Consider the following 72,089-nt stretch of genomic DNA (forward strand, 5'->3'; position numbering starts at 1 on the left):
CTATAAAGGAGCTGCTAAAGATAAAGGATTCAGAAATTGCAGCCTTAAAAAAGACGATAAAGATCCCAGCAACCCTTCACCCTCAAACAGAAGAGGTTGCCCAGCGAAGGCAGGACCAAGATGTAGCAGCCATGCTGGTATCACTCCATAAACAACTTGCCCAGACAGAGGGAAAATTGGTAGAAACAGAGGCTGCACTGCAGGCAGCCCTACAACAGAAAGAAGGAGGGCAAACATCTCAGCCCCCTCAGCAAGTAATCGACCTTGAGGAACCCCCTCAAATTGTCACTCCTCCTACAGTGCAGACAGTTGAGACAGCTCCATCAACATCAGCACAAGCACCAACAGCAGAGCAGGCTCCAAGCCTTGATATGCAGAAGTTGATGAATGAAATTAAAGTCCTAGAGGCCCATATGGCAGAGCTGAATGAAGCTAAGGAGAAATTGGTCACACTTAATGAGAAACATGATAAATCCAAGCAACAGGTGGCAGAAAAGACAAGGGAAGTAAGGACCTTGGAAAGAAAAATCAAAGAGCTAGAGAAAGAGATGAACATGGGCAAAGCAATAACAGAACTCAAGAAAATCATATGGTTAAAGATTGGTCAATCAATCACAGACCAATGGCAATATATAGAGACCATCCATGAGCAAATGGATTTGCTGGGCAAGGCTTATGCAGAAAGTCAAAAAGCCAGAGCTTCTCTAGGAAGTATGCCAGATATAGCTACTAGAATGATCAATGTGTTGAACAACAAAACTGGCATACAGTTAGCAAACATGGGTATCAGAGATAGAACTGATACAATTTTGCTGATCAAAAGGGTACTCACCCTCAGAAATTATGTACAGGCACTAGAAAGAAAATGTCAGGATATTCAAGCAGAGGTAAATGCTTTTGGTGCCAAGATCACAGCATTATATGACAGGGGACTCCCCATTTTACTAAACAGCGCATGAAGGCTATCTTCTCATGAGCAATATGCAAAAAGAGTCAACAACTACATCACTGATCAGTTAACTACCTCATCTAGCACTTCGGAAGGAACTGGGCCACCCACAGGACAAGATCTGTATGATAAACTAGAAAATCTGTTTTATATAGAACATGAAATCAATCATCTGTTTGAAGTTCCCCCTAATTACTACAAATATACAGATGCAGATGAGACACTCCTCAAGATGCGAAGGCATCAGATGCCCACTGATCAATGGTTGACAGATATGATAAGGACTTTGCTGTGATTTGATAAAATAATCTAATCAAATGCGTTTTACCGCAAGCAGAGAATCAATAGAGAAGTCACAGATCAGCAGCCACAGGTCAAAGATTACAGGTCAGCATCCCAAAGGCATCAGAGCCACAACGTGTCATCTACAGCAGCCGTTGTCAGCAGAAGCCGTCCAAGAATTAACGCAGCCGGCCCTTGGGCCCAAAAGTCATCATCAACTGACAAACAGCAAATAGATGTTATGTGCCTTTAATGCAGGCTTTAAATTTTGTAATAACTTCACTGTACAAAGTTGGTAGAGATAGTTATTGCTCAATAACTATCATTCTAGATATTTTACTTGATATTTTTGTATAAAATCTCCTCCACGCAGTTCATTTAGGGGTTGTTGTTTACTTCTGTTGTTCAAGAAAGAGAACTCGGCTGTAATCTCTGGAGAAATAATACAGAAAGGCTTTGGGGTTTGCAGAAGTTGGTCTTACTGATGCTTGCTCTCTTGGAACTACTGAATGCTGCAGGATTCTAGTGCTGTGTCTTGATATAATAAGTTTTCTCTATCTCTTTTAATGTTTATTATCAATTTAACTCATATCTTTCACATGTTAATCTAACCTTAGGAGGAAAGAAAAAGAATAGCTCAGGATTTTTCCATGGAGACACCCTAATTTCAATCTGTCCTTGTTATAAATGTTTTCTATAGGCTCAGCTGTTTAATTGGAATTCTTAACTGCTCCAATAAACCCTGAATCTTTCACAGTTTCTATTTAGTAATTCATGTATGCTACTAAGTGGAAATTGTTGTTCAATTTGTTATCACACTGTCTGTAATTCCATCTCCCACTGTTTCACTCAATAATCAGAATTTATATTAAGAATAGTCATCTAGCCTTGCAGTAAAACTTTCTCCATTACAGGCACAGGACTGTCCCAACTCTCTGACTCCATATGCCCAATGGACTAACATCTCCCAAACATTTCATGCCCTTCCCACAACAACAGTTCACAACCAAAACCTCAAATACAATCTGACCTCATAACTAGCCTAAAATCCTCACAAAACAAAGTTAAATCTTAAAGAGAGAGCCCTCTCTTATTACAGGTAGGCTAGGACCTGTAATCCAAAGCTTGGTTAGTGGTTACCCCGGCCGTATTCCCTTGGGAGTCATAGGGAACAACCTGGGTGTTAACAGATCAAATATATCATAAATAGGTCAAAGAAAAAGCAATGAAGAGCACAACTTGTCATTTCCACCTCATCATGAAGTCCATGTCATCATTGTCAAGTTGTGGCTTATGCAAGTGTCATCACAATTTCAAATGAGTTGACGTGTCCTGCCACATCATCATGTCGAATGTAATGATGTTTTTTCAAGAAAAGGTCAAAATGTAATATGTGGAAGTCCAAGAGTCATATGTGGAATATGAAGTGTCATATAGTCATTTATGGACAAAAGTCAAATGGAAAAGTCCAAAAAGTCACATAGAGAAGTCTAAAGGCCATAATAGAAGTCCAAGAGTCATGAGGGTAAATCAAGAGTCACGGGGATATGAAAGATATTTCCTCTTGTTATAAAAGCAACCTCATAACTAAAGTAAAAGGCTTTTAGAGGCTTAGGATTTGGAGAGCTAGTCTTGGCTTCTCTACTTGGCAGTGGAGAGGAAATGTTTCTTTGGAGAAGTAGAAAGTGACTTGATGTTCCACTACTATAACTAGTGGCTCACCATTGTAATTGATGTACTTGGATATTTCACCTATAATTGAAGCTTGATGAGCCAACAAATTTTCATGCATGTATCGTGAATGCCATAGGACTATTCTTTAGTTATTTGTGGTATATGCTTTTCTGATATGTACTAAGGAAATTGAACTATTTCGGGGGATTTGGTACTTATCTTGTTGAAGGTGTGTTGTATTTGGTTTAATGATAGTTGTGTCTATGTGAACTATTTCAATAGATAACTAAGAAATCTTTGCTTGCTCTCATGTGTATCTCTTAGGTTAGTGTTATTACTTCCTTCCAGAGTCTCACTTATGTCTCCCCTCTCGTGAAAACCTCATTTTACACATTGCAATTGGTGTTTCACAATGTCAACTTAGTTTCTTGTTCAAAGGTTATGTGTATAATCTCTTATGTTATCCATTCAAACCAAGGTGAACCTTAAGTTACGGTGGTCGAGATGATACTATGAATGGGGCTCCTACTCCAAACAAGGTGAGGTATAATTAGGACTTCACAATGGGGAGACCCGTTGTATGTTGGTGGTATCCAACACTGTCAATAGTCCCCTTTCCCCACGAGGACTAAGATGTCCATACAATCATCCTTCATTCTCTTTATCATAATTGTATTTAAGATATATTTATCCAAATCACTATGCCTAGACATTTATAAATTATATTGGAGGTGCTTATAATAATCTTCTAGGCCCTCATCCTCCTTCTGTGACATTCTAAAGATTCCTCCCTTTGATCTCTCATCCTGTAGTAATCTTGATATTTTTCCATAAATATTTTCTTCATGTCATCCTAGGAAGAAATAGATGCACTATTGAGTCCCATGAACCATCTTAACGCAACTCCCTTCAAAGTAGTAGGGAGAAACTTCATTTTCTAAGCATCAAATGTGTAGTCATAACTCCAACATAGAACATTGAATTTAAAAAGATAAGAATATGGATCTTTGCTAATCATGCCTTGAAATTTTGGGAGGGATAACAAAGGAATGTTCTTCATTAGAGCTTGTTCTTGAAGGTTACCAATAGGGAATTCAAAGATGGTAACTGTGTCATCTACAATTTCATTTTCCATATGATTATTCCACAAAATTTGAGGGTTCTAACAAACTGTTTCAGGTACTAATTTCCGACCTTGTTGTAAAGGGTCTTTTGATGGATGCTTAGGCTACCTTACAAAACTCCTTGAGTTTGGGATAGATATATTAAGAGGTTGCTTGTTTCTTGGTGTTCTGAATTTTGTTTCTTTGTATCTCCATATCCTTCCAATAAGTCCTGGTATTCACCTTCTGCTTAGGCCCTGTTGTGGCCACAAACAACCCCCCTCCTTATTTAGTATTAGCAATAACACTAGATAAGTGGGGAACCTTAGTAAAAAATTCAAAAAATACAATTAAGGCTCATATATTTTATTCCTTAAGAAACATCGCATCGCGCGAAGAATGATAGGACATTTCTTTATGAGTAAAAATGATAAACTGCGAGAGTGCGACACGAATTCCATCGCATCGCATGCATTAAGAAACGCTCACATTGGGAAACCTTAAAAAATCGCCGATATCCGATATGCGATATCGCATATCGCAAAGTCGCATGAAAAAACACATAACCATTTAATGATTGTAACGATCTGTGATTTTGCGATAGCGCGATACCGAGATCCGTGATGCTGCGATGTTGTGATGTGAATCGCAGAAACATCCCATCACAAATTTCCCTGGCTCAATATTCAAGAAAAGTTTTTCCATAAACCAAAAATTGGATACGCGCTTTAATGATAATTAATGAATGATACACCAGTTGTTAATGAAAGATGGTTTTGTGTTTTTCGAAGAGTCAGTTTACGTCAGGTGGCATGTTTTTGTACATCCGTAGAGTTTAAAGCTTTCCTGTTGATTTTTATTATCATTACTCTCTCCTCATGTGTGAACTGCAGGAACGAAAAACAGAAGTAACACAAAGCAATGTGAAGCTATGAAGGAAAAGGGTAAAGCTCCAATGCTCAGAGAGAGAAAAGATGCCCTCATAAACGGATACCACATGCAACAGAGCCGCAGATTCACAGAACGTTGCTAAGCTATCCATTACAGATATTTCATTCATAGCCATAGTTGAATGAGTAGTTGAACAATGCTAATATCAATAGGTGGTTTAATGCTCAAGGTCAGAAGCTCACGAAAGCAGTATTTTTAAAGATTTTGAAGCTTATACCCGGTGAAGGAAAAGGCGCTAAATGTGAAAAACGCATCAGAGAGGCCCGGATCAAAGAACGAAGGAAATTTCCGATGCGCAATTAGCGCCTAGCGCGGCGCTAATCGCGCATCGCTGAGAAAATTGCTCAAAAAGCAAAGCCTCTAACTGCTCAGTCACTTGTAAGCTTGGAAAATGCAAGAAAGCAATGGTAAAGAACAAACTAGAAACATAAAGCTGAAAGAAAAGGCAGAAGCAATTCGAGGATTAACCAAGTGGAACTGGGATTATTACTGGCCATACACAGTAAATCAACATAGCCAGAGGATGACTCTCAAGTATATCATCGATTTTGCTGAAAATATGGTGCCAGCTCTTATCATTTATGTTTTCTTAGCTCAACCAAAAGCGGAAGACAGTCAGCCGACTCTACCCAGGCTAATATTGAATGCTCGCAACATTAAGGAGCAAATGCAAAAATAGTTAGATATTAGATTTAATTTTTAGAAATAGTTTTGCTTAGAAAAAGGGCGGTCATTTAAATCGTATCCTGAATCTGTGTAATTAAGTTATTTAGTTAGTAGTATTTAAAATCTTCTCATCCATTTAGAGAAGGGTCCAAAAATTTATCAAAAACTTGTCCTCAGAACATGCACTTTTGCACCCTCAGAGGAGGTTTTGGTGAATGAATGGATCAAGATTTGTTGATGTTTGCATTTGATATCTACTACTGATGTTGCACTTTTGTACTCTTAGTGGATGTTAGAGCAAGGAGAGATAAATCATTGTTGCTTGAAGCTTATGAGTAGGACTAGTCATAAATGGTACTTTTATCTCTTGAACATTTCTGCTTATATGTTAAAGTGATATAGAGTTTTTAGTTGTTTATGTATTATTGCATGAATGCTTGAGTTATCATTTGGCACTTTTGTACGGTGATAGCTATTTATTTATGCCTAATGTATGAATAGCTTATTATGCGATATGCTTTTCACAACTGTTTCGTCTAACTTTTTATGCGAAGTGGTTCATCTTGAATGATTTCCTTTCTTATAATTGCTGAATGATCTTTATTACCAGTTATTATTTGAAATCTCTTTAGATCGCATACTAGAAGAATTACATCCCGGGTTAGTATAGATTTAGATGTGTTGTTTATTAGATTACAATAGCATAAAATTAGATTAAAGTTTGAATTAGGATATCTTAGATAGGAACTGTTAGACCAACAACATCAAATTCTACACACACACACTCATAGATTGGGAAACTAGTCCCATTATCCCCAGTCGGACCTGCTATACCAAACGGATAAGGAGCTGCCAACCAAGGTCTGGATCGGGCGGGTATCCCCCTTGTTGTCGACCCGATTTTCGGGGCTTCAATATATTTGGTTCTAGAAGGAGGGCCTGAACTATGAATGGCAAGTAAATCCAAATCTGAATACCATTCTAAGAGTAAATCGCCCTCATCATCTCCCCCGACTTCTCCATTACATTTAAATCCAGAGTCAGAAGTCGCTCGAGTATCAACCGCTGCTACACACCCTGATATTTCAGAACAATCTACCGTTGAACTTCCTGAAGTCGAATCCCTAATTCCCAAACTTCAGCGATTTTCCATTTCTCCTCAAAGGTCTGATAAATCTCAAGGCAGCGTGACTTCGCAGTACAACCCTGCTCATCCCCTGACCAGGCTAAAGAGTGAAAAGTTTGGCGTCCAGCCAACCGAATTACCTCTTCCCACCAGGAAAAGAGCGAGGAAATCACCTAAAGAGTCTGACAGTGAGACTCTTTCGTCAACATCGTCCATCTCAACTACTTCACCGCGAAGTCAACCATCCACACCTCCACTCCAGATCATTGTCCATCCGTCCACTGGAACCCCCACAACCCCTCTTCAATCATCTACAATTGTAGTATCCTCATCCTCCTAGCCACAGGGATCATCTTCTGCACTTTCCTCTATTAGCAATTCAACAATGGCCTAGTCTCCATGGAATAACCCTGGGGCAGTCTTAATGCCTACACCCTTGAGTCAAATACCGGCCCATCCTGAGAAATGGCTGCCTAAATTCAATCCCGAGGCAGGCATGCTATCAGAGGAGCACATAAACAACTTCATGCTTTCCATTAACCTCAATGGGGTTACTAATGAAGATGTTGTTGTTCGGATTTTTCCTTATACACTGCAAGGAACAGTCGGGTCATGGTATTTTTCATTACCCTCCGGATCCATCACAAGTTGGGACATCTTCCAGGAGCAATTCCTAACCAATTTTGGTGATGACAGGTCTACGACAACGTTAATCAATGACCTATCCAATCTTAAAGCCGAAACTAGAGAGCCTATCAAGGATTTCAATTTACGTTTCAACAAAATTTTCAACAAAATTCCTACTGCTTCCCAGCCCAGCGAAGAAGTACGATGTGAATGGTATATCACCGCTCTACCATCAAACATAGCAATCTTCGTGGATAGGGCCAATAAAACAACCTTAGCCAAGAACATGAAAGAAACAATAGCAGTAGAGTAACAAATAATAGCCCCGGAAAAGAAATCCGCGTTAGAGGAACGTAAATCCAAAAAATTCACCTTAAAGGAAGACTCCAAGAAGAAACAAGCAAAAGATCCATTTGATTTGGAAGGATTGCAGAAAGTTCTAAAGACCATGTCCAATGAAATGGTTGACATAAAAAATCAAGTAGCAGAAACTTCTTCAAAAAAGCCCTACAGAGCTTTTAAGAGAGGTCCTTCAACGGATTTAAAGCCACCCAATGCCATTTCAAATGTTGAATCCGAGGAAGACGAAGAGGAAATTGCCACTGAAGGGCAGACTGATGACGAAGAAGTTGTGGAACTACAAGGAATGTGGGATTTCATCCTCCCACAAGAAGAAGATCAAGAAGTATTTCCAATTAGCACATGAAGCAAAAATCAACTTGATCCTCCCCAAACTACCATTAAGCCGAAGAGTGCAAGCTTTGCAATAAAGGATAAAGTGGCGACAAAGAAAACGATATCTAAAGCGACTCAAACTAGCCCAGTCCAAACAGATGAAACGAATCCATCTAAAACACTGATAGTGTCGGATGAAATGGAGTACAATATTATTGAAGACATGAAGAAGACTAGGGCTAACATCACCCTTTATGAACTGAGCAAGTTGAAACATCAACAGAAGATAATGATGAAAGAATTACATGTCATGCCAGTTGCACCTTTGCCTGCTGCTGTACTTTCTCAAGCTTCCCATAACATGGGAAGACCTCCAACTAACGCGATCAATAAGATTGATCCAAATGACATCGCTCTAATTGGAGGAAGATCAAGATCTCACACTCCCCCGTTTCTCCTTACTTATGAAATCTTCAATAAAAATTTGCACAATTGTTTGGTAGATTCTAGTGCTTCATCGAATATTTTACCCAAATCTATATGTGCCAAGTTAAATGTTCAACCACAAAAATCCACAGTGCACATAGTTCAGCTAGATCGATTTCAAGTCGAAGTGATTGGCGAACTAAATCAAGTAACCATAAGGTTGTCATCCAACCCGAAGGTATGTTAGGCTATTGATATTCTAGTTGCCGATATCCTAGAATTCTATTGCTTAATTCTTAGCAGGGATTGGTCAGAAAAACTCCATGGATACTTCGCAACTGACTGCTCGCACATGTGGCTGCCCTACAACGGTAAACCGAATCAAATAAAAGTTGAACGAGAGCTACACCAGAAGTACATAGTAACGGAGTTAGAGGGAGAAAATGAACCAGTAGCGTATAACAACAGCATTATTTTCAATTACTCAGTAGATTCTTTCCTTGGAAATTTCAATGCTTATGCGTCACCCTATTTAGAACACTCTATTTTGTCCCAAGTCGAAAATTTTTCTCGAACTAATAGTTCGAAATGTATCAATTTTTTAGATAAACCTGTAAATAAATATTTATTTTGAAAATTATCTTTTGATGGTTCTAGAACTAATGAAGGAGCAGGAGCAAGATGCGTTCTGATTAGTCCAGAAGGAGATAAAATCATGCTCACATGCAGACTCGAATTCGATTGCACAAACAATACAACAGAATATGAGGCTTTGGTCCAAGGCCTGTACAAAGCAATCAGGTTAGACGTCAAGTATCTTCAAGGTTTTGGAGACTCTGAGATTGTGGTTAAACAGGTACATAACACTATACATCGCTTATCAGGTCATTTAAAACATTATCAATCCTTAGTCCAAGATCTGACTGAGCATTTCATAGCGTTTAATATTTCTTCAATCCCTAGACTCCAAAACGCAAGTGCAGACCTTTTGGCTAACGTAGCTTCTAATCTTATTCTGTCCGAAGATTTTAGTCCAGGTAGATTCTCAATAGAATTAATATTTAGACCATCCATTCCTGACAACATCACAAATTGGAGAGTATTCAATGACGATCCTGATATCGTAAATTTCCTCACATCTGAAGGATCCTACTCCAATCAAATAATTGACGAAGACCAGCACGATCGACAATTGCAACAAAATAGCACTAATAATGCTATACCTAAGTTGGTGGTCAAGTTAGAAGACTTGTACGATTTGAAAGATCGGTTTAAGAGGTCTACCAATTCAAAACTCCAAATTTCAACCTTGAACTACGAATTAGTAAACCTAGGGACTGATGCTAAACCACAAAACATTAATCTAGGCCTCGGCCTAGCCCCTGAAGAGAAACTAGCGTATATTCGTCTTTTGTGACAATATAAAAATATTTTTGCCTGGAATTATGATGAGCTGAAAACATACGACACTTCCATCATCCAGCATACTATTCCCATGATCGATAATGAAAAACCTATCCAACAAAAGCTGAGAAAGATCCACCCCAATTTAGAAAATTAGATAAAAACTGAGCTCAATAAGTTATTGAAAGCCAGAATAATCTTTCCCGTCAGACATTCCAAATGGGTCTCCAATATGGTACCTATTAGAAAGAAAAACATAGATATTAGGATTTGCATTGACTTTCGGAACCTTAACAAAGCCTGTCAAAAAGATAATTTTCCTCTACCACCTATGGAACAGCTACTGCAGGTAGTGGCGGGCTCAGAATTAATGTCTTTCTTGGATGGATTTTTAGGATAAAATCAAGTGTTGGTACATCCTGATGATCAATTGAAAACCACATTCAGAACTAAATGGGGCACTTACGCATATCGAAAGATGCCATTTGGTTTGATTAATGTCGGTGCCACATTTCAGAGAGTCATGGACATCGCATTCAAAGGTTTAGTCGATAAATCTATAGTAATTTACTTGGATGATATAAGAGTGTACTCGAAGAAGCGAAGCGACCATCTCAAAGACCTGAAACAAATCTTTCAATGGTGTTTAAGGTATGGAATTTCACTTAACACAAAGAAATCTTTTTTCGCGCTAAGTGAAGGGAAACTTCTAGGATTCATAGTGTCAAAATCCGGTATTCACATTGATCCCGACAGAATCAAAGAAATTTCTGAAATATCCCTACCTCATAACAAAAAAGCCATGCAATATTTCCTTGGTCAAATCAACTTTGTAAAGAGATTCGTTCCAGATTTTTCACGAATCGTGTCTCCTTTGCAAAACATGATTAAAAAGAATTCAAATTTTAAATGGGGTCAAGATGAACATGAAGCATTCAACCTGATCAAACAAGCTATTATTAATGCTCCATCTTTAGCAACTCTGAATTTTTCAGAACCTTTTATTTTATACACATTTGCTTCAGATAAGTCAGATGCTGCGATTCTAACTCAAGCAAATCATGAAAAAGCGGAAGCTCCAATTGCTTTTTTTATCTCAAATTTACAGGGTGCTGAACTAAATTATTTAGACATGGAGAAACAGGCTTATGCTGTTTTCAAAGTGGTCAAATACTTCAGACCTTTCTTACTTAAAACCCATACTAAGATTATAGTACCGTTTCCAGCGGTAAGGAATCTTCTAGTACAGAAGGATGTGGGTGAGAAAAGGGCCAATTGGGTTAGTGCCTTACAAGAATATGATATTGAGATCAAACCAGCAAACATTGTAAGAGGTCAAGGCTTCTACAAAATGCTGGCTGGAGCATCACAAATTTCTGAAATTTCATCTGAAGAGGTACAAATGTGTGAGGTAAGCCTAAACGATGTATAATCATTATATGCTGATATCATTTATTATCTTAAGAACGGGTATGCTCCTTCACACCTTGATCATACTAAGAAAAGAGCTCTAAGGTTGAAAACTAAACAATATCAGCTCATAAATGATATTCTTTTTAGAAAAAATTATGATTCTGTTCTTCTTAGGTGTCTTGAGAAAGCTGAAGCTGAAAAAGTTTTGCAAGAACTCCACGATGGGCCGGCAGGTGGACACTATGTTGGAGATGCTACTGCACATAAAATCTTACGCGCAGGATATTACTAGCCCACGCTGTTTAAAGACTCACACAGTTACGTGAGAAGATGTCAAGTCTGCCAAACTACTGCTGGAAGACAAAAGAAGTCGTCCCTACCACTACAGCTAGTAAACATCGAGCAACCTTTCAGTCAGTGGGGCTTGGACATAATAGGTGAGATCGTTCCTCACTCTTCTAAGTAGCATAGATACATCCTCACAGCAACAGATTATTTTACTAAGTGGGTAGAAGAAGTTCCACTCAAGACAGCTAATTTTGAAAATATCATTGAGTTCATAGATCAATTTATAATCACCAGGTTTGGATTGCCATCCACTTTAATGTTTGATAATGCATCATACTTTTCTGGAAATGCAATGACTGAATTTGCACTTAAAAGAGGATTCAAACTTAAATATTTAGCCAATTACTACCCACAAGGTAATGGGCTAGCTGAGTCAACAAATAAAAACCTAATCAGGATTATTAAAAGAACAATTGATCAAAATCATAAAAATTGGCACAAGGCTTTGATATATGCTTTATGGGCAGATCGAATAACGCAAAAAGCTTCTATCGACACTTCTCCCTTTAATTTAGTTTATGGGAAAGAAGTGGTTCTTCCGACTCACTTAGCAATTCCCTATTTGTCATTATTACAATACATTGATGAAGTACCCACTTCCTCCTTACAGCTAAGACAAATGGAAATAATTAAATTAGAAGAACAACGAGAACAATCTAGGAAAATGCATGCTCATCATCAAGCACTAGTAAAATCCTCTTTTGATTCAAACATAATGACCAGAAAAGATTTTCAGATGGGAGATTTAGTTTTAAAGTGGGACAAGGCTCATGAAGAAAAGGGCAAACATAAAAAATTTCAAAAGATGTGGCTTGGTCCTTTTCAGATTGTAGAAGTCATAAGTCCATCAATGTTTGTGTTACAGGATTTAGCAGGTAGAAGGGATCCCTTGCCTGTTAATGGACAAATTCTCAAGAAATATTTTCCATAGAATATTATTATTCTATTTTTGTAGAATAGTTGTTTTTCTTTTTCATAATAAAACCAGTTGTGAGTGGTTACATTAGGCATTTATGAAAAAGACACCAATTCTCTTGCAGATTTTGAACTTTTCGCTTGTATAAATAGCAAATCTTTTGGAAAACTGATCTTTATTATTGATAGATACAGTTAAAAAACTTTAGCCTAGATATGATACTAGTTTCAACCCCAACAAATTTTTTGATGAAAGCAACCTTTAGTGAAGAAATTGTTTAATCTCAATACAATGAAAGGTATTAATAACAAAATAAAGATTCTATGTAGAACAACTGTTTCCAAAAACTCTATTATTGTCGTCCAGAGCTATCTTAAGGAAACAATGACTTCCTCCCTACTACGGAAATCGAAAATTTCAGAGGAATAACCCAAGGATACACTTTATCTTGAAGAATAAGAGGTCTCATCACGATCCGGCTTATCATTATCACAGATATTATAACTTGCTGACTTTGCCAATACTGTACACCACAACAGGGCAATGACTCAAGATTGTTGCAATCAAAAGACAAGGGGTCTCATCACGAGCCAACTTGTTCAACAAAGTTATAAATCAAATGAATGACTGTGTCATAATTTGGCTACCAAACCAAGACATTGTTCTTTAAGAATAAAAATAAAATCAAAGCAGTAAGTGTGGATATGGATTTTTCTTTGAAAGTTGTAGGCCACCTTAAGTAGGATACAGGATCATTGTTGGGTAACAGGTAACCCTGTCGAGGCTATAAACGCCTGCTGGTAGCAGAGGCTCTACCTACGAAAAATGAGCATATTTAAAACTGGTTTACAGAGGAGACTTTGTTTTATCTTTACAAGACCAAGTAATGGCTGATGTAAATACAAGGACTAGCTTGAGGAAGCAAATAATCAAAGTAGAAAAAGGTTGAAACAAAATATCATTGACGGTTTAGAGCATAATGTACTTTATCTTTCCATAATAAAGTTTAATTTTCTGAAAATTTTTCTGTTTTGGAAGTTTGAAAAATTCAATAGAAAAACAGAGATAACCGGTCCTTCCAAGTGAATCGCCAATTGTTGTGGCCACCAACAACCCCCCTCCTTATTTAGTATTAGCAATAACACTAGATAAGTGGGGACCCTTAGTAAAAAATTCAAAAAATTCAATTAAGGCTCATATATTTTACTCCTTAAGAAACATCGCATCGCGCGAAGAATGATAGGACATTTCCTTATGAGTAAAAATGATAAACTACGAGAGTGCGACGCGAATTCCATCACATCACATGCATTAAGAAACGCTCATGTTGGGAAACCTTAAAAAATCGCCGATATCCGATATGCGATATCGCATATCGCAAAGTCGCATGAAAAAACACATAACCATTTAACGATTGTAACGATCTGCGATTTTGCGATAGCGCGATACCGTGATCCACGATAATGCGATGTTGTGATGCTGCGATGCGAATCGCAGAAACATCCCATCACAAATTTCCCTGGCTCAATATTCAAGAAAAGTTTTTCCATAAACCAAAAATTGGATACGCGCTTTAATGATAATTAATGAATGATATGCCAGTTGTTAATGAAAGACGGTTTTGTGTTTTTCGACGAGTCAGTTTACGTCACGTGGCATGTTTTTGTACATCCATAGAGTTTAAAGCTTTCCTATCGATTTTTATTATCATTACTCTCTCCTCATGTGTGAATTGCAGGAACGAAATACAGAAGTAACACAAAGCAATGTGCAGGAAGCTATGAAGGAAAAGGGTAAAGCTCCAACGCTCAGAGAGAGAAAAGATGCCCTCATAAACGAATACCGCATGCAACAGAGCCGCAGATTCACAGAACGCTGCTGAGCTATCCATTACAGATCTTTCATTCACAGCCATGGTTGAATGAGTAGTTGAACAATGCTGATATCAACAGACAGTTTAATGCTCAAGGTCAGAAGCTCACGAAAGCGGTATTTTTATAGATTTTGAAGCTTATACCCGGTGAAGGAAAAGGCGCTAAAGTCGAAAAACGCATCAGAGAGGCCCGGATCAAAGAACGGAGGCAGTTTCCGATGCGCGATTAGCGCCTAGCGCTAATCGCGCATTGCTGAGAAAATTGCTCAAAAAGCAAAGCCTCTAACTGCTCAGTCACTTGTAAGCCCGGAAAACACAAGAAAGCAATGGTAAAGAACAAATTGGAAACATAAAGCTGAAAGAAAAGGCAGAAGCAATTTGAGGATTAACCAAGCGGAACTAGGATTATTATTGGGCATACACAGTAAATCCACATAGCCAGAGGATGACTCTCGAGTATATCATCGATTTTTCTGAAAAGATGGTGCCAGCTCTTACCATTTCTGTTTGCTTAGCTCAACCAAAAACGGAAGACAATCAGCCGACTCTACCCAAGCTAATATTAAATGCTCGCAACATTAAGGAGCAAATGCAGAAATAGTTAGATATTAGATTTAATTTTTAGAAATTGTTTTGCTTAGAAAAAGGGAAGTCATTTAAACCGTATCCTGAATCTGTGTAATTAAGTTATTTAGTTAGTAGTATTTAAACCCTTCTCATGCATTTAGAGAAGGGTCCAAAAATTTATCAAAAACTTGTCCTCAGAACATGCACTTTTGCACCCTCAGAGGAGGTTTTGGTGAATGAATGGATCAAGATTTGTTGATGTTTGCATTTGATATCTACTACTGATGTTGCACTTATGTACTCTTAGTGGATGTTAGAGCAAGGAGAGATAAATCATTGTTGCTTGAAGCTTATGAGTGGGACTAGTCATAAATGGTGCTTTTATCTCTTGACCATTTCTGCTTATATGTTAAAGTGATATACAATTTTTAGTTGTTTATGTATTATTGCATGAATGCTTGAGTTATCATTTGGCACTTTTGTACGGTGATAGTTATTTATTTATGCCTAATGTATGAATAGCTTATTATGCGATATGCTTTTCACAACTGTTTCGTCTAACTTTTTATGCGAAGTGGTTCATCTTGAATGATTTCCTTTCTTATAATCACTGAATGATCTTTATTACCAGTTATTATTTGAAATCTCTTTAGATCGCATAATAGAAGAATTACATTCGGGTTAGTATAGATTTAGATGTGTTTTTTATTAGATTACAATAGCACAAAATTAGATTAAAGTTTGAATTAGGATATCTTAGATAGGAACTGTTAGACCAACAACATCAAATTCTACACACACACACTCATAGATTGGGAAACTAGTCCCATTATCCCCAGTCGGACCCGCTATACCAAACGGATAAGGAGCTGCCAGCCAAGGTCCGGACCGAGCGGGTATCCCCCTTGTTGTCGACCCGATTTTCGGGGCTTCAACAGGCCCTGATTCAAATATTCTTATACTCGCTTATGAGGTAGAGGGTTCACGATATTCTGTCTCCCAAATATTTTCTCCCAACACAAATGACCCTTGAGGTTCTACTCTCTGAGGGATTGTTCCAAAAGTTCATGTTTTATGGGATCCTATTTTCCAAGAATTTACTCTTAGGGTAGGTGATTTTGCCTATATTTTTTAGATCATTTCCTGAATAAATGTCACTTGTCCTAAGTCTCGATTTTTCTTCCTCCACATCCCCTTCACGCATGGTTAGTATTTTGGGGCACCGTGTTTCTCTTCTTCTTTATTCATGCAACCTATGTGTATTGACTCTTTGTGAGGTTGAGCCCACCTTTGCCTGTCAAAGCGATGTGTAGGTTCTTACCTCCCATCTTACTACCCTGTCACATCAGGGTATAGAACACTTATAATGTATTATATTTCAACAATGCATATATAAAAATAAATAATGCAAGTTATGATATTGCACCTTAACCTTTATGACAATGACACCAAAACATTGGGAAAATTAATTGTCTTAATAAAACAAGTCAATTGCTCACACACAAAATATCAACTAGGGTATGTATGTTTATTTCAAGGTAATCATGCACAATATATGCATGAAAAAATTTCCAACTGGAATTGAGTAGTTCCTAGTTATCTCTAATCTTTCCTTCTACAAGAAATTGGCACTCAATCAAACCCAAGGTTACTATAAATACTCACACTTGCAAGACTAGAAATCAATTCAAATAGAGGTCTCATTATTAAACCCACACTTATGAAAATGACTCTACCCATAACTTTGGAAATGGAAATAACCCTTGCAGAATAAAACAACACTCTTCTATTCTAGGATCACTCTTACAGGAAAAAAATAACACTCCTTGAAATTAATTCATCACTGATGTAAAAATCATTCAATCACAACCAAAAAAAATCACCATCCCTTATTCTAGCAATTGGAAATAAAATCAGCTAATCAACTGCATAATAAACTGTATTAATATGTGACAACAACTAACTATTATTCCGTATCAACAATGAATTGTAAATATGTAGCAATAATTGAACAACAAAAACAACAACACACAATAATAAGGATTGATCTAGTAATAGTTATGGTGACACTCGAGTGACCTATATTCAAGTATTCTGCAAGATAACACAACCAAGTAGTAACAACAGTATATCAAGCAAGAAATTTGTAGCAGTAGTAAAGTAAAATAATAGGAATTCAAGTACCATATCCTATAAGAAAATTAATTAAACTAACTATGCTAACTCTAAATGCAGAGTGATCCCTACTAAAGAGGAGGGCCCTTCCTCCTTAGTAGGGAGCTAGTAGAATTACATCTCATAAGCTAGCAGAAAAAATCATAAATGAACCACATACTCATCTAAGATTGCATTAGCTTTGAAAACGAAATACAAAGATGCACAATCTGAAAATGATGATGCCACCCCCCGCATGAGGCAAAAAAATCCTTTCTTATAGTTTTATCCCTTCTATTTAACTATGGTATCAAAATGATGAACAACCATGAGAATTTTTCAATTCTCAGGTTGTTAAAACTAATAGTCTTTTCTTTAAACAAGTTACAAAAAATTATGAAATAAGTCAATGCCATAATGGGTGCCTAGGCGAGCAGCTAAAATACTTGGGATCATAGCTATTACATCCAAATTGGTCGATTTTTCAAGAAATGTCAAATCCTTGATGGCACAGTAGTCTTGGTTGACCTTGCTGAGTAACAACTATACACCAACTCCTAAAGATAGCAACGAGAATTGTGCTAGCGAAAAACATAGTATCAACATTGGAATAATAGTAGAGCTATTGGCCTAATGTCACAATGTTGCAAAATCTTGGAAAAAAACATCACATAATCTAGAAAAAGGGAGTAATAACGTCCTAACCAATGATCATCTTGTAAACATTATTCTTTTTCTTTTTTTCAGTAAAGATTCCAAAAATAGCTATCCTCTCATCAAATACAAGAAAAATTGCATAAGCTAGAGTGACATGAGAGAGTGGCATATCTTAATTTAAAAAATAATTAATCGAAATAAAGGATATGGTTATGAAGGAAAAAATAGTCAAAAAGTTAAGGAAAGAGTGATGAAAAGGATGCCAATTCTTGGACCCAACAATATGGAAACTTTAGGGGTGTTTCATCTAGGGATATGGGCCTCAAGTTGTAAAGGTAGAAGATACAACGTTAGAAATTGAAGAGAATGAATAAGCAATAGGTTCTATAAGAGAAATCTAAAGCTAATATTAGGCAAAAAAGTGCAAACAATATAATGTAATGCAATATTACAACTTAATAGTGGGAGCCCCTAGGGAATTTTGTAGAACAATATTAAGAGGAAGTCATGAGGCTTTGTTAAAGAGTCATGGTAGGAATACATGTCTCTTGAGCCTATCGATTTAAAGTGGAATAGGCCCCAAATGAAAAAAAGGGTACTATTTAGAGCACCCATGTAAAGATAAGCTCTATCACACAAATTACAACACTTTGAATAGTGATAAGGTTTCATGTACCAATTTGTTGGGGTTGATCATAATCAAAAAATGGAATAGAAAATTAATAATGCATTAAGAATTTGATAAATATACCATATATGTAGAACTTATGGTTTAGATTTGCAACTTCTCATGAAATTTTAATCAAAATCACAAGAAACAAACCTACTCTATTGATATGTGGAATTCAATTCACAATTTAGAACACCAATCACAAACATGTAATGAGAAATAACACATGCACACAATATTTTTCCAAGGGAAATCAATCTGCTAAAAACCCTAGGTCTTCTTGCATTAATATGATGAATAGAGATGCATTACAATTGCTTTACTCAACTGAGCACAACCTGCAAGTGAATAACCTATCTCTGCTCACTAAGAAGCTCTGACCCAGACTTAGTCAATTTCTACGTCTTCTTGAGCTCCTATTTACTTGGGCAATTCTCGAGGAAATTACGCCACTATTATTTAGGAATTTCCTCCAAAATGATTGCTCAATTCCCAAGGTTGATCATCTGACTGCATGTAACACATGTACACTCAAGACTAGTATACAATTGATGTTACACTACCTTGGAATCTCCACCACATCTAGGGAACTCAAATTCTATGCATGCACCAAATATTTTGGGCTGGTCGATCAATTAAATGGTTGATCACTGAGTTAGACTTAAATCTCACCACACAATTTACCTTCCACTAGTTCCTCCAACAATTAGAATTAGTTTAACAGAAAACAACTTGAAATAATTAACCTTGATTGCTACAAATTAGAAATCACACATGCTTAAATAAACTCCAATCCCTCTAACTCGAATTTAGTAAGTGACCTTGGTGACACAAGCCATGTCACATAAGTTAACTACATCAATGTTGTCTACTAATGTGGAAAATTCTAATTTTCTCAATTTGACCAAGGAAAAATCAAATTGAGACTTTCTTGCTGATTTTTTCAACAGTATATGCTAGTTTTGATATCCAATACCTATAAGAGTGTATCAACCTAGAAAATACCAAAGAAGATGTCTTTGAAGCATAAACATAATTAGCAACCCTAAACTAGGAGTTAATAAATCCAATGTACAAACATCTAATATAAAATCATGTTATGGAATATAAAACTTGAAAACATTAGACCTTATATGTACACTATGGTGTAAGGAAGCACACAATCTTGTGGCCTACACACTATAGTTATTCAGGTCAAGCCCCTTGTGAGGCTCAAGCTAGGGACTTATTTTGTAGTCAACCCCCAAAATATCTAGTTTAGCAAGGGAAGATAATCAATGATACATATGTTTCCATGACCTATCAACCATAGTCACAAATTCAAGGAGATTTTGTTGTGAAGGTAATTCAACATCCAATAAATCATGAGTAATAGAATGGTTAATGAGCCATATGAGTGAAGTTGACTGATCATATTCCATATAATAATGGAGATTATAATCAATGCTAGTAGGTTATATCAATAGAGACTCACAAATACCAAGACTTGAGGACCTATGAATAGTGAGACCAACTCAAGACTAAATTCATAGTCTCTTATACCAATAGGGGAAAGTAAGGGCTCCCATGCTTCCATTAGAGAAAAAACTCAATCGACAGTTGGGACCATTTTCTGAGAATTAAAACATGAGCATAAAGGATATTTCTCATAAGAAATTTAACATTGAGGATATGATGCCACATAATTCACCCATGGAGATGTGGAGTCTACTAAAATAATGGGAATATATAAATGGGTGTCCTAAGATAAATTCAAATTCAGATGGCGATTATTAGAGGCAAGATGATCCATAATGACAATACTTCCATTGTGTGGAAAATGCATCACTTATAAGAGCTTACACACCAAATCATTCATAACATAGACATAATCATGCCCAAGGAGCATATTGAAGTCTAATGGGTCATCCACCACCACCATATTGACAAAGAAAATCTTTTCACCTAACATGATAGGAAATTGAGGAAGAATCCCCAATGATTCACTATGTCTTCTATTGAAAGCCAACAAATGTGTGGAAACTATCACAACCTTTGGGGAACCAACAACGTTCTGGTTTGAGGAGGATAACATAATTTCTAGAATACTTGTTGAGGCTCCTTCATCTAATATACATTAGAAAATATTTTTGGAGTAAACTCCAACCTTTATTTGGAAAGGTGTAGATGAAGGGAGGTGAGTCTCAACAAGATTATTACAATCAAACAAAACCCTCCTAGAAATTGGAGGGGGTACACTGGAAGTGAGCATAATACCCCCTTTTCCATAAGGATTTGAATTAGAAATGTAGAAAACATGGCCAACAAACACTTCAACCCCCAAAATAGGAGTGACATTGACCAAAGATTATGTTGGACTCACCATTTCATAAACCAATGGTTGAGTAAGTTGTTGAGAAATTATAAATTATTTAGGATCAGGAGAACCTTCAAACAAGGACAAAAAACTTTGTACCACTAAAATCTCAGGGAATAAATAAGTAATATGACTCCCCTTGCAAAGCCTACAAGGAAGCTTAGCCTTAAATATTCTCTGTTTAGGTCGATCAATAGTATCAATGGCACCAACATGGATCACAACGGTTATTTTCACATCTCTTGTATGACTTGTAATGACTAGAATCTTGCCCCCGACTGAATTATAGCGGCCAATTACTCACCTACAACTAAGACTTGTAGTGGTCGATGGTAAATCTCCAACATCACTCATAGTAGTTGATGATCCGACTCTAGAATAATTAGTAGTGATTGGGTTCATGCCCCTACCATTAATTGTAGTGACTAGTTTCTTACCTTCAACGTAACTTGAAGTGGTTGGTGGAACATCCCCAACATGAATTGCAGTGGTTGGTGACATTTTTCTAGTATCAATAGTAGTGACTAAACTTCTACCTCCAACACGAGTTACATAGTCTAGTTTCTTGCCTCCAACATGACTTGCAATAGTTCATGGCATGTCCCTAACATGAATTGTAGTCGTTGGTGACTTTTCTCTGGGTCCTTGCTTCTTTTTCTTAGTCTTCCTCTTTCTACTCCTTTTAGACTTATGGTTACTAGTAATTAGACTTTCACTAGATGAGATAGAAAGAGGAGGCATATATTTCACTATTAAAAAAGAAGAAGCTTTAACATCAATGTGATTCCCTTGAACTAAGCTTCTTATATGAGAATCTTCAAGATAATTTAGTAGATATGAAGTGGAGTCAGCCATGTCCGTTTCCTTCATTAGTTCCTTCGTGTAGGTGACTTCTAACTGCAGCTTATCAATTGCTTCATCTAGCTTCACACTCTGTGTGCGGAGTCTGGCCTCTGTTGCTTCTAACTTTCCAATTTGCATTTTACCATGCAAGATGGCTTCCCAGAGCTGCTAAATCCTTTCACGGATGTTGTCCCTGGGAGGGTGGGCTATATCTGTGCTGGGTTGTTTGGTCATAACGAGACTTCCCTGCCCGGCCGTGCGAGCCTTCGATCCACACAGGTTCGAGTGGTTTGATGGGCGCCTGATGAGCACCCGTACCATTCGCCATTGATGAACGACCGTTCTATACCAACTTGGCTGTCGTGCATGTCCTTCAGTCCGTACCTAGAACCGCCTCCTCCATTTCAGCTTCTGCGGCCCCCCTCCAGGTGCGCGCAACACGTCTTCCGACACACTATACTTCTCCCGTGCTACGCATAAAGTGCCAAGATGGGCAAGCTGACTTTCATTTTTTGTGTCGCTCTCTGCTGGCCATTGTCGTTCCTCAGTGATTACGCATTGCAATGACCGAATCATCATATTGTAGTTCAGTGTTGTAGCTTCATACAACCGGTTCTACCATCGCTCCGTCACCTCATCGGAATCCACTGTATAGGTGCTATCGTGCTCCCATGCAACTCTTACACCGTTTGTGGAATGCACCGAATCTTGGTCTTGCGCTGTTATCTGATAGATGCAATCCAGTTCGTCATCACTTTCTTCGTCACACACAGGTTCGGTGTAGCGTTCTCCTTCTGCTGGGTCCAATGGAACTACTACTCGCAGTGACTTCTTTTCGAATGTCATTTTCTGCCTTTTTAAGTTAATGATCCCTTTCATGTTCATTGCCCAATCAATTCCGAGCAGTGCAAGGTAAGGATTACTATCATCAACAATCTCTATGACTTCAAAATCGGTCTGTGTACTTACACCGTTGATATCTACGGTCACTCCTTATAGTCGGCCCATTGGTAAGATCTTTTGTTGGTTGGCCATTCGTAGCTGAATCAGGGACCATTGCAATGTGGGCTTGCCCATGCACTCCCAGGTTTGTTTAGGTAATACGTTCGCATCCGAGCCTAAGTCCAGGATGACCTGATCCATTTCATACTCACCGATTTGCGCTGTCAGTCTCATTTCCCATCTGGTGCGCAGAGCATGTCTTCCTATTTTCCAGACTACATGCGGCTTGCCCGAGCCGACGCACCTCATGATCAACTCCTGTAATCCTTGAATGGCTTTACTATTGCGCAGCAGTTTCATGCATGTTTCGAGAAAGGTAGTAATTATGGAGGGATCCACTCCAGGTCCCGTTTGATCCCCCCTATCTGGAGTAGAGGCTTCTGTGAAGCTCCTCTAAGCTTCTTTCAACGTCTCCATCCCTAGTTGGCTCTGAGTCAAGTTCCTTTGTAAGCGTGTCGTGTATCTTTCTACTTTTTGCACGTTCTTTTCACGGAACTCCTTCTATAGTCGCCCCGCTCCTCAGTACCATATTTATATTGGGGTCCTCTTCGCGAGGTTCTGATCACATCATCTGGACATTCTGGGTTGGTGGAGATTGTAGCACTCCCTTTTCGTGCATTTGGGAAATTAACGTTGGATAGTCTACCATCTCATGATCAAACTGTTCACAATAGGGGCACGAAGTCCTGGTCAGGTTAGTACAGTCGTGAGCGTAGTGTCCCGGCCCTCCACAATTATAATAGATTAGTTGCCCGCGACCCTGCCCGGCCCCATTCCTCTTCCTCGGCTGCGTCCTCGAAATCCTCCTCATACTTCAATCTACATTCAGTAAGTCGAGGTTCTTCCCATCATTAAGTCATAACTTTGACATGTTTTCTCATCGTGTCCCACCGATTGACAAAAGTTGCAATGCAACTCCTGTGGGGTCTAGGTATACTTTTGCAATAGGTGGCAGTTATTTTTTGCATGTTTCCCACCCACTTGACAAATCACACACCAGAGCACAGGTGCGGCACTTGGTCCGGCTTGTACCTCCACTTTTAATGGCATCGGGCCTCCCCTCGCTAGATAGTTTGCGAAGAGAGGGCAATGGTCCTCATCGTGCGCGTGGCTCTTACATTTAATACAAACTACCTTCGCCCATACCTCTGGTCAGGACACTCTTTCTTGCTTTAAGCTTTGCATTTCTAAACTCAAGTTTTGGAGCTACGCGTGGATTTTCTGAACTCCCAACCCTGGATCCAGTGTTGGGGTCTCATGTAACCTCATTGTTGTCTCTAGTGCCTCGGCTTGGGTTGAGATATTTTATTGTGACAGAGCCGTCCTCAGATGTGGTTCCAATGATGCCACAAACCACGCGCAATGTTGCGCATTTGTCAAGGTCATGTTGGCTTTGCAAATAGTGCTCTTTAACCGTTGGTCCAGGTCCCACGGAGTTTTTCCAGGCAACATTGTGATCTCCTTCAACCCAATAACCGACTGGGTTTCTGATTTTGGTCAGCCAAACTCTTTATTTAATACATCCTGGATTGCCGCTATTCCCTCATTCGGATGATCGGTCGAGTATTTTATGTACCACGTCAACACGCGTCATGTAGTGCACTAACTAGGGTGGCCTTTTTTATGTTCTCATCTGTTATGCCTTGGGCATCCCATATAGACCGTATCACAAACCAGAACCACCTGGGTTCTTCATTCCCTATACCCTTAAATATTGGCAGTTTGATTGCACCCGCCATTCTGACTTTTGGTAGAGGTGGGGGTGGGGGTGGGGTCGGGGTTGGTGTGGATGGATTCAATGAAGGTGATGCGGGGGGTGGCATGGACGGAGGTGGTATCAGTGGGAAGCGCTCCCTGATCAACCGGACCACACTTCCTGGTGAGAACCCCGCGAGCTCCTCCTCGCTTTCCCGGGAAATAGAAGCTAAAGGACTGTTCTCTATTCCTCCCATTCTGCGATAACCTCTTCCGCTCCGCGTTACTCCAGACATCAATAAACACGCATAATATGTTTTTCACACAACAGCATCTTAATCCAAATATTCAATGATTTGATATACCTACCCTGAGGTCCTTGAAGAAACTGCCTTTCTACTTCGCTATAGCTCACAGTTGTATCTATCGTGAACTCAGTAATAAATCCTCCTATTACCCAATCCAGCCAATGATCTATTGTGCGCACGATTTTATCTTCTGTGGCTTCTAGCCTGTGCACCAGTTCCAGGGTCCACATAATAGGCTGGTCCAATCTGTACCTTCCCACGCTATCAGCTAGCCTCGCGATCCACTCATACAGTTCTACCGGAAATGTCGCAAAGAAACTTTGTGAATATCTATGTATATATATCAGTCCAACCAGTCTTCCTTCGATATCCGTGGGTTTCTATTTTCCTAAACTACGAATTCATGGAGTTTCAGATCCCACCACTCTTCAATCTCTTCCTTTGTAGGGTTCCAGTGTTCCCACATCAAACACCCCTTAGGCAGATCTCAGTCCTGAAAACAGAACCATTTGTTGGCTTATATCGGCCTGACCCATTTTAGAAGAATTATTTAGCCAAGCAAATCCCGCAGCTACTGACCCTTTCAGCAACAACCTGCGAAGCACGAACTGAGGTCTCACCCAAGGTAGCAGGGGAGGGTGCTGGAACCAGGTTTCCACACCCTTGGGATGTCTAGATGTGGTTTGGAGGTTTCGCACCCCATTCTGCAACTTCGCACTACGTTGTATCCACGCCGATCCCGAATATCTCTGACTTTCTATTAGCGCACAGTGTACAGATCTAATCTAATGGATGAAGTATTGCAACTCGGATCTACTTTAGAATGGTCTTTAAGCAAACATTTATTGGATTTATTTAGTTTACTTATTAAGATTAAACATAGCTTCACAAGTATTTAATAAGCAATCATATGCGCAGGGATCAAAATAGTCTTATTATTTATACAAAATGCCAGATTCGCGATAATTCAGATTTGACACATAATTCTCAAAAGGAACTTATCTTTCTTTCCACTCATCACCAGTACATCCAGATCCTCCCTACGCACTCAGCTGCAGGGTCTGCGCACAGAGCTGCGGACTCTTCCAGCCTCTGTGTACATAGCTTCATAGCCTCTCTCCACTACCCAAACCCTTGTCTCGGACTTACAAACACTTTCAAACTAGTTTTCTCAAAAACCCACTACATGCTAGATCTAAAAACATACAAAAAAACTTAGCTTAGCTTCTCTACCCATAGAGCCTCACTCTATTAATACCTTCCCATGGACCGTGATCCACGGGCGGGCCGACTCAATTTACATTTCATTACATTATTTCCGGGCGGAATACCCTTTGAATTCAACTTATTAAAAATCGCGCTCCGCACATGCCGCAGAGTCTTTACCCTGTTTTTACACAAAATTGAGGGCTTCGTGCCCCATGACCGTTGCACGGGGCTTCTGCTACCTAACAAACTGGTAGCCTGGTGTTTAATCCAAGAATATACAAGGTGGCCATGAAGGGGAAAATAATATTTCCAAATAAAGGAAAAACAAAAGGATCCATTTTAAAAGAGTTCCCTTGGTTGGTATCCTTGAGAAATTTGGCCATAATAGTGTTATGCACATGCTCTTCACTTGTGGGATTGTTCAATGTAGTTAGGGCCTGTTTAAGTGAATTTCAAAGAAAAGATTCAATTTAGTGAAACCTTTTCCCTTGAGAATATGGCTTCACACTTTCAATAGGAAAAACTTGAGTCTTTATAAACTAGTGGAGTAATTGGTTAACCATCCTGAATCAAAGATTCAAAAGTGACAAGATGGAGACAACCTAAGGCCAACTAAATAAAAAGAACACACCACTAAAAAATTCCTAAAGATAGAATAGGAAAAGCACTATCCCAGAGCCTAGTTCGAGGTGGTTAGGACTTGAAAATAGAGTAATGAAGAGCTAAAAAGAAAGGACCTTTTGGTAGCAAGCTTGGGATGATTAGGGCTAAGAGCTACCAACAAAGGTATTTGAATTAGTTCCATTGATCTCTTGAAATGGTCTTGATAGGTGCAAGTACTCACATTTTGTGGGGCATCCTCTAGGAGCACTATAACAAAGATGCAATGTTTTCCTTAGGTACTATAGGTATATCTACTACAATAACATATGTGGAACCTAACATAAGCAATAATGGGTGCCAACTTATAATCAACGACTAAGGGGAACAATTGTCGACTGGGACCTTGCACTTGGGTAAGGTATCACAACATGAAACTTCACAATGGGAGAATACATGGAGGATCATTCCAAAAAAATCCTCATACATATAATATTCCATAAACATCAGGATAAGCTAGAAAGGGGCTATCTACCTTCATGTACCCAATCATGATATTGTGCTTAACTCTTATACGAGAGGAACTTCCTCAATAACACCCATCTGATTCTAAGCACAAGGTTGTAGAAAGTTTGATCCATAAGTGATCCGTCAACTGCCATGGATATTTCACTTGATAGTTCGTCGCAACAGATCTCATAATAATATATTAAAATGTTGTATTTTACACTATTACAACTTTATTTAAATTCTAGATCTGTATATTTTACTGTAATTAGTGCATGCATGCGAATGGAAAATATGCATAAAAGTAGAGAACGAAAAAATAAGCACACACACACACACAAGACATAAGATATTCTCTCTGGGAAACCCTTTTGGGAGAAAACCTAGTTGGAAGGTGAGGCCACTTAGCGCTCTTTTTATGTCTGGGAATATGGCTATAGGTACAAATAAGCAATGCTTGTGGCCTATGGGCTGCTACAGTGCACAGATCCTTTTTATGTGCTCTACCTCCTATCTCTCTTGGCTAACTTTTCTTAGCTATGGAACAAAATTCTCTCAAAAGAATGGAATGCCTCTTCCTCCTAGTGGCCCGGTTATAACACAACCCGATAGCGTACTAGTGGTTAAGTTTGACTACATCAAATCTTAAATAGAGTTAAAAAATAGACCCTTCTAGAGACTTTTACATCATAAACACATGGCTAGCCCCTTTTCCATGAATAATGGGGGTTGACATGACATCCTCCCGAACTATAGGTGTGAAAATAGGAAAGTAAACTTATGAGTGGCATAAATTTTGCATACAGACTCCGATTGACACACTTCTTGCACTGTTGTAAATGTATATGTGTGTATAATAACATGGAAATATGTTATTCCAAAGAAACAAATTTTTACCCCCCCAAAAATGTCATTTTATGCCTCAAAATGCTCACGAAAAGTTTCAGACCCCGTTTTGCCAAACTAGGTCCCACTGGTAAAAATGGTCATGTGAGATGATTCCTCCACTTTTTCCACTCCAAGTGCATCAAGATGGATTAAAAACAATACAATGATCCAATTCAGATCACTAAGACTCCTATACTTAATTGCGTTCTTAGTAAAAGAAAATGTCTAGAAGCTTTATATTTAAATGTTCATTTTAAGGGGTCGTTGTTTACTTAGGGATATAGAGATGCAACTAGTGATGTTTATTGACTCAAGTAGTTAGATAATAAGAATATAAGAAATTACATATAAATCTTTCATATTCTTCAATGATTTTCAACTTTCAAGAGGCACACACTACAATGGACTTTTGTTTTCTTTTTAGTGAACAATGTACTCAATACTAAGCTACATTTTCAAAGAAAACTAAGCCACCCTACATTGCACTTGCTTAAAAAGAGACATTTTGAATGTAAAACATCAAAATATAGACAAGATTTCTTTTCACTTTTTCTCAATGCAATAATCTGGTCAACAATAAAATGGAGAAAAGGGATAAGTAAGAAATTGTTCTTTTTCTTTTAATGCAAATGGTTCAAAAATCAACAACTATAAAACCCTTAATCAAGAAGAAAGAGAAACTTTTTCTTTTTTGATGTCATACTTAAAGACTTCTCTGATTTCAAAAAGACTACATATACATTAATGTTGTATGGGAAACATATATTTGTACACATGTTTTCTTAAATCAAAGTGTATATGTAAAGTAGTTACCAAATAAATTTAAGACAAGGACTTAAAATGACTAAGAAAAGCACTATACATAGGTCTGAAATAGAAATTTAAGATCAAATCAAAGATGAAATAATGGCCTAAATTGTCCACAAGCAGACAATCTAACCATAATAGACAAAATCAATGAGTTTATCCCTAGTAAAGTCATCAATTTTGTTTGCAAAAAAATATTCCTATGATCATGGTTAAGAATAATAATATAGAGAAAGATAATACATAGTAAAACTTACCTACAATTTTGATGGTTTCAAAAGATCACTTTAATGTGTTATTTCACTCCAAATCTTTACTCCAACACTCTCTTTGAAGTCCTACACATAAGAGAAGACAAGAAATGAATAAAAGGAATATAAATGATAAAACCTTAACTACTCTAATTGCTTGTAACCAAATAAGTAATCACTATTATATCACAAATAAGTAAATCAAAACATAATGAGATAAAATGAACTGGGGATGAATGAAGTGAGTGAACAAAAATATATTGATAAGTACAACCTGGTTCTTACTACCGACAATGATTGAAATCGCCTTACGGATCCCTCTACCTTGGGCCAATAAAGGTATGCTCCACTTTATTCGCTTATCAATATAGCTATATGAAAGATAAGGAGTCTCTTTTTAATGTAAGATGAATAAGGGAATGATAAAGAAAAAAAGGGGTTTTGACTGTGAGAGATGACTTAAAAACTTAGGGAATGCAAACTTGGAGATTAGATATCAAACTGGCATCATAAGGGTGCTTCTTCCTCCTCTTCCCCCATACGATGTTTTATATACTCCTCCAAGTTAGTTTAGGTTGTTGGGATTGAGCTATAGGAGGTTAAATCTTAGTAAAACTAGTAAACCCCTCCAAAAAATTCATTATTACAGACACATTTTATTTTCTAGTGAAAAATAGAGATATACATGAGTTGCTAAGGGAAAAAATGTGTGTGTATGCACTTTGTCTGAGATTTCGTGTATGTATGCTTTATGTCTTAACAAAATTAGAGTATATGAAGTCAAACTTGTTTTTTGAAGAGTTCACAGGAGGAGGAATGCCTGCAAATTCAAGGGAATGATAAAATCATGTAATAACATACTTTGACGACAAATCATGTTATAACATTACAACACAAGAAGTGGAGATGAATATTTCTAATGATCCTTCATATCAATGTCATACATGTTCATAGTTCTAGATAACCTCCTTTGTTTTGGATTAAGTTTAAAGATCTCTTGATCTAGAAACATTTGTAGAATATTTCAATCATCCAAATCAAGACATAACAATGAATGAAGAATATTGTTCTTTAATAATAATGATACGACATATCATATGCCTCTTCTAAAAGAAAGAAACTTTGTCAAATATAAATGGGTGTATGGAACTAAATATGCATTAGATGGAAGCGTTGATAAACATAAGGATATATTATTTTCCAAAGAATTTTCTCAAATAGAGGGAATTGACTATACTGAAACCTTTTTCCATATAGGAAAGATGAATTCCACCCACTCTGTTCTATCCCTTACACATTGTAACCTCATATAAATAGGGTGTCTGTTAAATGGATATTATATTTGTCTTCTTGCATGGTTATTTGCATGCATAAATTTACATGGAATAACTTCTAACTTATGTTTATAATGAATACAACCTTGTTTGTTTCCTTAAGAAATATCTCTATAGCCTCAAGCAATATCTTCAATCTTGGTATGCTAAAATGGATAGATTTCTTCTTGACACTAGATATTCTAGATGCAATTCTAACTCCAATGTCTACACCAAGAAAGAATGTTGATGACCTTATCCTCACTGGTAATCATCACAAAATTCTAACCCATGTGAAACCCAACTTAAGAAGAAATATGAAATGACATAATTAATACTTTAATATTATTTTCATGGCCTCCAAATCTTATAAACCAACCTTATCTCCCTTACAAATTGAGTCAAACTTTCTACCACTTGTACCACACTGAAACTAAATTCCACTTTGTAGAATTATTTAGTTGGTATCCTTTTGTATTTGACTCATATTTATATTGAAATTTCCTTTCGTATTTCTCTTGTTGTCCAATATATGCAATCAACCCATGGGAACCATTGGAATGTAGAAAATGATGCTTATATATATATAGGGTACAATTAAATTTGAAATACATTATAATTGAGGGGGATCTTCTTCATTGGTTGGCTTCATTGATTCTGTTAGGTTGCTATACCAATAGGCGTCATAATTTTTGAATGGCTGAGATTAAACCTATAATATGTACATACCTTTTCTTTCTACAAATGTTTTCCATATTCAAAAAATTAAAAAATGTAAAGAGGGTATGTCCTAAAAGAAAAATCAAAGGACAAAAAGAATAAAAAAGGTAAAAAAAGATGAAAAATATGAACCCCAAGAAAGAAAATACCATGAAAGTGTGCAAGTCAAAATGCCACTACTATTTACTTTTTGTACAAAATAAATGATTGTGTGCAGTTTGTAACCTATGCCACTTTCCATGATAGTCAAAATGTTTAAACTTGGCTATTTCATGCTCTCAATTTCATGCTTATAGATAGAGAATAAAATCTGACCAAACAGTGTAATCTTGGCAGATAAGTAGATAGGTAGAGTCAATAAAGGAGCTCAATTGTTTAATCTGAGCCCTTGGATGTAATAAGGTTAGATTTAGTTAGATTACCATTGTAAAAGAAAGAAAAATGTTTGATAAGGGTTTGCTAGCTCAAATGCACCCTAATAAAGAGAAGTAAAAATGGTAGGATGAGTAGGTGGGTAAGTAGAAGAAAGGTTGCAGAATTGTGATGATTGTTAGACAAAAGCATATTTATCACCCTCATCATGAAATTTCTAAGTATGGATGAGAAATTGGACTGGCATAAAGTTCATAAATTCAAATTGATTAATTTCCCCTCACTGATTTCACCTTTTACTTAACTAATTTCCCAAAATAAGTTTCAAGTACCCAAAATCTTAAAGTCAAAAGGGCTAAGAGCATTTGTCTGACTTTTGGAGGGACCAGACCCTCAGTCCAATGACTTATAGATCTTAAGTACTAAAAACCCCTCATAAAATTCACCTCTTTAAATACATTCATTTTCCCTAATAAATCCCTTTTCCTAAGGTTAAAACACCATTTTCCTAAGGGAAAGCAAGCACCCCCATGGATACCCCTTTTTATGAAAAAACCCACAAAATGCACTTCGCCTAAGTTGTAATGTCTTTATGTAAAAAGCGAATGAAATCACAAAAATACATTATGCTTAGCACCACTTCATTTATCCCCACAATTTTCATATTAACCATTAACATTATTTATATGGTAATTCCCAAAAAAAACCCTTTCCCATATATTTTATTAAACCCCCTTAATATTAATATCCCTACCCCTAAGTTTGAAACATAAACTTTATATTATATTTAAACCCCAACAAAGGACATAATTAATCAATCCGTGACTAATTAAAGTCAAACCAATCAAATCACACCCAATGCGTTAAATCCCTGACTTAACCCCTTATTAAACTAAAACCACCATGATTAATCACCCGCCGGGCCCCTCCATTACCCTTCGTGCAACTCCCGCGCTCGATCACCACACGATCTCCCCCCTCCCCATCCGACGACCCACGTTGATTTTGGAAGGGCTTCAAATCCGAACACTACCCGCTCGAAATAGGTTGTTTTTTGCCAGGCCCTCGAGGCGACGTGGCGCTCAATGATTGGAATCGAGCGGCCTCCGCTAATACCGCCAAGTTCCCAAAGGCTATGCAAAATAAACCACTTACCACCAGCCCACTACCCGCCAAAACTGTCACTATTCACCCCGCTACGCAACAAACCGCTACTGTTCACCCATACCTGCCAAATTGACTTTTGCGCATAAATCCAAAAAAAAGCCCCAAATCATTGTTTTATCATTTTTTAACTGCAAACTTCCATGCACTCGCCTGTGAATGTTGTAATTCATCAACCCACGTGCACTTGCACTCTGAGGACGTTAAAAGCTCCCAAATTGCCTACCAGCCTAATTGAAGCCCTTTAAACTGTTCAGAATCACCAATGAACCAGTTCAGACCCAGAGTTTTCTATAGGAATTTACAGGGTAAGTTCCTCAGACAGAACACCAAAAGGACACCGCTCACAACCAGATCGCAGATCAATACACCAGTATTTTGACGTGGTTAAAACCCTCAAAGAGGGAAACAGTCCACGGCCTGAGCCAACGCGGCCACTTCAGGCAATTTATTAATAAAAGAATGAAAATTTACATATGTTTCTCTCATGCACGGATTACCCTACAAATGACCCTCTATGCGCTTTAAATAGAATTCATGGACTAATCGGGTGTCAAGCCACGGATCAAGTGTCGGTAATACCGAGGAGAGAATGAACCGTCGGATTGTAAGTTACAAAATGTACAACGGTAAAGAAACACACTTTACCTAACTCTATACCTAAGTCTACACTAGACCAAGTTGTACTTAACTATTTCCTATGTGTCGGAATATCCTAACATTTTCATCAATTCTAGGTATTTAAGCCAGAATCCATTGAAAGCCCTGTTAATTTCCAAACCAGTCTCTAAAAACTTTCTTAAATTGAAATTAAAGGGAACTTTAGTAGCATAAAACCCACCTGGAATTGAACCCCTATTACCTCAAAGACTGAAAATTTACTTTCCCCCATTCTTAAATCCACAAGAACTAAGAATGTCTGCCCCTATTGCCATGGATGTCAGGCCAATTACTACTCCTCACTTGGACCTGGACCACCTTCCCCTTGCTGATAAAGATTTCCAAATCAAGGACACCTCTGTCCTTGAATCCCCTATCAAACTGTATTGCCGATACAGGGACCAATACCTAAACCAAGCTGATAAAATAGGTTTGTGGGAATCTAATTTTCCCAAGTATCAATTCCCTGAGGTGCACATTTTCCCTAAAATCATTCATTATTTCCATCCAAACTACATTAACCCAGTCAAAGAGCAGTGATGTCCCCTGACCAAACCATACTTTTCACCATCACTGCTGAGTCAATCAATGAAATTTTGCAACTACAACCAAGGTAGAAATTAACCCCTATTTCAATTGGAGACCTACTAGACAAATTTCCCAAGTTTACCATTGCCAAGATTGCTGAAATGCTTCAAACCTTCATCGGGGGGAAAGCATGTTCCAACAGAACCTCCTCCATATGTGGCTACTATATTTTCCACATTTGGTTAGGATATAGTAGCAATGATCTCTTGTGTTTTAGGCTATACCACCAGTGAGTATTTAGATGAAATCAGTTTAGCCTTCATGTCCATTTTTACTCCAAGACAACCCCCTGTTGTCACGTATGATTATGCCAAGTACATAGCTAATAAGATGCATGAACAATTTTTGAGAATGAGTAATGAAAGAGTGTTTAAGTATTCTTCAGTTTTGTACCACCTTCTCTTATATTACCAAGCTGACAAGTTCCCATTCACTCTCCAAAAGCTTGACACTAAAGGTCATCATAGGTCAGTAATTTTTTGGACTCCTTTGATACATAAGCATGATTCCCCATATCCATACACAGATTTCATTGATCTTTTTGTACATCCAGTAGTGACCATGCTGCTAGGAAGTCCTCCTCCAAGAATTAGTTCAGACATCAGGAGGATCCTACAGCTGTCAAAACAACACAAAGTGGGAGATTGGTACTTGTACCAAAATCACACAGAAATTAGGATCTATGGCTGTGAGTTGGCCCATATAAACTGCCCAGATACCTCCCAATGAGATTATTTTCTCTGGAGTACTACAGGCAGATAATCAACTCAGATGAGGTACATTTTGTTAAAGCCAAAAAGAAGGCCCAACTCAGAATCAAAGATCAACTAGGTCCCTTTGTATGCAATAGCAGAGAAGCTGGAGGAGAAGTAGAAGAAATTGTTTAGATACTCAAACTAAAACAAAGCTTCATGTGGAGATATGACCCCTGTGACTTCATCTGCAACAAAAGACAAAAAAATAAGATGATTCCCTACATTCACCACTGAATCCCTGAAATAGAGAAATATGTAAATCAGTTGGAATGGGTGGAGAATACTCTAGTGGACAAAGATAGCACTGAAGTTGTTGTTGAAAATGCACTAATTGATTTAGAGAAAAGGCTTGATGAAGGTTCTTTCCTGAAGGTTCCAAGAGAATCTCAAGCATAAAGAGAATCACAGGCACACAGTGAACAACACACAGAAGAAGAATCCCAGGTACAAGAAGAATCGTAACAGCTAGACCTATCAGAGGAATTAGGTCAATCAGGTACACAAAAACCCAATATGAGTACTCCCCCTAACTTGAAAACTCCTCTAAATGAGGAAAGAAGCCTCAAAAGGAATAGGGAGGAGGCCACTACATCAGGTAGAGAAACCATACAAACATATGCAGAAACTAGCCTAGTCAAAAGGTAGAGGTTAAATCCTGTTTCGGAGCAAGAATTCACAGAAGAAACAGTGGGGGCCACCAGCACAAAGAAAGAAAGAAGTAGGCCTGCTACTCCTTCTGGGGGCACACTAGAACCTTCCATGTCTCATACTGAGATGTTGGAGAGGCAACAAAGTGTTGAAGTGTCCTCATTTAGGATTCTAGCAGACAAAGATCAAGATATCAAAGAAAGGTACAAGGACATCAAAGCCAAGAATGAGAGGCTAAAGGCCTAGACTTATGCACAATACCTCAAGATGGCACCTACCAACCAGACAAAGCTGATGTCAACCTATGATGTGAAAGAAGACAAAATTCAAATGACATTCATGAAATCCACTACTTCACAACCAAGATCAGTAACTGATTTCCAGAAGATAGATTTTGAAGTGTTGGCAAAGGACATATGTCCTATTGACCAGATTGAGTTTCACAAACAGGCATGGGAGATGATTTACTCCACCTTGATAAGGAAAGCCATCGCAGCCCACCAATTGCAGAACTTCCTCAATAATATATCAGCTCAATTCCAATTTGAGAAGGCCTCTTCACAGGCAAAAGACACCAGAATCAAGTCCTTAGAGGACTTAATAATTGAGTTGGGACACGATCCCAAAGATGTAAAGGCAACTGAAAAGTTGATAAAAAAGAAGAATGATGACATGGCTGCTTTGAAGAAGCAACTCAAAATTCCACCATTACATCATCCACAAACAACAAAAGTCCTGGAAACACAAAAAGGACAAGAAGAGCTTATGGACTTGGTCCTCAAGCTAAATGACCAGTTGAAAGAAACAAAGAAAGAATTAGACACATTGATTCAGTCCAAACATAGTGAATTGGCCACTACCTCCACAGATGCCATTCCCATAGTAACAACTGCAGACCCTTAAACATTGGCAACCTCTTTAGCACCAACAGCTCCACCTGCTACAACACTTCCAGTCACAACAGAATTTACAATAGCAGGTACTTCAACAGAGAAGACAATAGAGTTAGTAAAAGCCATGGAGGAAATGTCCATCCAGGAAACAGAGCTAAAAAAGCTTAAGGAGAAAGTGGCAAGCCTAGAAACTGATTGTAAGCATGCCCAAATACAACAAAAAGACGAAGCATAGGAAAACATAACGATGGGTGAGAATATTAAGGTCCTAGAGAAGGATCTAACATAACAAAAGCCACTAGGACAAACTAAGTAGATGCTCTGGGCCAATATCATTGACTCTGACATGATATTTGACCATCAATTCAAGTAATATTCAAGCAAACAGAATTGGTGAAAGTGGCCACTGAAGCAATACAAAAGGTAAAGGAAGACCTAGGAGACAAGCCTAAGGATGCTAATCGACTCATCCAATTCTTGAACAACAAGAGCATGCATGAACTAAATGATCTTGGTGTGGAGGACAGAACTGAAGCCATCATTAAAGTCAAAAAAGTTCTTTCTAAAAGAAACCTTATGCTTAACCTAGAGGGAAAATGCCATAACATGTAGGTTGGCATTGCCATATTCATGGCAAAGTTTCAAATTTTGAGGGATAAAGGCCTTCCTAGTCCCATGGTAATCACTAACAAACTTATGACCCAATTGGACTATGTTGATAGATTAAATAATTTTTCCAAGGAACAAGCAAGCACTTCATGAATCGAAGCATTGCCAACAAGGAAAGTATTATATGATACTTTAGAAAAACTATTCTTCCTAGAGCATGAGGTGAAACATCTATTTGTCACCAAGCCAAAATTTTCCAAATACATTGAGGTAGACGAGATATATAGAAGGATGCTCAAGGTAAAGTTACCTGAGGATGAATGGTGGGAAAAAATGACAGATTTACTATAAGTTACCATAGTAAATTTGAAAGCAGGTGAAAGGACAGATAAACAGGGTCAAAGAGTAACAGGTTAAAGAGTATAAGTAAAAGATTAAATACAAAGGTGATTCCAGCATACAAATATCAGCTAGCTTAAAGAGCTCAAATTTGAACTACAAACAGCCAGCACTATCACAATAGAAGGGACATCATGATGTAGTTTTCCATTTGTCTCTATCTTCATGCTTGAAGATATTTCGATTTCCTAGATTTAATTCTCAAACTGTTATGAGATATTTTGTATATATTTTTTGTATAAATACTTCACCTTTCGAAGTATTTAGGGTGGATTCAAAGACATTTTTTTAGACATTTTCCTATCAAGTTAAAGTGCTATTGTATCAAGACTAGATTGGCTTGCTAGATCAAGGAATAAAGTAAAGACATTTCACAAGATTCTTGTGTAAAGTGGAAATAAAATAAGTATTTTCTCTCATGTGTATTATTGTTTTTCTTTATGTTTATTAATAATCATATTTTTTCCTATGAAATTTGAATGGTAAACTAGGAATGATATTTCAGAACTTGATTTCATGCACTCTGTCTTGACTGTTTACATTCTTAATGATTTTTGCTAAACTATCTTAGTTAGGAAATTCTTAAATGCTCCCTTACTTATGTAGCTTCCCCCTCGGTCTATAGTAAAGGATTATTAGTTTCCCTTTGCTCATGATCACTTCCTGCTTTTCATATTGATCCCGGTCTAAGGATTCTTCATTTCCCTTTCACCTTGGTTAGGACTATCTCATCCATTGAACCTAAATATTTTCCTTTTGCTTTGCTAGCCTGCCTTGTGAACACTCCATTTAGTGATCTGGTCCATTTAAGCCATCCTTTGATTGACTCCATAGCCCAATGGCTTGAAGGCCTTGCTCCATCCATCTGTTCCTAGAATTCCACCACCCAACCAAATTCAAAACCTTATGAACACTAAGAACTAGCCTAAAATCCCACCCAAAACAAAGTTAAATTATAAAGAGAGAGCCCTCTCTGGACTTAGGTTGGCTAGAACCCGAGTCTAAAAGATTAGGTTTGTGGTTACCTCAGATTATTCCTTCTTTTGATAACTTCTAGGGAAGACTTCTGAGTGATAACATAGTGGCGACCATACTGGGGAACTCAAATCCTCAGTCTTAATAAACCTTTGAGAAATTTCAAATCTTTATTTCAAGCCTCTTGAAGGGTTTATTAGAAGTTATTTATAAAAAATCTCTTAAAAAGAAAGTAACCAGAAAAGTTTGAAATTTTGGCTTCAAGGAGAACTCACTATACTAGGGCCAATCCTGATCCAAACCCTCCCCAAGTATTTGACAATCCTAATCTAATTTCAAGAATATCCAGAAGACAAGAAATTTTAGTCAGCCCTACACCTTCAATTAAAGCAGATTCATGCCCTGATGAGTGGTTGTTTTTAGAAGACCTCCCCTTTGACAAGTCTTTTGACCTTTCCCTATTTAGAACCAGGTCTGAGAGTGCACTTGATGACATAGTTCTAGATCCAGAATTTACAGCTAAACTTGAAGTCCAAAGGGAAAACCTGTCAATTGATCAGTATACTCTAAATTCCCCTTAGTCATCCCTCACTACTGCTATGATCCTTGAACTTTCTGAAATATTTTCAGCTCCCTTTAGTTCACCATTATTCCCTTCCATCTCTGAAGTTCATTCCTCGCCTCCATTTATACCTTCACTTCCCCACCAACCTACCATTATACATCAGTCACCCATTACTCTCAGTTCCTCATCACCCATTGTATCATCCTCGAGAACCCAAACTCCCCTTCTTAGTCCTGCCCAACTCAGAGCCATGGAAAACAAATATGCTCCTCTTGTGTTACCCACTCCACTAGGTGCGATGCCAGAAGACTACCAGAACAAAATTGTCCAATTTTATGGCATAGGACCCTATGTAGCACAGTAGCACACAAGAAAGATGACAGATTATTTTGAATTACATGAAATTGATCTTGGAGATGTCCAAATGAGACTTTTTTCTCAAACTCTAGTTGGCGATGTAAGAACATGGTTTAGATCTTTACCTGCTAATAGTATAGATAGTTTAGAAGGATTTTAACAACAATTTTTAAATAGATGGGAAAAGAAAAAGAATCATCTATAGTACAGGACTATTGTACTAGATTTAACAATATATACAATGCAATACCAGTTGACCTTAGACCCCCACCTGGCTTAGCTCTAATAAAATTTCCTGACGGGTTTGACACCAATATGGCATTCCAACTTAGAGAGAGAAACCCTCCAACCCTAGAAGACATGCAGAGTGTATCAATTAGTGTAGAAGCTAATTTGATAGCAAAAAGAGCTAGGGTTAGGAACGAAAGGAGAGCACCCTTGAAAGATGAAGCCTCACCCTTTGACCTTAAAATGGAAGCCCTAGCCAAAGGAATGGAAAATGGATAGGATGGAGAACATTGAAAGGAAGCCTCACTGGGATAATCAATAGGCACCTCCAGTGATAAATCCAAACTTTAGAAAGAATCAAAATTAGAACACTAGAAAAAATGGACCTGATTAGAATATTAGGCCTCCTTTTCAAGAAAACTATGCTGAAACTTCGCATTCAGAAGACCCTGAACAAGGCACCCAAATTAACTTAAGAGGATTAGATGAGGAGGAAATTGTTCTTTTTACTCAAGATGATCAGGAATTGCATATGCTTTAGCAGTTACAGATCCAATCTGGAGAATCATTCGATTACAAGAAAGGGTATGATTCTGTTATCTTTGAAGTGCACAAACAATACAATTTGAGGAGTAAAAAGAACACTGATACTCCTGACCAAAACAAGAAAGCAGTATCAAATCAACCTAAGAAAATTAAAGCAGTTCCAGTTACAAAAACTCTCCAAATCCTCTCTAGACCAAATCAAAACCCTCCTAGTCCCACCATTGTAGATGTAACCAATGACCAACCCCCTGATAATCAACCATCCACCTCAATCCCCTCCAAGGAGACAGTGGAAGAAACTCCAAACATCACCTTAGAAAATTCACTAAAAAAGACTTCAAATACAAAAAAAGAAGAGCAATCTACTTCAAACCCTGCTATTAAAATTCCAAACACTCAAACAGAGAAATCCCCTTTGCCTTTCAATTTGGGGGCAGGGGTGGCCAAATTGAAAATCTCAATTCCCTTAACAGAGCTGATTAAACATGAAACTTACAAATCTCAAATAAGCAAATCCTTAAAATTCGTTGAGAATAAAGACTCTGTTAACCTATTTGATGATCAGCCTGAGCTTATTTTTGGTCCTGATGTTAATGGATAACCAATGGAAGGAGGGATACCACCATTTTACATTAGCCTTAACATTCACGATAAAGTCCTGCAAAATTCTATGCTAGACTCTGGGGCTTCACACAATCTAATGCCTAAATCTCTTATGGAGAAATTGAACTTGGATATCACTAGGCCTTACAAGGACCTGTTTTCATTTGATTTAAGTCACGTTAAGTGCCTAGGACTAATAAAAGACCTGTGTGTTTCCCTAGTACAATACCTTGCTAAGACCATTCTTATGGACATAGTTGTTCCTGATATACCACCTAAATATGGCATGCTATTGTCTAGATCATGGGGGGCCAAAATCCAAGGATCTTTTCAACTTGACATGTCAGATGCCACAATATCAGTCTTTGCACATCCTAAAAAATTGTACAGAGAGACCTTGATGAAGTATGTAGTGAGTAGCCAAGAGAGGCCTCAAAACTTTCCTATATATTCCATGCATTATGACATTGATTATTTCATTCTGTACAATGTTGAACCAAACCAAGAAAATACTTCAAACAACATTACTTTAGAACCAAAAGAAATTTCAGTTGCAGCAGAAAATCAAATTGTCCAAATTCAAGAGCTTTCAGATAAAAAATATGATCAAGATGCCTTAATCAAAGAAGATTTTGTTCCCCCAGACAGTAAGAATTATGAACATTACATACTATGGCATCTTGAATTTGATGGGTCAGTGAATAAACTAGGTGCTGGAGCAGGAGTGTGGATTTACAATTTATAGAATGATTAGTCAGAGGGCCATGCCTACATACTAAATTTCAAATGCACTAATAACATGGTTGAGTATGAAGCACTTCTTTTAGGTATCAAATTGGTTAAAAGGTTAGGAGCCATAAGATTTTCTATTATGGGATATTCTAAGTTGGTTATAAAACAAATCAATGTTGTATATATGACTAGAGATCCTAGGTTATATTTTTATAGAGGAACGGTTGCAGAAATATTGAATGCTTTTTTAGAAACTAAGCTTGCAGTCATCCCAATAAAACATAATATGCAGGCTCATAGTTTAGCAATGTTTGTCAGCACTTGTAAGTTACCATTTCAACCTAACCATCAGTACACTGCTGAGGTTAGGCACAAACCTGCTCTCCCAGACAACTTGAAAAACTAGCAAGTGTTTGCTAATGACCAACAATAAACAATTTTTTAACTTTAGAGGAAGAATTTGTAAATAGAAACATAGATACTGCCATAACATAGATCTTGATTTTACAAATAAAATATAAATTAACAAATTAGAAGATGAAGAGATAGATAGATTCCATCCCACGAAGTTTACTAAATCAGATATTCAAAACCTAAAGCAAGTTGAAATTGAAGAGATAATTAACGAAGATTCTGAAATCATTAATCTCAAAGACAACTTTTTGCCCAAAGGATTAACTCCTTTAAAAGACTTGTTTGATTCAAATGATGTCCCTAGAAAACAGAAAATGGAACCCTTCAAATCTGATATAGAGGAGTGTAACATAGGCTCTGAGGAAGAACCTAAATTGATAAAAAATTTAAAATCCTTACCTTCTACTAAAAAAAGTAAAATACATGAAACTGCTAAAGGAATTCCAAGATGTCTTTGTTTGGATTTATGAGGACCTCAAGTCCTATGACACCAACATAATACAACACACTATCCCCATAAAAGAAAACTAGAAACCTTTTAGACTCAAGCTTAGAAGGATTAATCCCATTCTATTTCCTTTTATTGAAAAGGAAATCAAAAGAATGTATGAAGCCAAGATCATAGCACCAATTAGATTCTCTGATTGGGTTTCAAATTTGGCACCCACAAGAAAGAAAACTAGTGAGATTAGACTGTGTGTTGACCTTAGGAATCTCAATAAAGTTTCACTCAAGGACAACTACCCTCTCCCCAAAATGGATCACATATTACAGAGGGTAGTAGGTTCAACCAGGATCTCATTACTAGATGGGTTTTCTGGTTACAACCAGATTTTAGTTCACCTAAATGACAAGTCAAAAACTGCATTCAATACTCCTTGGGGCACATTCACGTATGTGAAGATGCCTTTTGGGTTAAATAATGCAAGGGCGACCTTTCAAAGAGCTATGGGTATAGCTTTTGCTAAGGAAATCCTTGACTTCCTAGTAATATACTTAGATGATATCACTATATTCTCTAAATCTGATGTACAACACCTAGATCATCTAAGGCAGGTCTTCATCAAGTGTAGAAAGTATGGAATTTCTTTGAATCCTAAAAAATCTTTATTTGGGTTAGAAGAGGGAAAATTGTTAGGCCACATAATCTCTAAAGATGGTATCTGTATAGATCCTGTAAGAACTGAAGCCATCTTACAGATAAAACATCCTAGGAGCATCAAAGAACTACAAGCCTTTTTAGGTAAAATAAACTTTCTTAGAAGATTTATTTCTAACTTAGCAGAACTAATTAGATTATTAAATAAAATTTTGAAAAAAGATTCGACTATTAAGTGGACAATTGAGGCTAAAAGGTCTTTTGAAGATATTAAGCTAGCCTTAACACAAACACCAATTTTAATCAATCCAAAGTTTGATAGGGATTTCATTATATTTTATTTTGCCTTAGAACACAGAATTGTTGCATTCCTACTGTAGAAGAATGATTAGGGTTTTTGAACAACCTATTTCCTTCTTTAGCAAATCCTTGAGGGATGCCCCTTTAAAGTATAATATAATGGAAAAACAAGCTTTAGATTTAGTCAAGGCTATCAAAGATTTCAGAGTTTACATTCTATATTCTCATGTAATAGCCTATGTTCCCAATGCTCTAGTCAAAGACATCCTAACTCAGGATGGTCTAGATGGAAAGAGAGGGAACTGGATAGCTACTATATTAGAATATGACCTAGAAATCAAACCTACAAAGTTGATCAAAGGCCAAGGTTTAGCCAAGCTCATGGCTGAATCGAACTGTCAGGGTTTAGACATAAATTTTATTGCAGAAATGGATAATGAAGAGGAGATGGTGACTCCACCAATCAGCTAGGCCTTTATTGAATCACCATGGTATGTTGACATTATATATGTTTTACAAAATCTACAAGCTCCTCCTGAATTATCCAGGACTAAAAGTAGGTTCTTAAAAATGAAATCTTTAAAATTCTGCATAATTGATAATGCTTTATTTTGGAAGAACCATGAAGGCATCCTTCTTAACTGTTTATTAAAAGAAGAATCTGACAAAATATTACAGGAGTTTCATGCAGGTGACTGTGGGGGACATCTTTACTAGAAAACCACAACTGACAAGATTCTAAGAGCCGGTTTTTATTGGCCCACTCTGTTTTCTGATGTAAAGAAATTTGTAACCTCATGTCATAAATGTCAGATTTTTGAAGGAAAGAAAAAACTTTTACCCTTACCTTTGAAGCCAATATCTGCTAAAGCACCATTTCAACAGTGGGGTCTTGACATCATTGGTGAAATCCACCCACCTTCCTCTGCCCAACATTAATGGATTTTCACTGCTACAACTTACTTTACCAAATGGATAGAAGCCATACCATCAAGGCAAGCCACTGATATTTTTATAATAACTGTCCTTGAATCCAACATCCTATCTAGATTTGGGTGCCCAACCAAGATCATCACTGATAATGAAGCAACCTTCAAATCTAAGAGAATGATTGATTTCTGTAATAAGTATCATATAACCCTAGGTCACTCTACAACTTATTACCCTCAAGGGAATGGACTAGCAGAGTCCTCCAACAAGAGTTTAGTGAATATCATCAAAAAATTGTTGGAGGATAATAAGAAAACATGGAACAAGAAGCTAGTAAATGCCTTGTGGGCAGATAGGCTAACCACAAAGAAATCCATTGGTACTAGTCCTTATCAATTAGTTTATGGAATGGAGGTTGTTTTCCCATCTTCCTTGGGAACACCAGTGATGAAATTACTCCAAGAGGTGCAGGTTGAGCCAAATGATATTCAAAGGAGAATCAACCAGACAATTCACTTACAGTAGACCAGGGAAGAAGTGTACATCAGATCCCAAGTTGTGCAAGAAAGGATCAAGAAGGCTTTTGACAAAAGGACTAAGGCAGAAGATTTTTACCTAGGAGACAAAGTTTTGAAATGGGATTCAAGAAGAGAGGATAAAGGTAAACATGGGAAGTTTGACTTCCTATGGAAAGGCCCATATATCATTTATGCTTTTAGGGGTAATAATTCTTTTTTCCTCATAGAATCAGAAGGCACAAACGTTGAAGGAGGACCAATTAATGGTCGAATGCTTAAACACTACATAGAACCTAGTTACTGATTTCACTAATCACTTGTACATATTCTATTTTTCAAAAGTTTAGATTTGATTGGATGGTAAATCTTGGAGTTGAAGCTAGAAGAGAAGGCCCTAAGTTTTGAAAGTTTTACTATCATAAATAGCAATAATGCAGAAAAATGAAAGGGAAAAGTTGAAGGTTAAAGTCACAGCAATACAGAAGGCCATTGATATACAAGTTCTTGACATTTCACCAGGAAATGTCATCCCTAAGTGGAACCACTGTTAGGTTCCTATACTAATAGGAGTCATAATTTTTTAATGGTTGAGATTAAACCTGTAATATGTACATACCTTTTCTTTCTGCAAATGTTTTACATATTCAAAGAAGTTAAAAATGTAAAGAGGATATGTCCTAAAAGAAAAATCAAAAGACAAAATGAATAAAAAAGGTCAAAAAAGATGAAAAATATGAACCCCAAGAAAGAAAAGACCATGAAAGTTTGCAAGTCAAAATGCCACTACTATTTACTTTTTGTACAAAATAAATTATTGTGTGCAGTTTGTAACCTATGCCACTTTCCATGATAGTCAAAATGTTTAAACCTGGCTATTTCATGCTCTCAATTTCATGCTTATAGATAGAGAATAAAATCTGACCAAGCAGTGTAATCTTGGCAGATAAGTAGATAGGTAGAGTCAATAAAGGAGCTCAACTGTTTAATCTGAGCCCTTGGATGTAATAAGGTTAGATTTAGTTAGATTACCATTGTAAAAGAAAGAAAAATGTTTCATAATGGGTTGCTAGCTCAAATGCACCCTAATAAAGATAAGTAAAAATGGTAGGATGAGTAGGTGGGTAAGTAGAAGAAAGGTTGCAGAATTGTGATGATTGTTAGACAAAAGCATATTTATCACCCTCATCATGAAAGTTCTAAGTATGGATGATAAATTGGACTGGCATAAAGTTCACAAAGTCAAATTGATTAATTTCCCCTCACTCATTTCACCTTTTACTTAACTAATTTCCCAAAATAAGTTTCAAGTACCCAAAATCTTAAAGTCAAAGGGGCTCAGAGCATTTCTCTGACTTTTGGAGGGATCGGACCCTTGACCCAATGACTTACAGATCTTAAGTACTAAAAACCCCTCATAAACATTCACCCCATTCAATTCATTCATTTTTCCTAATAAATCCCTTTTCCTAAGGTTAAAACACCATTTTCCTAAGGAAAAGAAAGCACCCCCATGGATACCCCTTTTTTATGAAAAAACCCACAAAATGCGCTTAGCCTAAGTTGTAATGTCTCTATGTAAAAAGCAAATGAAATCACAAAAATACATTATGCTTAGCACCACTTCATTTATCCCCAACAATTTTCATATTGACCATTAACATTATTTATATCGTAATTCCCGGAAAAAAAACTGTTTCCGTATATTTTATTAAACCCCCTTAATATTAATATCCCTACCCCTAAGTTTGAAACATAAACTTTATAGTATATTCAAACCTAACAAAGGAATAATTAATCAATCCTGATTAATTAAAGTCAAACCAATCAATCATGCTCGATGTGTTAAATCCCTGCCTTAACCCTTATTAAACTAAAACACCGTGATTAATTGCCCACCAAGCCTGTCCATTACCCTCCGTGCAACTCCCGCGCCGATCACCGCAAGATCTCCTCCCTCCCCATCCGACGACCCATGTTGATTTCGAAAGGGCATAAAATCTGAACACTACCTGCCCGAAATGGGTTTTTTTCCGCCAGGCCCCAAGGCGATGTGGCACTCGATGAGCGGAATCGGGCGGCCTCCCGCCAATACTACCAAGAACCCAAAGGCTGTGCGAAATAAGCCGCTTACCGCTAGCCCGCTACCTGCCAAAATTGTCACTATTAACCCCACTAAGTGAAAAATCGCTATTGTTCATCCGTACCCGCCAAATTGACTTTTGCACATAAATCCAAGAAAAAAGGCCCCAAACCATTGCTTTATCATTTTTTAACTGCAAACTCCCAGGCACTCGCACTGTGAACGTTGAAAGCCATCAACACATGTGCACTTGCACTCTAAGGACGCCAAAAGATCCCAGATTCCCTTCCAGCCTAATTGAAGCCGTCAACCGTTTAGAATCACCAGTGAACCAGTTCAAACCTAGTTTTCATCAATTCAAGGTATTTAAGCTAGAATCCATTGAAAGCCCTGTTAATTTCCAAACGAGTCTCTAAACACTTTCTTAAATTGAAATTAAAGGGAACTTTAGTAGCATAAAAACCACCTGGAATTCATCCCTTATTACCTCAAAGACTGAAAATTTACTTTCCCCCATTCTTAAATCCACAAGAACTAAGAATGTCTGCCCCTATTGCCATGGATGTCAGTGCAATTACTACTCCTCACCTGGACCTGGACCACCTTCCCCTTGTTGATAAAGATTTCCAAATCAAGGACACCTCTATCCTTGAATCCCCTATCAAACTATACTGCCGATACAGGGACCAATACCTAAACCAAGCTGATAAAATAGGTCTGTGGGAATCTAATTTGCCCAAGTATCAATTCCCTGAGGTGCACATTTTCCTTGAAATCATTCATTATTGCCATGCAAACTACATTCCCAGTCAAAGAGCAGTGATGTCCCTTGACCAAACCATACTTTTCACCATCACTGCCGAGTCAATCAATGAAATGTTGCAACTACAACCAGGGCAGAACTTAACCCCTATTTCAATTGGAGACCTACTAGACAAATTTCCCAAGCTTACCATTGCCAAGATTGTTGAAATGCTTCAGACCTTCATCAGGGAGGGAAAGCATGTCCCAACAAAACCTCCTCCATATGTGGCTACTATATTTTCCCCATTTGGTCAAGATATAGTAGCAATGATCTCTTGTGTTTTAGGCTATACCACCAGTGAGTATATAGATGAAATCATTTTAGCCTTCATGTCCATTTTTACTCCAGGACAGCCCCTTGTCGTCATGTATGATTATGCCAAGTACATAGCTGATAGGATGCATGAACAATTTTTGAGAATGAGTAATGAAAGAGTGTTTAATTATTCTTCAGTTTTGTACCACCTTCTCTTATACTACCAAGTTGACAAGTTCCCATTCACTCTCCAAAAGCTTGACACTAAAGGTCATCATAGGTTAGTAATTTTTTGGACTCCTTTGATACATAAGCATGATTCCCCATATCCATACATAGATTTCATTGATCTTTTTGTACATCCAATAGTGACCATGCTGCTAGGAAGTCCTCCTCCAAGAATCAGTTCAGACATCAGGAGGATCTTGCAGCTATCAAAACAACACAAAGTGGGAGATTGGTACTTGTACCAAAATCACACAGAAATTAGGATCTATGGCTGTGAGTTGGCCCCATATAAACTGCCCAAATACCTCCCAATGAGATTATTTGCTCTGGAGTACTACAAGCAGATAATCAACTCAAATGAGGTACATTTTGTTAAAGCCAAAAAGAAGGCCCAGCTCAGAATCAAAGATCAACTAGGCCCCTTTGTATGCAATAGCAGAGAAGCTGGAAGAGAAGCAGAAGAAATCCTTCAGAGACTCAAACTAAAACAAAGCTTCATGTGGAGATATGACCCCTGTGACTTCATCTGCAATAGAAGACAGAAAAATAAGATGACTCCCTACATTCACCACTGAATCCCTGAAATAGAGAAATATGCAAATCAGTTGGAATGGGTGGAGAATACTCTAGTGGACAAAGATAGCACTGAAGTTGTTGTTGAAAATGCACTAATTGATTTAGAGAAAAGGCTTGATGAAGGTTCTTTCCTGCAAGTGCCAGGAGAATCTCAAGCACAAGGAGAATCATAGGCACACAGTGAACAACACACAGAAGAAGAATCCCATGTACAAGAAGAATCAGAGTAGCCAAACCTATTAGAGCAATTAGGTCAAACAGGTACACAGCAACCCAATATGAGTACTCCCCCTAACTTGTAAACTCCTCTAAATGAGGAAAAGAAGCCTCAAAAGGAATAGGGAGGAGGCCACTACATCAGGCAGAGAAACCATACAAACATATGCAGAAACCAGCCTAGTCAAAAGGTAGAGGTTAAATCTTGTTTCGGAGCAAGAATTCACAAAAGAAATAGTGGGAGCCACCAGCACAGAGAAAGAAAGAAGTAGGCATGCTACTCCTTCTGGGGGCACACCAGAACCTTCCACATCTCATACTCAGATGTTGGAGAGGCAACAAAGTGTTGAAGTGTCCTCATTTAGGATGCCAACAGACAAAGATCAAGATATCAGAGAAAGGTACAAGGACATCAAAGCCAGGAATGAGAGGCTAAAGGCCCAGACTTATGCACAGTACCTCAAGATGGCACCTACCAACCAGACAAGGCTGATGTCAGCCTATGATGTGAAAGAAGGAAAAATGCAAATGACATTCATGAAACCCACTACTCAACAACCAAGATTAGCAGCTGACTTCCAGAAGATAGATTTTGAAGTGCTGGCAAAGGACATACATCCTATTGACCAGATTGAGTTGCACAAACAGACAGGGGAGATGATTTACTCCACCTTGACAGGGAAAGCCATCGCAGCCCACCAATTGCAAAACTCCCTGAATAATATATCAGCTCAGTTCCAATTGGAGAAGGCCTCTTCACAGGCAAAAGACACCAGAATCAAGTCCTTAGAGGACTTAATCATTGAGTTGGGACACGATCCCAAAGATGTAAAGGCCACTAAAAAGTTGATAAAAAAGAAGAATGATGACATAGCTGCTTTGAAGAAGCAACTCAAAATTCCACCATTGCATCATCCACAAACAGTAGAAGTCCTGTAAATACAAAAAGGACAAGAAGAGCTTATGGACTTGGTCCTTAAGCTAAATGGCCAATTGAAAGAAACAGAGAAAGAATTGGACACATTGATTTAGTCCAAATAGAGTGAATTGGCCACTACCTCCACAGCTGCCATTCCCATAGTAACAACTGCAATCCCTTCAACATTGGCAACCTCTTTAGCACCAACAGCTCCACTTGCTACAACACTTCCATTCAGAACAGAATTTAAAACAACAGGTACTTCAACAGAGAAGATAGCATAGTTAGTGAAGGCCATGGAGGAAATGTTCATCCAAGAAATAGAGCTAAAAAAACTTAAGGAGAAAGTGGCAAGCCTAGAAACTGAATGTAAGCTTGCCCAAATACAGCAGAAAGAAGAAGCACAAAAATCCCTAAGGATGGGTGAGAAGATTAAGTTCCTAGACAAGGGTCTAACATTACAAAAGCCACTAGGACAGACTAAGGAGATTCTCTAGGCCAATATCATTGACTTTGTCAAAGATATTTGGCCATCAATTCAAGTAATATGTGAGCAAACAGAATTGGTGAAAGTGGCCATGAAGCAATACAAAAGGTAAAGGAAGACCTAGGAGACCAGCCTGAGGATGCTAATCGACTCATCCAATTCTTGAACAGCAAGAACAGGCATGAACTAAATGAGCTTGGTGTGGAGGATAGAACTGAAGCCATCATTAAAGTCAAAAAGGTTCTTTCTAAAAGAAACCTTATGCTTAACCTAGAGGAAAAATTCCATAACATGCAGGTTGGCATTGAAAAATTCATGGCAAAGTTTCAAATTTTGAGGGATAAAGGCCTTCCTAGTCCCATGGTAATCAATGAAAAACTTATGACCCAATTGGACTATGTTGACAGATTAAAGAAATTGTCCAAGGAACAGGCAAGCACTTCAGGAATCAAAGCATTGCCAATAGGGAAAGTATTATATGATACTTTAGAAAATCTATTCTTCCTAGAGCATGAGGTGAAACATATATTTGTCACCAAGCCAAAATTTGTCAAATACACTAAGGCAGACGAGATATATAGAATGATTTTCAATGTAAAGTTACCTGAAGATGAATGGTGGGAAAGAATGACAGATTTACTATAAGTTACCATAGTAAATCTAAAGGCAGGTGAAAGGATAGATAAACAGGGTCATAGATTAACAGGTTAAAGAGTATAAGTAAAATATTAAAGACAAAGGTGATTCTAGAATACAAATATCAGCCAGCTTAAAGATCTCAAATTCGAACTATAGATAGCCAGCACTATCACAATAAAAGGGACAACATGATGTCGTTTTCCATCTGTCTCTATCTTCATGCTTGAAGATATTTCAATTTCCTAGATTAAATCTCAAACTGTTATGAGATATTTTGTAAATATTTTTTGTATAAATACTTCACCTTTCGAAGTATTTAGGGTGGATTCAAAGACATTTCTGTAGACTTTTTCCTATCAAGTTAAAGTGCTATTATATCAAGACTGGATTGGCTTGTTGGATCAAGGAATAAAGTAAGCACTTTTCACAAGATTCTTGTGTAAAGCGGAAATCAAATAAGTATTTTCTCTCATGTGTATTATTGTTTTTCTTTATGTTTATTAATAATCATATTTGTTTCTATGGAATCTGAATAGTAAACTAGGATTGATATTTCAGAACTTGCTTTAATGCACTCTGTCTTGACTGTTTACATTCTTAATGTTTTCTGCTAAACTATCTTAGTTAGGGAATTCTTAAATGCTCCCTTACTTCCGTAGTTTCCCCCTCAGTCTATAGTAAAGGATTCTTAGTTGCCCTTTTCTCCTGATCACTTCTTGCTCTTCATCTTGATCCTGGTCTAAGGATTCTTCATTGCCCTTTCACCCTAGTTAGGACTATCTCATCCATTGAACATGAAGATTTTCCTTTTGCTTTGCTAGCCTGCCCTATTAACACTCCATTTAGTGATCTAGTCCAGTTAAGCCATCCTTTGATTGACTCCATAGCCCAATGGCTTGAAGGCCTTGCTCCATCCATCTGTTCCTAGAATTCCACCACCCAACCAAATTCAAAACCTTATGAACACTAAGAACTAGCCTAAAATCCAACCAAAACAAAGTTAAATTATAAAGAGAGAGCCCTCTCTAGACTTAGGTTGGCTATAACCTGAGTCTAAAAGATTAGGTTTGTGGTTACCTCAGATTATTCCTTCTTTTGATAACTTCTAGGGAAGACTTCTGAGTGATAACATAGTGGCAACCATACTGGGGAACTCAAATCCTCAACCTTAATAACCCTTTGAGAAATTTCAAATCTTTATTTCAAGCCTCTTGAAGGGTTTATTAGAAGGTATTTATAAAAAATATCTTAAAAGAAAGTAACCAAAAAAGTTTGAATTTTTGGCTTCAAGGAGAACTCACTATACTAGGGCCAATCCTGATCCAAACCCTCCCCAAGTATTTGACAATCCTAATCTAATTTCAAGAATATCCAGAAGACAAGAAAGTTCAGTCAGCCCTACACCTTCAATTAAAGCAAATTCATGCCCTGATGAGTGGTTGTTTTTAGAAGACCTCCCCTTTGACGAGTCTTTTGACCTTTCCCTATTTCGAACTAGGTTTGAGAGTGCACCTGATGACATAGTTCTAGATCCAGAATTTACACTGAACTTGAAGTCCAAAGGGAAAACCTGTTAATTGATCAGTATATTCTAAATTCCCCTCAGTCATCCCTCACTACTACTAAGATCCCTGAACTTTCTAAAACAGTTTCAGCTCCATTTAGTTCACTATTATTCCATTCCATCTCTAAAGTTCATTCCTCACCTCCATTTATACATTCACTTCCCCACCAACCTACCATTACACATCAGTCACCCATTACTCCCAGTTCCTCATCACCCATTGTATCATCCTCGAGAACCCAAACTCCCCTTCTTAGTCCTGCCCAACTTAGAGCCATGGCAAACAGATATGCTCCTCTTGTGTTACCCACTCCACTAGGTGCCATGCCACAAGACTACCAGAACAAAATTTTCCAATTTGATGGCATAGGACCCTATACAACACAATAGCACACAAGAAAGATGACAGATTATTTTGAATTACATGAAATTGATCTTGGAGATGTCCAAATGATACTTTTTGCTCAGACTCTAGTTGGTGATGTAAGAACGTGGTTTAGATCTTTACCTGCTAATAGTATAGATAGTTTAGAAGTATTTTACCAGCAATTTTTAAATAGACGGGAAAAGAAAAAGAATCCTCTATAGATCCTTTCAGAAAAATAAAACATCAAGAGAGGACCAAGCAAAATAGTCCAAGACTACTGTACTAGATTTAACAATATATACAATGCAATACCAGTCAACCTTAGACCCCCACCTGGCTTAGCTCTAATAAAGTTTCCTAATGGGTTTGACACTGATATAGCATTCCAAATTAGAGGGAGAACCCCTCCAACTCTAGAAGACATGTAGAGTGTAGTAGTTAGTGTAGAAACTAATTTTCTAGCAAAAAGAGCTAGGGTTAGGAACGAAAGGAGAGCACCCTTGAAATATGAAGCCTCACCATTTGACCTTAAAATGGATGCCATAGCCAAAGGAATGGAAAAACTGATGGATAGGATGGAGAACATTGAAAGGAACCCTCACTAGGATAATCAACAAGCACCTCGAGTGAGAAATCCAAACTTTAGAAAGAATCAAAATCAAAACACTGGAAAAAGTGGACCTGATTAGAATATAACTATGTTGAAACTTCCCATTCAAAAGACCCTGAACAAGACACCAAAATTAACTTAATGGGATTAGATGTGGAGGAAACTGTCTTTTTTTACTCAAGATGATCAGGAATTACATATGCTTCAGCAATTACAGACCCAATCTGGAGAATCATTCGATTACAAGCAAGGGTATGATTCTGCTAACTTCGAAGTGCACAAATATAGTACAATTGAGGAATAAAAAGAACACTAATACTCCTGACCAAAACAAGAAAACAGTATCAATCAACTAAGAAAATTTAAACCAATTCCAGTTACAAAAACTCTCCAAATCCTCTCTAGACCAAATTAGAACCCTCCTAGTCCCACCATTGTAGATGTAACAATGACCAACCCCCTGATAATCAACCATCCACCTCAATCCCCTCCAGGAGACAGTGGAAGAAACTCCAAACATCACCTTAGAAAATTCACTAAAAAATTCTTCAAATACAGAAAAAGAAGAGAAATCTGCTTCAAACCCTGCTGTTAAAATTCCAAACACTCAAACAGAGAAATCCCCTTTGCCTTTCAATTTGGGGGCAGGGGTGGTCCAATTGAAAATCTCAGTTCCCTTAACAGAGCTGATTAAACATTGAAACTTACAAATCTCATCATAAGCAAATCCTTAATCTTCGTTGAGAATGAAGATGTTGTTAACCTATTTGATGATCAACTGAGCTTATTTTGGTCCTTATGTTAATGGAAAACCAGTGGAAGGAGGGATACCACCCTTTTACATTAGCCTTAACATTCACAATAAAATCCTACACAATGTTAAGCTAGACTCTGGGGCTTCACACAATCTAATGCCTAAATCTGTTATGGAGAAATTGAACTTGGATATCACTAGGCCTTACAAGGACTTGTTTTCATTTGATTCAAGTCAAGTTAAGTGCCTAGGACTAATAAAAGACCTGTGTGTTTCCCTAGTACAATACCCTGCTAAGACCATTCTTATGGACATAGTTGTTGCTGATATACCACCTAAATATGGCATGCTATTGTCTAGATCATGGGGGGCCAAACTCCAAGGATATTTGCAACTTGACATGTCATATGCCACAATATCAGTCTTTGCACATCCTAAAAAACTGTACAAAGAGACCCTAATGAGGTATGTAGTGAGTAGTCAGAGAGGCCTCAAAAATTTCCTATATATTCCATGCATCCTGACATCGATTCTTTCATTTTGTACAATTCTGAACCAAACCAAGAAAATACTTCAAATGACATTACTTCAGAACCAAACGAAATTTCATTTGTAGCAGAAAATCAAATTGTCCAAATTCAAGAGCTTTCAGATAAAAAAGATGATCAAGATGCCTTAATCAAAGAAGATTTTTTCCCCCAGACAGTAAGAATTATGAAAATGAAATACTATGGCATCTTGAATTTGATGGGTCAATGAACAAACTAGGTGTAGGAGCAAGAGCGTGGATTTGCAATTTAGAGAATGATTACTTAGAGGGCCATGCCTACACACTGAATTTAAAAATGCACTCCTAACATGGCTGAGTATGAAGCACTTCTTTTAGGTCTCAAATTGGTTTAATAGGTTAGGATCCATAAGAGTTTTATTATGGGATATTCTGAGTTGGTTATAAAACAAATCAACGTTGTATATATGACTAGAGATCCTAGGTTAGGTTTTTATAGAGGAACAATTGTAGAAATATTGAATACTTTTTCAGAAACTAGCTTGTAGTCATCCCAAGAAAAACACATACGCAGGCTCATAGTTTAGCATGTTTGCCAGCCACTTGTAAGTTACCATTTCAACCTAACCATCAGTACACTGCTGAGGTTACGCACAGACCTGCCATCCCAAACAACTTGAAAAACTGGCAAGTGTTTGCTAATGACCAACAAATAAATAACTTTTTAACTTTAGAGGAAGAATTTGTAAATAGAAACATAGATACTGATATAACATTAGATCTTGATTTTACATATAAAATAGAAATTAACAAATTAGAAGATGAAGAGATAGATAGATTTCATCCCAAAAAGTTTACTAAATCAGATATTCAAAACCTAAATCAAGTTGAAATTGAAGAGATAATTAACGGATATTCTGAAATCATTAATCTCAAAGACAACTTTTTTCCCAAAGGATTAACTCCTTAGATGATTTGTTTGATTCAAATGATGTCCCTAGAAAACCAAAAATGGAACCCTTAAAAATATGACATAGAAGAGTGTAATATAGGCTCTGAGGAAGATCCTAAATTTATTAAACTTTCAAAATCCTTACCTCCTATTGCAAAAGTAAAATACATAGAACTGCTAAAGGAATTCCTATATGTCTTTGCTTGGAGTTATGAGGACCTCAAGTCCTATGACACCATCATAATACAACACATTATCCCCATAAAAGAAAACTAGAAACCTTTTAGACGGAAGCTTAGAAGAATTAATCCCATTCTATTGCTTCTATTGAAAAGGAAATCAAAAGAATGTACGAAGCCAAGATCATAGCACCAATTAGGTTCTCTGATTGGGTTTCAAATTTGGTGCCCACAAGAAAGAAAACTTGTGAGATTAGATTGTGTGTTGACCTTAGGAATCTCAATAAAGTTTCACTCAAGGACAACTACCCTCTCCCCAAAATGGATCACATATTACAGAGGGTAGTAGGTTCAACCAGGATCTCATTACTAGATGGGTTTTCTGGTTACAACTAGATTTTAGTTCACCCAGATGACCAGGCAAAAACTGCATTCACTACTCCTTGGGGCACATTCATGTATGTGAAGATGCCTTTTGGGTTAAAGAATGCAGGGGCCACCTTTCAAAGAGCTATGGATATAGCTTTTGCTAAGGAAATCCATGACTTCCTAGTAATATACTTAGATGATATCATTGTATTCTCTAAATCTGATAAACAACACCTAGATCATCTAAGGCAGGTCTTCATCAAGTGTAGAAAGTATGGAATTTCTTTGAATCCTAAAAAAATTTTATTTGGTTTGGAAGAGGGAAACTATTAGGTCACATAATCTCTAAAGATGGTATCTGAATAGATCCTGCAAGAATTGAAGCAATCTTACAGATACAGCATCCTAGGAGCATTAGAGAACTATAAGCCTTTTTAGGTAAATAAACTTTCTTGAAGATTTATTTCTAACTTAGCAGAACTAATTAGATTATTAATAACATGTTGAAAAAAGATTCAACTATTAAGTGGACAGTTGTGGGCTAAAAGGTCATTTGAAGATATTAAGCTAGCCTTAACACAAACACTAGTTTTGATCAGTCCAAAGTTTGATAGGGATTTCATTATATTTTATTTTGCCTCAGAACACACAATTGTTGCAATCCTACTGCAAATAATGGATCAAGGTTTTGAACTAAACTATTGCCTTCTTTAGCAAAGCCCTGAGGGATGGCCCTTTAAAGTATAATATAATGGAAAAACAAGCTTTTGCTTTAGTCAAGGCTATCAAAGATTTCAGAGTTTACATTCTATTTCTCATGTAATATCCTATGTTCCCAATGCTCTAGTCAAAGACATCCAAACTTAGGATGGTCCATATGGAAAGAGAGGGAAGTGGATAACTACTATTTTAGAATATGACCTAGAAATCAAACCTACAAAGTTGATCAAAGGCCAAGTTTTAGCCAAGCTCATGGCTGAATCGAACTGTCAGGCCTTAGACATAAATTTTATTGTAGAAATGGATAATGAAGAGGAGATGGTGATTCCACCAATCAGCCAGGCCTTTATTGAATCACCATTGTATGCTGACATTATATATGTTTTACAAAATCTACAAGCTCTTCCTGAATTATCCAAGACTAAAAGTAGGTTCTTAAAAATGAAATATTTAAAATTCTGCATAATTGATAATGCTTTATTTTGGAAGAACCATGAAAGCATCCTTCTTAATTGGTTATTAAAAGAATAATCTGACAAAATATTACAGGAGTTTCATGCATGTGACTGTGGGGGACATCTTTACTGGAAAACCATAGCTGACAAGATTCTAAGAGCCGGTTTTTATTGGCCCACTCTATTTTCTGATGTAAAGAAATTTGTAACCTCATGTCATAAATGTTAGATTTTTGAAGGAAAGAAAAAACTTTTACCCTTACCTTTGAAGCCAATATCTGCTGAAGCACCATTTCAACAGTGGGGTCTTGACTTCATTGGTGAAATCCACCCACCTTCCTCTGCCCAACATAAATGGATTCTCACTGCTACAGATTACTTTACCAAATGGATAGAAGCCATACCATCAAGGCAAGCCATTGATATTGTTATAATAACCTTCCTTGAATCCAACATCCTATCTAGATTTGGGTGCCCAACCAAGATCATCACTGATAATGTAGCAGCCTTCAAATCTAAGAGAATGATTGATTTCTGTAATAAGTATCATATAACCCTAGGTCACTCTACAGCTTATTACCCTCAAGGGAATGGACTAGCAGAGTCCTCCAACAAGAGTTTAGTGAATATCATCAAAAAATTGTTGGAGGATAATAAGAAAACATGGAACAAGAAGCTAGTAAATGCCTTGTGGGCAGATAGGCTAACCACAAAGAAATCCATTGGTACCAGTCCTTATCAATTAGTTTATGGAATGGAGGTTGTTTTCCCATATTCCTTGGGAACACCAGTGATGAAATTACTCCAAGAGGTGCAGGTTGAGCCAAATGATATTCAAAGGAGAATCAACTAGACAATTCACTTACAACAGACCAGGGAAGAAGTGTACATCAGATCCCAAGTTGTGCAAGAAAGGATCAAGAAGGCTTTTGACAAAAGGACGAAGGTAGAATATTTTTACCTAGGAGACAAAGTTTTGAAATGGGATTCAAGAAGAGTGGATAATGGTAAACATGGGAAGTTTGACTTCCTACGGAAAGGCCCATATATCATTTATGCTTTTAGGGGTAATAATGCTTTTTTCCCCAGAGAATTGGATGGCACAGAGGTAGAAGGAGGACCAATTAATGGTCGAATGCTTAAACACTACATAGAACCTAGTTACTGATTTCACTAATCACTTGTACATATTCTATTTTTCAAAAGTTTAGATTTGATTGGATGGTAAATTTTGGAGTTGAAACTCGAAGAGAAGGCCCTAAGTTTCAAAAGTTTTACTATCATAAATAGCAATAATGCAGAAAGATGAGAGGGAAAAGTTGCAGGCTAAAGTCACAGCAATATAAAAGGCCATTGATCTACAAGTTCTTGACATTCACCAGGAAATGCCATCCCCAAGGGGAGCCACTGTTAGGTTCCTATACCAATAGGAGTCATAATTTTTGAATGGCTGAGATTAAACATGTAATATGTACATACCTTCGCTTTTTTGCAAATGTTTTCCATATTCAAAAAATTAAAAAATGTAAAGAGGGTATGTCCTAAAAGAAAAATCAAAGGACAAAAAGAATAAAAAAAGGTCAAAAAAGATGAAAATTATGAACCCCAAGAAAGAAAAGACCATGAAAGTGTGCAAGTCAAAATGGCACTAGTATTTACTTTTTGTACAAAATAAATGATTGTGTGCAGTTTGTAACCTATGCCACTTTCCATGATAGTCAAAATGTTTAAACTTGGCTATTTCATGCTTATAGATAGAGAATAAAATCTGACCAAATAGTGTAATATTGGTAGATATGTAGATAGGTAGAGTCAATAAAGGAGCTCAACTGTTTAATCTGAGCCCTTGGATGTAATAAGGTTAGATTTAGTTATATTACCATTGTAAAAGAAAGAAAAATGTTTGATAAGGGTTTGCTAGCTCAAATGCACCCTAATAAAGAGAAGTAAAAATGGTAGGATGAGTAGGTGGGTAAGTAGAAGAAAGGTTGCAAAATTGTGATGATTGTTAGACAAAAGCATATTTATTACCCTCATCATGAAATTTCTAAGTATGGATGAGAAATTGGACTGGCATAAAGTTCACAAAGTCAAATTGATTAATTTCCCCTCACTCATTTCACCTTTTACTTAACTAATTTCCCAAAATAAGTTTCAAGTACCCAAAATCTTAAAGTCAAAGGGGCTCAAAGCATTTCTCTGACTTTTGGAGGGACCAGACCCTCAACCCAATGACTTACAGATCTTAAGTACTAAAAACCCCTCATAAACGTTCACCCCTTAAATTCATTCATTTTCCCTAATAAATCCCTTTTCCTAAGGTTAAAACACCATTTTCCTAAGGAAAAGCAAGCACCCCCATGGATACCCCTTTTTATGAAAAAACCCACAAAATGCACTTAGCCTAAGTTGTAATGTCTCTATGTAAAAAGCGAATGAAATCACAAAAATACATTATGCTTAGCGCCACTTCATTTATCCCCCACAATTTTCATATTAACCATTAACATTATTTATATGGTAATTCCCAAAAAAAAACCCTTTCCCGTATATTTTATTAAACCCCCTTAATATTAATATCCCTACCCCTAAGTTTGAAACATAAACTTTATATTATATTTAAACCCCGACAAAGGACATAATTAATCAATCCATGATTAATTAAAGTCAAACCAATCAAATCACGCCCGATGCGTTAAATCCCTGCCTTAACCCCTCATTAAACTAAAACCACCGTGATTAATCGCCTGTTGGGCCCCTCCATTACCCTCTGTGCAACTCCTGCACCCGATCACCGCACAATCTCCCCCCTCCCCATCCAACGACCCATGTTGATTTCGGAAAGGCCCAAAATCCGAACAATACCCACCCGAACTAGATTGTTTTCCGCTGGGCTCCCGAGGTGACATGGCGCTCAATGAGTGGAATCGGGTGGCCTCCCATCAATACCACCAAGCACCCAAAGGATGTGTGAAATAAACCACTTACCACCAGCCCGCCACCTACCAAAACTGTCACTATTCACCCCGCTACGCGACAAACCACTACTGTTCACCCGTACCCGCCAAAACTATCACTATTCATAAAGTATCTTATAGAGATGAATTTTTCCAAGCTTCAATATATGTTAAAAGTTTAGGAAGTTGTCATTAAGGGGCTAATAGGCTTTAATGCATTTGTCTTTCTCCTATTGTGTCGCTTTTTCAAATCCTTAAATACTATCCCAAGTTGTTATTAAGTGTGGATTTTATGATATTTAGACACATAGGAGTTAGTTAAGTCCAAATTTTTCTAATGCATCTTTTGGTAAAGTGTGTTTCTTCAATGTGCTTTTATAATTAACTAATTTGATGATTACAATTATGTTATAAACCTAAAGTGATATGATGGTTCCTCTTCTTGTCAATACTAATGACACAAAATTTGGCAGTTGATTTGTGGTTTAACACTCGATTAGTTCATGATATTTATTTAAAAAGCATGGTGGATCATTTGTTTATGGTTTATTGTGAGAGACTCATATGTCAAGGCCATGGACTATATCACTTTTTGAGGGTTTTAACCACATCATACACATGTATATTGATCTTTGCTCTATTGTGTGAGTGATTTCTTGTATATATGCCCTATCTTTCAAACAAGCATGCCACTACATGATGTCATTAGAGGCATAAGTCAATGCATGTGGGTTGACCAAAACCTTAATCTTTTTTGTTAGAATTCTTCTTAAATTTGATAAGAATTTTTTCAATCTATAATTCCACATGATTGACGAGAATTTCGAGCATGGAAATTTAGTAATCTGGATTATGTTGATTGTTTCCATATTGCATTATTTAATCTAGAGACTTACATGTGTCAAATGGGTGTAGATCATATGGTTGAGAGGCCTGAAAGTTGTTTTCTCCTTTTTTAGGTTCAAATGCCACTTCCTTCTATGTTTTATCTTTTCAAGTCAATTATTGTTGAGATGTTGTGTTGGCTTGTTGGGGCCTGACCCAGGTTCGAAGTAAATTAGCCAAACAAATCCCTGTACTACTGACCCTTTCAGAAATAGTATGCGGAGCGCGGACTGAGGTCTCACCCGAAGTAGTATGGGAGGGTGCTAGAACCAAGTTTTCGCACCCTTGAGATGTCTGTGAGGTTCAACTAGTCTTACTGTTTGTCCCTGCGCGCTAGTCACTTCATGCACTTCCTTGTTCCTCATGCCCTGATACACTGCCTTCGCGCAGCCCTAACTAGGGATTGTGGGGCTTCTGTGCTACTAGAGCCACGCTCTGCGCTATTACCCGAGATCTTACATATCTTCCTATACCAGTTAATTACCTTTGCGAGCTTGGATGTCTTATGTTATAATTAGTTATACACAACATTCATATAAGTTCGTGTAATAAATAAATAGTATGCTTGCAAATTATATCCAATCATGCATTAAATCGGGAAAAGATTACATAGAAATATAGTAAAACTTCTCTTTATTGATTCTTTCAATGGTTACAGACTCAACCTACGCTGCGCACTCAGCTGCAAGGGTCTGCGCACTCAGTTGCGGACTACTAGGCCTCTACGCACTCAGCTGCAGAGCCTTTCCCTACTCTATGACCCAAAGATGCACTTTACACTTTCACTTAGTCACTTAGAATTCTCATCCTCTTCTCTATTCCCTCTTAGCTATATGTTATCTTATACACTTAGAGCCTCGCTCTATTTATAAAATCCCATGGTCTGCACACCATGGGTAGGTCTATCCAGTCGACATTACATTACAAAAACTAGGGCAGAAAACCGTGTGACTCTATTATGATTTTGCGCCCCGCACCCACACTTCGTGGAGCTTTTACAAAAATATTCAGTAAAAACTTGGGCTTTAAGCCCCAAAACCTGCCTTGGGAGGATTCCATGCCCAATAGGCCCCAACACAAACATCATGATTCAAGTCACTCTGTCGATGCATAAATCTTTGCGTAGACTCCTTACAACTCTGCTCGAACTGCTACAAGGTCGGTAGCACATTAAACTGCTACTTGTTGGATCTGATGCATGCATTGTTCTGAGACCGCGGTGTCAGAAGTGCTTCTCTACATCTGTGCCTATATCCCCTACATGTGTTTATAGTCCCGCACCTTCTTCCGCATCCTTGGAGCACGAAGACTGTGCTTCTACTGACTAGTCAAATAGCTGAGCCACCTGTGTAAGGCTTTAATTGGCTGCCATTCACTTTGTGTGGCAAAAGGCTCTCCATTTCGTTTGACTAGATATACCACACCTCCGTCTGTGACCTCCTTAACAACTTATGGTCCTAGCCAATGCATTCTGAACTTTCCTAGGAATTTATCAAACTTGCTTTCATACAGCATAACTAAATCATTTACCTTGAAGGTGCACAACTTAATATGGCAATCATGCCAGGCCTTCTCATGCTGCTTTTGCACCTGCTAAAGAAAGCCAGCCAAGAACCATTCCTCCTCAAGTTCTTCCAACCGTGCGAGCCTTTCTTCTAGGGCTTCGTGGTTTTTCATACCTATGAGCGCTATTATGCTTAGACTAGGTAAAATATACTCCATTGGCATGACAGCTTCCATGCCATAAACCAACGAGAAAGGTGTCTGTCCCGTCAATTTATTGCACGTTGTCCTATAATCCCATAGTACTGCGAGTACACACAGGTCCCAATCGCTCCACTACGCATTGCAGACTTTGGTTAGCGCAATTCCCAGTATTTTGTTGAATGCTTCTACTGTCCCATTGGCTTGTGGGTGATACAGTGTGCTTTTCTGAAGATACACCTAAAACACTTTTGTTAGCACACTGATGGTTTCATTCAGGAAATGTGTACCATGATCGCTCATCAAGATTTTTGGGCATCCAAATCAAGTCAACACGTGTTCAAACAAAAACTTTGCATCCATGGTGACCGTGCAGTCTTTGACCGGCTGCGCTTCTGCCCAACGAGTCAGGTACTCTGTCACGGTGATAATGTATCTCGCACCCGTTTTTCCCTGAGGTTTGATAGGTCCTACAAAGTCGATTGCCCATTTTTTGAAGGGCTGCAATGTCATTTGTGGATTCAAAGGCATCTCGTCCCTCCACGATGGTTTACCTGTCCTTTGACATATATCATAGGCCTTATAGTGTGCTTTTGAATCTTGGTGAAGGGTTGGCCACCATAACCCTGCGCGGAGAATCTTTTGCACGGTCGCTCGTCCTGCATAGTGTCCTCCTGTAGCAGCCCATGCGCTTCCGCAAGGATATGACTTCATTCAAATTCAGGTACGTACCTTGGCAGTATCTCATCATTGTCGATTTTGTATAGGTGCCCCGCGATAATAGAAAATCAGTCACACGCACCACCAGTTCCTTCTTCTTCTGGACAGATTATTCCTTTGGCATAGTTCCCGTTCTCAGGAAGTGGATTATATCTTCAAAGTGTCTGTCCGCTATGCGCACAACAAAGAGTTATGCATCAAGTAATCCTTCCTCCAAACTAGTAGGTTCCTCTCCCTTCTCAATACGCGACAAGTGATCCGGTACTGTGTTTAGGCATTCAGGCTTCACCATAACCTCAAAGTCATATTCTTGGAATAATAGGAGCCACCTGCATATGTGCCCCCCCAACACAGGCTTGTTGACCAAGTATTTTAGTGCAGAATGGTCTGTATACATATTGAAATGTGCCCCTAGGAAATAGTGTCAGTATTTTTGAAGCACATACACCATAGCCAACCCCTCAGGTTCGGTTGTGGAAAATTTCTTTTCTTCTTTATACAATTTGCAACTTGCAAACGCAATAGGGTGGTCCAAGCCCTCTCCACCTTCTTGAGTTAGCACTGCTCGTAGCCATATACATGATGCGTCAACATGGACATGAAACTCCACATCCCATTTTTGGAAGACCAAGATTGGGGCAAAGGCCAATTTCTCTTTTAGTACATCCAAGCTCTTCATGCAATCATCATTCCAATAGAACGTGACATCCTTTTTCAACAGCTTTTCCATTGCCGCGGTGATCCGAGCATAGCTTTTGATGAACTTCTTGTAGTACCCCATATGTCCCAAGGTAGCATGTAACTGTTTAACACTTCGTTGTGCTTCCAAATTCAGAATTATTGCAATCTTTGTAGGGTCTACCATTAGCCCCTACTTGTAGACCACTTGTCCCAATAGGTTCCCAAAGGGAAAGAGGAACATACACTTTTTGAGGTTCAACACGATTTGGTGTCGTCAGCAAGTATCCAGCATCAAGCGTAAGCTCGCTACACGGTGCTTAACTAATCCAAATACAGCCCAATCATCCAGATAGACCTCCAAGAATTTGTGGATATACTCTTTGAAGGTTGAAACAACTACGCGTGAAAAAGATTATCAGCGCATTCTTCAACCCAAACAGCATAATGGTGTATTGAAATCAGCCCCACTCAGTCATGAAGGTGGTCTTGCTCCTTAATTCAATGCGATTTTGATCTGGGGGTATCTTGAGAACCCATCAGTAAAAGAATATGCTTCTTGCCCGCCGACATTTTCTAATACTTCATTTGTGAACGGAGTCAGGAATGGGTCGTGCACATAGGCATCATTAAATTTCATGAGGTCCATGCATATTCTTATCTTGCCCTTCTACTTCTTCTCCTGCACTACCATAGGGCTTACCCAGTTGGATTCTTCCATGGGCTCAATGATTCCGGCTGCGAGCATTTTGTCTAGTTCTACGCGGACCTTTTCCTTGTACTTTGGATTCAAGCAGTAAGGCCTCTGCTTAACTGGATTCGCGTCTGGTTTTAGGGTGATCTTCATCATCCCTAAATCGCCAATGATCCATTTTAATTTTGTGATCTCGGTCGCGAATAAGTCTTGGTACTCATAGAGTAACTCTGCGACCTTATTATTAGGCATGGAATCCCCCCACAGCATGTTTTGGGGCTCAAAGCCCAAGTTTTGAGATAATATTATTGTAAAGCTCCGCGAATTGCAGACGCGAGATGTATGTTAGAGTCATAGGGCTGTCTACCCTAAGTTTTGAATGTAATGTCGGCCTACCCATGGTCTGCGGACCATGGGATTGTATAAATAGAGCGAAGCTCTAAGTGTAAAAGATAGTTAAGTTAGGAAGGAAAAGCAAAGTATGAGATAGAAGCACAGAGCAAGTGTCTAAGTGTATCTTAGGTTGTAGAGTAGGAGAAGGCTCTACAGCTAAGTGCGCAGAGGCCTGGTTGTCAGTAGCTAAGTGCACGGACCCCTGCAACTGAGTGCATAGGGTGGAGTCGAGTCTATAACCGAAAGAAGAGAATAATAAAGAGAAGTTTTATCCGAATTACGTGCATCTGTTCTTGAGTTATTATGTGTTTGATATCAATTGCTAATGTACTTTTTATTTACTGCGCGCACTTGAATGAATGATTTATATTGTTAAGTATACTTTACACATGTAAGTAAGCTAAGTTAATCAACTAATATCAGGTTACTAGTAAGGACTTGGGTAATAATGTTGTTCGGCCCCCGAGTAGGGATGCGCGAAGGCATCATCACAGGCTGCGAGGTATGGGTAAGTACCTGTAGCAACATGCATGTAGGGTCGAACCGCAGACCACTTGAAACCATCAGACATCCCCAGAGTGTGGAAACCTGGTTCTAGCACCCCCCCATACTACTTCGGGTGAGACCTCAGTCCGCACTCCGCACACTGTTGCCGAAAGGGCTAGTAGTACCGAGATTTGTTTCGCTAAATCACCTCCGAATTTGGGTCAAGCCCCAACAAGCCAACAAATGGTTCCGTTTCTAGGACCAGGATCTCCATAAGAGATGTTTGATGTCATGTCAGTGGAATCCAACAAAGAAAGCAATTGAAGGGTGGTTGGATAGAAAGATTCACGAGTTCGCGGTGCAGGAAAACAGGAATCCATAAGCATCAAAGGAATAGTGGTTAGAGTGCTACTTGTATATGGAAATCCATTAAATTTTCTTTGCATCCTCCCCTCTGAGTTGTATGAGTGGATCACAAAGCTAGGAGACAGTCAGGGAAGGTGTAGGCTCGACAAACCGATTGTGTGGACTCCAGAATTGGTGCGTAGACTAGAAGCATTGGAAGATAAGATAGCGTGCACTATGGACCATTAGCTCGATCAAATAATAGGATGGTTTATCATCGAGGTCACGGTAGACACGATAGTCAGCTACAGCAAGACAGAACGACACTTCCTCAAAGGACCGCAAGGTAAGTACATTAAATTTTTGAACACTTAGATCAAAATGCTACTGGGTGAAAAGAGGGTTATGTGAATAAATTGATGTTTGGGGCTATGTGAAGTGGGAGGATCTATAGAAACAAAGGTAGCGTAGAGATAGAAAATAGCCCCTTGATTTCGCCTTGACGAGAAAGTAAGGAAGAGCTCACGAAAGTTTCACCAAGAAGTGCGATCAGTCTGATAAGGCAGTGAATTCCACACATACCACCCCCACCTACACCACCACTAGTTTCACCATCGTCACCTCCATCTCCGCCCACACCACCTTTTCCACCACCATAGTTCAATATGGCGAGCACAATAAAATTGTTGGTGTTCAAAGGAGTAGGGAATGCAGATCCGAACCAATTTTGTTTCATGGTAAAAGCTATATGGGAAGCACAAGGAGTCATGGATGACAATATAAAGAAGGCAACCCTAGTAAGCACATTGCAGGATCGCACACTAACATGGTACATTAAGCATTCTAATGACCATCCAAATGCGGGGATCACAGATATCTAGGCTGCGCTAAACAGGGAGTTTAGCAGACCAAAATCGGAGACACAATCGATTATCGGGTTTAAGGAAATCTTGATGCTTCCATGCAAGACCCCATGGGATCTGGATCAAAGACTGAAGAGTATGATTCACGAAGCCAACATGACCTTGACGGATGGACAACACCGCACATGGTTTGTAGCGTCACCAACGCCACATTAAGGACGACGTTGTCGCAGCAGAAGTTATCCACCCAGGCCGAAGCTTTGGAGATTGCAGTGAGACTGCACAAGACCCTAATACAATATCCTAGCCTGGGAGTCCAACAAATCCACATGCAACTACAAAATTTGTGTCTGAAAATGAAGAGTTTGAAACAAGACAGGACAACTCGACCAAAGGTGCGCGAGGAGGTATGGTGCATAAAATGCAAAGGCCAGGGGTATGACAAGGACCATTGGCCAATCTTCGCGAACTACTTGGCGAGAGGAGGGTTGATGCCATTAAGACCAAAGGCACAAGTAAAACTGAGTGAGGTGCCTGCATTATGGTGCGCGATTTGTCAAATAGGAGGAAAACATGCTATCGATAATTGTCATCTCTTGCATAAGTATAAGCAGATGTCCCAACAATTGTTCTGTAATTTATGTAGGTCGGTAGGCCATGATGAGCGCACCTGTAGAAGTTATGAACTAATGATGGATCGAACTCCTAACTATAGAGTGCAAACCGAAATGCGAGCCCTCGATCCAAATGCAGGGATGGCGCACACTAGATTTCAGGCACGCAGACGAGGTCGAGGTGGAATAGGACTAGGAAGGGGTTGCGGACAATTGATTTGTTACAATTGCAGAGGGCTAGGGAATTATGCCCACGATTGTACAAATCCAACAAGAGAATCTTGTTTATATTGTACCCATTTTGATCATGAGACAGAGGACTACCCTACACTGATAACGAGGTTGCGCGATAAAGGGATACTCTAGCGTCCCCTGACTTAGAATTTGCAAATGATGAGGTCTAAGTCGCGCGAAGAGGACCTGAATGTAAACATCGTGCTCCGAAGCGGTATTACGAGAGGAGATGACAAAGGTAAGCAGCCTTGCATGGGTTCTCAAGGCTCCTACAAAGGAGCCTGAATTTGATTTGGAGCATGCGAAGGAGACATTCATGGAAGCTAAGAAGAGCTTCATGGAGGCCTCCACTTCAGGTAGTAAGGATCAACTAGAGCCGAAGATGGATCCTTCAATGATCACTACCTTTCTGGATACATGTATGAAGCTACTGCGCGATAAGAAGGCTGTGAAAGGATTGCAGGAGCTTATCACTAGGTGCACTAGGCCGGGAGAACCACGCGTAGTCCAGAAGCTCGAAAATCACACATTACGAAAAGGAAGGGAAATGAGATTGACTGCGCAAATCAGAGAATATGAAATGGATCAAGTGATTCTGGATTTAGGATCAGATGTGAATGTATTGCCAAAGCAAACATGGGAGCGCATGGGCAGGACCACGTTGCAATGGTCCCCTATTCAATTGCGAATGGCGAACCAGCAGAAGATCCTACTGATGGGAACATTACAGGGAATAATGGTAGACATCGAAGGTGTGAGCGCGCTTGCATATTTTGAAGTGATAGAGATTGTTGATGATAGCAATCCCTATCTCACGCTACTAGTAATAGATTGGGCCATTGATATGAATGGAGTGATAAATATAAAGAAGCGCAAAATGATTTTTGATAAAAATTCACTACGCGTAGTGGTACCTTTAGACCCTGCAGAAGGATCGCACTACACAGAGCCAATGCACAACGACGAGAGCGATGATGAGCTAGACTGTATCTACAAGATAACTGCTCGAGAATAGGATTAGGTAAATCCTACAGCCGATGGCAGGATTTCGTGGGAGTGCGAGAGCTCCTACACATCAGATTCGAATGAGGAAATAAAATGATGGCAGAACCAGTTGCACGAAGTAACCACGCTCAATTGCAACATGATGGTAGGATCACCGTGCTGCATGACAACAGAGGTAAGGGATCTACTTATGTATGACAGATTGACAATGGTGGATGAATTCCTGAACAAATTTGAAAGTGAAGTGCCAAAACAGCAGCGATTCAATGCTCTGAAATGGGCACTGCGCGCTACGCCCGCAAGGGTGGAGTATGCATTAGAGAAGTATTGAGGGCTGACGCGAATGCAGAAAGATGATGTGCTTATGATTTGGGAAGCCTCAGATATGGATGAAAGCCGAGCATGATAGACGAAACAACCTGTGCACCCACCTTTTCAGATGGGTATAGGCATATGGTACGCAGCCTCGCACGAACGCACACCGCTCTCACGATAGGAAACAGGAACAACAAGCAGAAGCAGGCAAGGCAAGTGCGCGAACAACGAAGTATGATAAGACCTAGTGTGCAAAAAATCATATATAGGGAAGCCTTTGACAAGGTGTGCGAAGTGCTGAACAGGGTCCACCATGTGAGATGCACCGACTAGGACCTGCGCTTACCAGAGGTTGTATGGGATTATAGGACCATGTGCAAAACCTTGACCGTGAGAGTGCTTCCGAAGCTGAAGTATGAAGCAGGGGTTGTAACCCCTGTGGAGCATGCAAAGCTGAGTCCGCGTATAACAGCACCTGTAGATACGACGGTCTGCAAAGCTCAGAACGAAGAAATCACACAGTTGCAGGAAACAGAATATATAGGACTTGAGGAAGAAATCCGCCGGGGAAACTTTAGACTTCCCGAACTTGAAAAAGACCGCGTACGGCTAAGGGAGAAAAGCGCTTTGATGGATTTGAAGGTCAATAAGTTGGAAAACAAAATAAAGGAAGCATTTCTTGTCAAAAAAACATGAATGGTAAGGCAAGGTGCGTACGATCATACTAACAAGTTGGATGACTATTGTTGTGAACTAGTTAGTCTGCTACCATGGCTTGGACTGCATATCACCAAATGAAGTGACCAGGGTAGCATGTTGCAAGTAGTAAAGTGTGAAATTCCAATCACCACAATGGAAGATGAGGATTCTCCGCTAACCATGGTGGAGGACGGAATGGAGCCCCACACGATGGTGTGACCACTTGACTAGCTGTAGGAAGAACAGTCTTAGCACTCTAGGCAACTGAAAGGGAGCGCAGGACTATAAAATATTCTACCTGGCAGCTGCACGATATTGGAGATGTGTGCAGAATCAGAACTTCACAAGGTTCGCGACTGCACATGGAGCGCTACACTATCGCGCAGGTTGGCTGGGAAGTGACCATTGAGGTCACTATTCATGATGGGATGTGTGATTTGAGGCCAAATGGAGCGGGCGACAGGCATTTAAGATGTGAGTTATGGGAAAGATTTGGGAAAATATGCCCCCAAGAAATCATTAATGGCCCAAAATTGGGGGGAATGGTCGAATTTGAATTTGAAAGGCACTATAAAACACAAATGGTTGGCCAATGAACAACACTTGTTCATTTGAGAATTGAGTGCTTGAGCAGAGCACTGAGCATTGAGAGCTGAGCGATAATTAAGCCCCTAAGTTCACAAGAGACAAAATACAGCCTAGATATGATAACGACCACTAAGGATAGTTTGGGAATTGAAGAGGTAATCGTCGGCAAGGCCGTGCAAACCCAAATGATGGAGGATGTTCCAAAAGGCGTCGAGGTTATGGTAGAAATCCCCAAATCACCGCGAAAACCAAGGCCCAAGAAAGATAAACATGCAATGGCTCTGGTACGCATGTCCCCAAGAAACCCACTGCATAGCAAACTAACCATGACATAGAAGGGGAAAGAAATCACAATAGAAACGGATGAGGAAGAAGAAGACTTGCAGGCCCTGATCGCTGTAGAAGAAGAAGATGAAGACATGGAGGAGGATATCCAACCATTACGCTCTGCAACAAAACTACCCGCGTATGTCCCTCCGCAGAAAGGAAAAACCAAAGTGCCGAAGGATCCAGACAAAACGAAAAGTTCACTCCATATCCCACTCCTCCCAGATGGCATTGTATTTGAGGGCATGCACCTAGGCTGCGTGCTAACCATGAAATTTGAAGACTGGGACCTCGCTGACCGCAAGAAGTTCCCTCATCTGGAGACCACGAATCTGATGAAGCAGAATACTGAGGGGGCGGTGATAACGTTAGAGCCACGGAAATGGCTACACGGTGTGGAAAAGGTCGGGTTGTTGCACTTATTATGGATACCACATTTCCACCATGCACCCATCACCATTTTCATCATCAGGCAGCTGCTCTGCCTGGTGCATGATGGGTATCTATGGTTGGAGGAGCCTATTCCCATCACAATAGACCTCATTCACCATATTTCTCGGCTCCCCTGTAAAGGAAAGGACCCCGCGACCATAGCCAAAAAATGTAGCGATTTGGCTCTTGCAGAAGCCATGAAGGCAAAATATAAGCTGGAGAAGAAGAAGAGGGGCTACGCCATCTCTAGCATCAAGGATAAAGGGGTGCGTGTAGCAACCCAACTCCTGTCTGGAAAAGTTATGAGGAAGTGCTGCGTCGATGAGGTACCACACTGGTGGTCGCGTTGGACGAGCAGTGCACGGAGGGGGTCCAATTTAATTGGTCCGAATTCCTCTGCAAATAATTTTGGATAAACTGTCATGAAGCCTAGGATAAGGGTAAAACCTTCCACTACGCGTGGTTGTTATTATCCATATTGCTAGTAGCGAGAGAACTGCTAGAGGACAGTCAATTCCCCAACATTGACAGATAGTTACTAGAGGCCGCGAAGTATGCTTCACTCTGGGCCACAAAGGACGTGAAATGGATTTGCGACACCAAATTTGATGGGTGCTCATGGAGGCGAGCATCCAAATGTGGACCAATTGGAGGTTGCACTTATCACCTACGGTGTACAATAGTCTGCATAGTTTTGCAGACTTCAAAGCTGATATGCACAACATTTATATCAAGGTGCGAAAGGATCCGGCGAAGTAGTGGATGAAGCTACCATTTGTAGCCATTGATGACATGATTTTTACTGTCTTGGAGACATGGCCTCCCGAATGGCGTGCCCCAGATTTGGCAGAATTAGAGAAGGAAGCAGCACAAAAGAAAAGGACAATGCCAAGTTGCGCTTCACTCAATTGGCAGAGAAAAGGTGAAAGGAAAAATCAGCAACTGAGGTATGGGCAGTGCGAGAAGCGACACAGAAATCCTTGGAGTAGAAGAAGGTCACAGATGCAGTAGCAACAGTAGAGGAAGAAACAGCACAGGAAGATGAGGGCCAAGCAATGTCCTCACAGGGGCAGGAGGCAGAAGAAATAGAAACAACAGAAGGGAGCACGGACCCAGGGGCCGCGTCCACACA

Source organism: Pinus tabuliformis, chromosome 3_2 (assembly GCF_031772625.1).
Source record: "Pinus tabuliformis cultivar Carrire ecotype Pingquan chromosome 3_2, CPIR1, whole genome shotgun sequence".
Classification (NCBI taxonomy): domain Eukaryota; kingdom Viridiplantae; phylum Streptophyta; class Pinopsida; order Pinales; family Pinaceae; genus Pinus; species Pinus tabuliformis.